This window comes from Hibiscus syriacus, unplaced genomic scaffold (genome assembly GCF_006381635.1).
Source record: "Hibiscus syriacus cultivar Baekdansim isolate YM2019G1 unplaced genomic scaffold, ASM638163v2 tig00116960_pilon, whole genome shotgun sequence".
In the NCBI taxonomy this organism is placed as follows: domain Eukaryota; kingdom Viridiplantae; phylum Streptophyta; class Magnoliopsida; order Malvales; family Malvaceae; genus Hibiscus; species Hibiscus syriacus.
In genome coordinates this window covers 1,267,969-1,340,057 of record NW_024063486.1, presented here as the reverse complement: position 1 = coordinate 1,340,057, position 72,089 = coordinate 1,267,969, and the positions used below count along the sequence as shown (strand labels likewise).

Here is a 72,089-nt window from a genome sequence, read left to right as displayed (position 1 = left end):
TTACAAACACTCAAACTCACAAAAGCTCTCTAGTATTAGGAGAAAGAAATGACTTGGGATGATTTTGAAGCTAAATGGGTTAGGGTATTTATAGTTGAAGCTTAAGGACTAATCTTGTAAATACCCTAAAGTGCAATGACTAATTGTATATTTTAACCATTACCATTTTCAACACAATTAGGTAGCCTACCTTTGAATTCTAAGCAGCCCCATTTGAATTCAATTTTAATAGCCACCGACTGCCAATATTTCAACAATATCCCACTTGAAGACTGATTTTAATCTTTCTTCACACCTCGATCAATGCAGTATAATTTCTAATCTTGTTATTCTAGCATGCCAACTAAAGCTGAACACAACTTCAGTTTGTTCGTGGTCACCGTCTTTGTCAATATGTCTGCCGGATTTTGAGCTCTACTAATCTTTTCAAGTTTCAAAATCTCATCTTCCAGAAGAGACCGGATAAAATGATATAGCAATTGTATGTGCTTCGTCCTGAAATGAAAAGACGGATTCTTTGCTAGATGGATAGCACTTTGACTATCGCAATACAAGACATTATTTTCTTGTTTCTTGCCTAACTCTTCCAAGAAACTTTGGACCCATACCATCTCTTTGTTAGCTTCTGTAACAACGACATATTATGCTTCAGTTGTGGAGAGAGCAACTATCTTCTATAGTTGAGAAACCCAACTCACTACAGTACCTCCTAGAGTATAGTCATACCTTATAGTATTTCTTCTGATGTCAACATTTCCGGCTAAGTAGAGTATCGTATCTCCACCTTTGAAACAAAGTGCTTGTTTTAGTACACCACAGATATCTGAGGATCCATTTGACTGTTTCCAGTGTACCTTGCCGGATTATTCATGTACCTGCTAACAGCTCCCACTGCATGAGCAATATCTGGTCTAGTCAAACCATGACATACAGATTTCTAATTATTGAGGCATACGACACCTTCACTATGTGTGCACGTTCTTCCTCCGTCTTTGGTGACTGTTCTTTGGAGAGTCTAAAATGAACACCTAAAGGTGTACTTACTGATTTAGAATCTTGAATGTTGAACCTGGAGAGTACTTTGTTGATTACTCAGCCTGTGATAGTATCAAAGTCCCTGACTTTGTGTCTCTTTTGATCCTCATCCCAAGAATCTACTTTGCAGCACCCAGATCTTTCATTGCAAACTGCTTCGACAATTTTTGCTTCAAGTTTATAATCTCTTGCATGTTTGGCCCTGCAACAAGCATGTTATCAACGTACAACAATAAAATAATGAAGTTGTTGTCGAACTTATTGATGTAGCAACAATGATCTGCTAGGCATCTGGTGAAACCACTGCTACTCATAAAGCTATCGAACTTCTTGTACCACTGTCTAGGAGCTTGTTTTGAGCCATACAAGCTCTTCTTCAACCTGCATACCAGGTTTTTCTTGCCTACCTCTATGAAGCCTTCTGGATGCCTCATATATATTTCTTCCTCTAAATCACCATGAAGGAAAGTTGTCTTCACATCTAACTGCTCAAGATGTAGATTCTCTGCAGCTACAATTTTAAACACCAGTCTGATTGTAGACAGTTTCACGACTTGAGAGATAATTTCATTGTAGTCAATACCTTCTTTTTGCTGAAAACCTTTGACAACCAATCTTTCTTTGTAGCGTTTTCTCCCATCATGCTCTTCTTTAATCTTGTAAATCCACTTGTTATGGAGCGCTTTCTTGCATGGTGGTAATTTAGCTAATTCCCACGTCTGATTTGATATAAGCGAGACCATCACATCTTTCATGGAAGACTCCCACTTGAGTGAATCCTCCACCTGCATTGCTTCATCATAGCACTCTGGTTCACAATTGTCAGTCAGCAACAAGTAGTGCAACTAATACAAATAACGTTGGGTTGGTTTAGGAATTCTAGAGGAGCGTCTTAGTTCTGGTGTGCATGGTTCTTCTTGAACTGTTTCATGATTGATCTGAACATCATTTCCATAAATCTCCTCGAACTCAGCAAATTCCTTTATTTCAATTTTGGTATTAGAGCTACTTGATTCTATGGTTGACCTGTCTTTGTACATCACATTCTCATTGAAAATGACATCTCTGCTTCTGATGATCTTCTGATTTTCGGTCCCAAAACCGGTAACCGAACTCATCACCACCATAACCAACAAAGACACATTTGTTGGACTTGACATCAAGTTTACTTCTTTCAGCAGAATTTATGTGTACATAAGAAATACAACCAAACACTCTTAAGTGTGAAAGGTTTATTTCTTTCTTGCTCCAAACTTCCTCTGGTATTCCACCATCCAAGGGAACTAAGGGCCCACGGTTGATCAGGTAAGCTGTAGTGTTGATAGCTTCAGTCCATAGAAATTTGGCCAAGCCGACATGTATCCTCATACTTCTGGCACGTTCATTTAGAGTTCTGTTCATACGCTATACTATGCCATTATGCTACAGTGTCATGGGAACTGTAGTCTCTATCTTGATCCCATTGTTTGCATAGAAATATCTAAATCTATTGCTTGTGTACTCTCCTCCATTATCAAACCTGAACCGCTTAACTTTCAAACCAGTCTCATTTTCCACCATGGCCTTCCATTTTCTCAATGTATCAAAGACTTCTGATTTCTTCTTCAGAAAATAAACTCACACCTTTCTTATAGAATCATTGATGAATGTGACATAATATAATGAGCCTGCAAGAGATGGAACTGGAGATGGTCCCCATACATCAGCATGAACCAACTCTAACTTTTCTGCCTTGGTTGTATTGCCAATCTGTGCAAAACTGACTTTCTTTTGTTTGTCAAAGATGCAATCCTCGCATAGTCCGACATCCAGACTCTTTATATCCGACAGCTTCCCTTTTGAGAAAAGTGTCTTCATCCCTTTCTCGCTTATATGGCCAAGCCTTTGGTGTCATAGGTTTGATTTTCCATCAGCATCTGCTACTGCAATGATATTCTCTAAATTTGAGATTACATAGAGAGTACCAGTCTTCTTAGCACGAGCAATGACAAGTGCTCCTTTGGTAATATTCCATTCACAGCCTGAAAAGGTTGTACTATATCCTTCTCCATCAAGTTGTCCTACAGAAATCAAATTTCTTTTGAGGCCAGGAATATATCTCACTCCTTTAAGCTTCCAGGTGGTCTGGTTTGGAAACTTTAATCGGATGTCTCCTTTTCCGATGATCTTCAAGGTTTCATCATCAGTTAGATGAACCTTCTCAAAATCACTACTGAAATAGTTCTCTATGATTTCTTGGCATGGGATGGAGTGGAAAGATGCCCCTGAATCCAAGATCCATGATTCAACCAGACTGTTAATTGTTAGAATCATGGCATCACATGTCTCCTCTGTCATGGCAGATTCCTGTGCGCAGGTATATTTCTTCAGTGCTCTGCAATCTCTTTTAAAGTGACCATTCTTACCACAATTATAACAGTTAAAATCTTTCTTTCCCGTTCTTGATTTTCCCGTTCTGGATTTCGATCTGCTACGATTTAAATTTCTTTATGAAGTTCTCCCTCTAAACTCCGTGTATAAGGCTGAAAAGCTTGATGCTTCACCCGATTCTCTCCATCAAATTTCTTCACTCAACACCAGATCCCGAACATCATTGAATTTCAATTTATTGTTTCCCGACGAGCTGTTGACTATTGTAACAATAGCATTCCAACTGTCTAGTAGAGATGATAAGAGAATTAAAGCACGAACTTCATCATCGAATTCAATTTCCACGGAACTCAACTGGGTTGTGATTGTGTTGAGTTCATTTAGGTGTTGAGCCACTAATGCCCCTTTCGCCATCCGCAAATTGAATAATCGCCTCATCAAGTGAACTTTGTTTGAGGCCGATGGCTTCTCATACGTACTGGAGAGAGCCGCCATAAGACTCACCGTGGTCATTTTCTTTGCTATGTTGAAAGCAACATTGCTGGATAACGTCAGTCGGATAACTCCGAGGGCTTGTCTATCGAGAAGAGCTCAGTCTTCAGTCTTTATTCTTCATGCCCTCTGGTTACTTTCCTGAAAGAGGTTGATATAGATTTTTCTGGTATAGGAAATCTGCAATCTGCATCTTCCAAAAGCCAAAGTTCGCACCGTCGAACATCTCAACTTTCACCTTCCCTTTGTCTGCAACCATCGCTCCCACTCGAATTGGCTTCTTTTGAATCGTTTCTGACAATTCTTGTGAACCACCGTGTATTAGAACACCTCCATCGACAAACTCGTATCACCGACCAAATTTTACTATTCATGAAATTCACTATTCACGTAAATAGTAACCCATAGAAAAACTGACAAAATTAACCACCAAAAGCTCTTGATACCAGTTGTTGGGAAATAAATGAGTAATTTCCAAGATTAGCGAGAATGCAAAAATAATAGCCGAAATTGATAACAGAGTTCAGCCAATTATGCCTACATCTCCGGACTGCTGCAAATATTTTACTAAAGAGAGAAAAATTACATGTGTTTACAAAACACTCACAACTCACAAGAAAACTTTCTAAACTCTTTAGTATTGGGATAAAGAAATGATTTGGGATGATTTTGAAACTAAATGGGTAAGAGTATTTATAGTTGAAGCTTAAGAACTAATCTTTGAAAATATCCTAAAGTGCATGGACTAAATTGCAATTATCCCTATTATCATTTTCAACAAAATTGAGCGTCGAATTTGGTGCCCCCTTTGTTGAAATCCATTTAGGCAGTGGCACACCTTTTTTTGACTTTATGAGGTTCTAAGACTCTCATCTTCTATTTTCTTCGGGAGTTTCGTAAAATCCCATGAATCTCCAGCTTGAGTTTGTGTTTGCATCGATGATATATGTGTCTATATGTTAACTAGAATATGAACAGAGTGTAATATTATTTGAATCTCGCCATGCGAGACATAATCCTCCGCTGCTTCCGTGTGATTCAACTTCAATTCCACTTGTGAATCTCAACGATCTTTGAATGGTTACATACACGTTCCTTGTAGTTTTGTTTCAATGAAAAAAACTACATATGGGTTAATGTCTCTCAACATATGACGGAGACGATCCACCATCTGAGGTCTACCCAAACCTCAAACGTTCCAGCTTAAGAATTTCATTATGTCCGGTTGGCTTGTTTCTTTATCTTTTTATCGTCTCTCCCTTCTCTATTGGATGATTGTCTTCTTCGGCTCTCGTCATCATTATGACTGAGGAATGATCGTGAGTTATCCATGTGATATTTCTTGGGTACAATTGCTTAACCAGATGATTAACCCATGTTCTCCTCCATTCTCCTTGTGCTAGTTTTGAGGTTGTTCATGGTATTTGTATGAGAATTTAAATGTTTTGACATATTTGACTCATCTTCCCTTAGCCAAGGGCTTGCTTGAAACGTTTTTTTGTCTTGGTGATGCTTTCAGCGAGGCATCCCATGTAGGTTGTAGATCTTTTTGTATTAGTCTCATGGGGTAGAAACCCTCTCCATGGCCTAGTTTGTCGCATAAGTAACAAAATAGTTTTAGTTTTTTCATACTGTAAAGAAGCATATATGAATTTTCCGTTTGATAGAGCTAGCTTTTTCCTTCTTTTCAATGCGAGTCGAACATCTATGCAAACTCTTTCCCTCTTCGTAGGCGAGTGCCACTGCCTCCGAATCATAAAGTAAAAATCTTCATATAAAATTTCTAAGTTAACTTGCTATTTGTTCAGATATGAATCCTACTGGTAGGTCATTTTATGTGCACCCAGAAATTGACGAGTGTAGGGGGGACTGTCATTGGGTCTTCTCCAATCTGTAACCTATGGAAGACCAGTATGTGTGAGTTGAAGTACCATGATCTCTCGTTTTTAATCCTATCTGCATCAGTCGCATTGTAGAGTCTGAAAAGATATCGTCCTTCCCCTAATTCTGTAATTGATATGCCTCCAATAGGGCGTCATACGTTTTTCATCATAGATTTCATGGCTTGCACATTAATCAAGTTGGACGTTAGGAAAAAACCAACTAAACAATTATCGAACAATATACCTCATACCTCATTCTTCTGTTTGTTGAACTATCACGATTGCCTCATCCTCTTCGTCCCTTGGATTTAATTCGTCCATGGATTTTTCCAAGTCTCTCATGCTTTCCTCTGAAAGTTTGATGATTTCTTTTGTGTTGTCTTCCTTTGAATCAATAGAACAATAATAGAAAATAAAGGCAAAGCCATAAGGACAGCCAAGTCGGCGGAGAGAAAAAGGCATAAACCCTAATAATTTTCGTACTTCTTTATCAAAGTAATTGATTTGAAAATAAGTACTCCTTTAATTAAGTTAATTGTAAATTTCACTATTTTATCAATGGATAAATTTATTTATGTTCTTGTTCTTGTGTTGCTTTTAGTTTATAATATAAAACTCAACTAATATATTTGATTTGAATTCAAATACATTTTAAAATACTAAATTAAACTAATATGATATGATTAGAATTTGATAACTCGATTCATTAAAAAAATTACCCGATTCTGTAACACCCCAATTTAGGGGCTAAAATTAAGAAATTATAAAGTGGCGGATTTAATTGATATTTTGAAAGAAAAATTGGGGATTAAATTGTAAAGTTTTAAAGTTGGCAGACCGTTTTATAAAGTGCAGGAAATTCAGTGGCTAAACCCATGATTTAACCATTTCTTATATATGATGAATTATAAGCTCCTCCCCGTGCGCAGGTTTCATATTTTCCAGATTTCCCTTCTCCAACAACCCAACTTCCAACTCCGATCTACTCGCCGTCCGACCTCCAAACGACGAGCCAAAACCACCATCGTGTTTGTTGTCAATCGAGGAACAAAACCCCTCAAACCTTTCGTCGTGAATCATCGTCGTTCGTCGTGAATTTCAGTCGGAAGTATCATCGGTAATAACTCGGTTTTAGTTGGTTTTTCATCGATTCACGACGATCGGGTAATCTGTTTACGACACCTCCCGTACCATCGTGTTCGTTGCATCATTCCGAGTTTGCCGGTGTCATCCTTGGTCTCCGTCGACGGCGGCGCGTGAGGAGGTGAAGCGGTCAAAGTTTCCGATTTGTTGAAATCGAGCTCTTCGCCGTTCAAAATTGTTAACCGAGCTTTGTAAGTATCTCGAAATCGCTCAAAATAATTTTTAGAAATTTTTCCGGGATTTTAGCACTGTTCAAGCGCCCCCACAAGCCGCCACTGCGCGTGGGGAAGAAAAAAATGACCGGTTTGACCGGTTTTGGTGCATAGTTGACCGGTTTGACCGGTCACAACCCGACCCGACCCGTTAACCCGACCCAACCCATTTACCCGACCCGTTGACCCGACCCGACCCGTTTACCCATTGACCGTTGACCTGTTGACCGTCTTTGACCACTGTTGACCAAAACTTTGACTGGCTTTGACCGGGCATTAAACGACCTTTGACTTCGACCGAGTATACCTATCCTGACATTTTTCGACGTTCCAAATCCGATTCCGCTGTCCGTTTTTCGAAATTCGAACCCGAAGGCCTCGAAATTGCTGGTCAAACCCATTGCCTTTGATTTTGACCGAAAATTCCAAATTTCCGAAAAGTCACATTTTATGCTTTCGACGTCCTAAATCTGAATCCGAAGTCCGTTTTGCCAAATTCGAACCCGGTAAGCCGTCTTTCACTGATTTATCACCCGATTTGATCCGTTTATCGCAATTAAGCTCCGTTTATGATATAATTTATGTTGATATGTATCTGAGGAATTATTTGAACTTGAATTGAAGATCAAAGGCATCGAATGGAATTTTTATGGTCGATCGGTATTGCACGGAAATCGAGGTAATACTTTACTACCTCTTTATGCTTTATGGAACATGTTGATATTGGTAAATGCATGAATAAGATAATGTTGGTCACTTTTGTGGAGTTGAATAATTTATTCACTCGATATGAATGTGGTAGAAATTCTGTAACTGAATACGGATCGAATGACTAAGATAAGAGATTGATAATTGTTAGAATTAAATTACAAGTTTGGGATTGGTGATAAAGAAATCAGCTCTGGATTTGTAACTTATATTTTATATCATCAAGGGTTAAATGTTAAAGATACTTGGATGAAAAATTATGAGAATACTCCGATATGGTAAAATTACGAAATTACCCTTATGTTGGAAAATGATAAGAATTGCCACTGGAAGTTGGTTAATAACTCTGAAAAGACATATTGATCCGATATAACTACTGATGTGCATAAGAAATGTTAGTTTTATTTGGAAATTATGGATAACCGGTTTTAATCCTATGAGAGTTTGTGAAGGAATCATTTCAAAATCAAAGAATGTTCGGGAAAGCAATTGATCATAGGATCTCTAAATTATAATTATTTTCGTTAAGAGCTAATATTGAAATTATCTGGTTAAGAAATTACGAAAATGCCCTTGAGAGATAAAATAGTCTGAATTGACCCTGAATGAGAGAGTACTTTGAGGATTTGTACTTAACTCAATTAAGTACGAATTTAATTGTTAAGATCCTGTCTTTGTACAGAAAAATTTATAATATTCCGTTTGTAAAATCTGAGAAGACACTTGACCCGAAAATATTCGAATAAGGAGTAAATACTTGAAGAGTAATTTATCGGAGGTATTCTGCTGACAGAATTGTTCGAAAGGACTGAAGTAAATGATAAGATTGAATTAAATAATAAGACCGGATGGAAGGAAATGATTGAAATATTCTAGAATAATAAAATGACCAAATTACCCCTGGAATGGAAATTGACTCAAGAATGTCACCAAGCTCAGGAATGAATGGATATACTCAAGCTTTGAAATGAATAGAAAAAAATGTTAAGCACCAAAATGACCAAAATGCCCTTATGACCTAGAATAAATAAATGTCTTGGATTAATTAAGAAATCCAAATAAACATGGATGTTGTGCTACCAGTAAAAGTTGTGGAACGCAACTTAAGTGATTAGCCAACGTTAGTACTATATCATTACCTGAATGATATAAGTATCACTTGAATGTTTGTTCATCTTCTCAAATTTGGATCGATGATAATTATGGAAGTACTTGGCGTAACTCAACTCTAGAGCGCATACAGTACTAATAAGTGGGTAGTCGTTAGTCAAATCAACCACGAATACCAAAATGACTTTATTATATGAATAAATTGAAATGAAATGAAGTACAACGTGTATTTGAAATTCAGAAATGTCTGAATTATTCTGGAAAACTTTAAAGTAATCGGGATAGACTTGCTTACCAAACGAACTAAGTAACATCAATGACTAAGGATTAAATAGGTGATTTGATGAGTTTGGAAACAGTGTTGAACTTACATGATGAATTGTCATTATGGGTTATGAGCCATGGATCAAGTACGTCAGTATTTCCTGATATTGTTGAAACGTGGAAATGAAATAAAGACCGTTGGAAGATTTATTCAGTGATGATTATGGGGATGATCTATGGATCTGCACTATGGTATTAAAGAGTGAATACACTGGAAGGATAATGAATTGACTTGTTGACATGCATCAGTTTGAGAGTTGTGTAACTCGAGTTGTTTGATAATATGATCGATAGTCGTAGATTGTAAATGACTTGAATCTTCGATTCTATATTTCATCTAAAATCACTTCGGTCATGTTTGAAAAAAAAACAAGTGACGCAGATGAAAAAGATTCTGAATATCTCATTTGGTTCAATTGGGCTGAAATCCTATGAATTTAAAGTATATTCCTGAATACCCCTGATTGTTTGGGTAATGGAATCACTCGCAGTAAATCTGAATTTAGAATTATTATGTATAAAGGTTCCTGAACGTTTTCCTAAAGCACACGAAAATATAGTGGGATTCTAATGTATCAACATTAAATGTCTGGCTAGATCGGTTAGTAATCGATTCTCCTCAATAGGACCTTGTTCAAGGAATTCGTTCAAATTTCATAAGTTTCATGTTATCCAAAATGATAACTACAATGGCCTCTGGAAATACTTGGATTCTCTAGTGTGTTCCCTACTTATTACTGAACTGTTTTATTGGTTTTAATATGTGGTACACCGAATTCATTGGTTATTGTTTTATGGATGCACCAATTTAATGTGACAATTTATGGAATATGGCTGCTATCTAATTTTTGTTTTGAAATGGTATATGATTACCATGTTTTTTGGATTTATGGAATTTATGTCACGGTACAATTGAATTTTGGAATTGAATTACGATGGAATAGCTCTGATCAAGCTAAATGGGCCTAATGTGACTCTTGAGGGCCCCAAGATGTTTCATTAGGTCGGCTTTCCTTTGCTGTGTGCTTAGGGTAAGCTATATGGACTTATTGACTTGGGCTTAAGGATACAAGCTTCATAGCCTATCCTTAAGTCGGCTTTCTTTTTGCTATGTGCATAAAGTAAGCTATATGGAAAATAATTTTTGGGAACTATTGATGGTGTACCAGAAAAGGGTTTAAACTATGATTTTCAAAAGTTAAACTCTTTTACGAAATTGTGAGATTTACTGGACTATGATTTGTACCTATTATGATTTTATTATACTATTGGAACACACTAGACATCCTATTCGATCTCCTGAAAATGTCATACTTTGAAAGGTTTCTTATGAACTGAGATTCATGGCTTCTACTCGATGAACTTCTAAGGGAACCCCAAATTATTCTACAAGCTGGTATACGTATGATTCAATAAGGAAATTATATGGCTTTCTATTTATCTACATGTCATGTAGCATCATCTGGTAGTTCTGTATTATTGATCTTTCCAAAGCTCACTCTATTACTCACATTTTCAGGTTAAAACAATTGTACCAGTGCATCTATCGACTTCAGTAAGGGAGTTCTTCCGGCGTGGTTGCAGAGTATGGTACTTGTGATTAGGGGGCATGTAATTGTATTTTGATTTATATACGAGTTTGGAAATCTGTTTTATTTTTAAATAGTGATAAATGATTTTATAAGTTTACATGTTCTGATAAAAAGTTTTAAAATTTCCGCTATTTTTACGGTGGGTCGCTCCGGTGGCCCTAATGTGACTTCCCGAATCGGATCGGGCTACCCGTATCGGTTTGGAGTGTTACAGATTCATTCTAGTACTCGTTCTATTATCGGATTTAATTTTACTTGATTCTAATATTGAGTGTTAAAGTAGTTTGTTGTCTCCGTGGGCTTATTTGGTGGTTGAAACTGGTTGGCATTTTGGGAATCATCCCAACATAGCGTCAATATTCTCTTAGACATTACTTGGTACTTCTAAACAAAATAATTTTTTACCATTTAAATTATTTAATAGATTGAACAATATAAAAGCTTAATTTCATAAAGATATAATATAAAAATTAAATTTTGAAATGAATATATATATATATATATATATATATATATATATATATATATATATATATATATATAAAGGTATAATAACAAAATTACCCTTAACCTTTTTATAAATGGTCACTTTATCCATATGCTTTTTTTTAGTATTTTACCCTAAAGTTTCAATTTTTGGTCAAAATAGATTATATTGGATGAAAATTGTTAGTTGACTAATAATTAATATATATTATTGATGTGACATTTTCACATGTGATCAATTATTGATATAATATATGCCACATCATCGTTTTGGATGACGTGACACATACAAAATCATTATTTTAGATGATGTGACACATACCAGGTCAGTAATTGATTAGATGTGACTAACGGGTTTCATCTAACATTACATGTTTTGACAAAAAATTAAATCGTTGAATAAATACTTTCGAAAAAGAACATGAATAAAATGACTATTTATTCTTAGGCGTGTAAAAGCCAACGACTGCAGATTCTTTTATCGAAACAACATGATTAGGTACTAATTTATTAATCAAAACACACTTAATGTATTCGGAAGCAACACAGCCTAAAATTCCGTTTTCTTCCTCCGTGCCTTTACAATTATCTGGATTTCTTAACGGAGACACCATTCAGGTTGATGGTTACACTGGGAATCTGCACTTCTCTTTCAAATTCGATATCCATCATAGAAAATGTTTTCCCAATAATGGCACCCACTTTCACTTTCCCCTCGAGAATCACATGTTCTCTCATAATTCAAGTTCCTCACCCCAAACTACTCACCATGGGGTTGAAGAAATTCAAAGTCTTGAAAACCCTGAGACTACTAAGGTGGTGTTTGGTTCGCTGGAATATTTATGAGGGAATTGAAATCTGTGAAGGAATTGAAATCTGTCAGGAATTGAAATCTAATTCCATATTCTATTTGGTTGGCAGGAAATTGAATTGAAATCGAATTCCATATTCTGTTTGGTTCGCAGGCACGTCAGATGAATTTGATTTCAGTAATGTAAAATGACAGAATTGTCTTTTTTATTTTTTTGCTTTATTTTAGTTTGTTTTACAACTTACATGTAGTAATATATTATAAAAAAATTAAAAATATTAAATTTTCATTTTATTGATTGGTTATTCATTTCAATAAATTATAAAAATTATACTAATAAACATCATAAGTTAAAATTATCGCAATCAAAATATGTTAATAAGTTACGAAAAGATAGCAATATTTCGATACATTCCAATCGGAGTATGTTAATTAGTTACCAAAAAAATTACCAAAAACTATTTTTATTCAATATATGAATTAGAAACCCGACCCGACACGACACAAAATAATAAAAAAATTATTTTTATTCAATAAAAACATTGACTTAATTGAAAAAAATTATATATAGATGGGTATTATTGTAATTATTCCTAAATATATAAGGTAAAATTATATATTTGTTTCGGGTCGGTCCGATTTTTTTCACCCTAAACACGAACCCGACCCCGACCCGAATATCACACTTAAAAAAACCCGACCCGAATATTACACTTAAAAAACCCGACCCGACCCGACCCGAACAAAATAAAGTTTCACCCGACCCGACCCGAATATATGAATTAGAAATTCGATCCGACCCGAAATAATAAAAAATTATTTTTATTTAATAAAAACAATGACTTAATTGAAAATATATATATATATAGGGGTATTATTGTAATTATTCCTAAATATATAAGGTAAAATTATATATATTTTGGGGTCGGGTATTTTTCACCCTAAACCCGAACTCGACCTGACCCGAATATCACACTTAAAAAAACCGACCCAACCCGACCAAAATAATAAAAAAATATTTTTATTCAATATATGAATAAGTTACCAAAAGATTGATGAGGGTAGTATGATCAAATTTCAATTCCCTCCAACAAGGGAATTGAATTCCATCAATTCTTAGATGGAATTCACTTTCCCTCATTTCCCTCCATTCTTAGATGGAATTCACTTTCCCTCATTTGATGGAAAGTTAAAGCAATGAGATATTCCAATTCTCTTTGAAAACTTGAATCAAACATGAAAAAGTAGTGGAATTGGATTTCAATTCCCCCAATTCCAATGGATTCCATCCAACCAAACGCCACCTAAGAGAGAGATTATATTGACGAGGCTCAAGAGTGGGGCTATATATCAGGTGAATTACTGTTTTCCTCGGATTTCTACGGAGGAATGCAGGGATTCAAGGTCTTGTAAGAAGATGAAACGGAAGAGGAAAAAGAGGGGAAGGGAAGACAATCTGTTTCGAAGAGGAAAAAGAGGGAAAGGGGAGACAATCTGTTCGACAGATTGCTTCAAAGACGATGTCATCCTGTCAAGCCATGCAATTCCTATGTTTTCTTTGTAATGGTCAGATGTGGTTCGGTTAAATCTTCATCTTCTTCCTTTGGTGAAGCAAGCAAAAGACTAAGCCAAATGTTGTGCAAACTTCCCCGTAAACAAAAGAAGGTTCTGCTTTTGCCACATCTCTCTACTAATGCTATACCTTTACATCTCTCAATCTGTCATGAATCATTTTGTTTTCCCAAGTTCCAAATGGAATAGTTTATGTTGTGTGTTCCATTTTAGACACTAGTTATAACGTTGCCATTAAATTCATCAACTTCAACGTAATGTTTGCAGATGTACGAGGACATTGCTGTAAAGGATAGTTCAAGGTATAAGAGGCAATGCATGGTTTTGAATTGCAAAGAGCAGGACCTTTCCACCGGTCAGAATAGAAGTGTCGACGTGCTTAACTAGGTAACGTACTGCAAATTATGAACAGACTATTTACAAGTATTTTTTTCTTTCTTTCTTTTTTCTCTTTTCCGTATAGTAAGAGGATTATATCCGGGTTCTTTGCTACATTTCAAATGAGGTCTTTAAAATATTTTATAATTAGACGAATTTGTAAAATATAAAAATTTATCATATTATAATTATTTTTTAATATATAAAAAATCCAAAAATATGAAAATAAGAAAACATTACAAAACAACTTTATAATCATGATATTTTATTTAAAAATATCATCATTCGAACCTCTTAGAAGAAAAATCAAGATACTTTTTAAAATGCGAGGCCTTCAAATTTTGAGACCATATGACGAATCACATTTTACACCTGCTTATGGACGGATCTGATTATATCACAATTATATTCAATTGCGTGTCATGACGAGGATTGGATGTACATCAAGAAAGAAAAAAGGTAAATGGATTATGTATGAGATCTTGTTTTTAGAATTAGATGATGATGAACATGATCACCTCTAAGCAGGGATGGACCTAGAAGGGAAGGGTAGGGCGGTCGTTCCATTAAAAGTTTTATATATTTTAGATATTTTTTATTAAAAATATATTTTCGCCCTTATAAAATTTTATAAATTCCCTCTACTTAAAATTTTATAAATTCGCCCCTAAAGTTTCCTCCTCCGAGTATTAAATCTTACGTCATTCCCTACATCTAAGTTACAACGTTGTAGGGATCTCTTCATTAGAATCAGGTAAGCAGATGCCCTCTTATATTACATGGAAAATGTCTTTTCATACACATTTCACTCATTTAATCAATAGATCATATTAAGAATTGTTTTAATGCAAAAGAAATTATTATTTAACTTATAAAATTTTTAAATTAAAATTAAATAATTTATTATTTTAATTTAAAATAAAAAATAATTATTTATATATTTTATAAAGTCAATATTAATTTATTTTTAAAAATTATATGTATTATATCGTAAATAGTTTAAGCTTATATGTATTTAATTATTTAAAATTTAAATTTAAAAATTTAAAAATACAATTTAAAATTATTTATATTTATTTAATTATTAAAATTTAAATATAAACTTCTAATTTACAATCATTTATGAAAATAAGTAAAAAAATTAATTTTTTATGTTTTTTTATTAAAAATTTGTTTTTATTCCCTAAAATTTTATAAGATTTATATCTTTTTAAAATTTTAAAAATTAGTCCCTAATATAGAATCAAACATTAATCCGTCCCCATTTGAAAATGAGTATCTGATAGAACTGTTCTTAGAAGTTGAGGCGAGAGAAAGTTTACACTTTCATTTGCATCTATTAGTTAATTTGGGGTAAACTACGCATTTAATAATTAAACTATCAGTTTTGATCTATTTTAGTATTTAAACTTTTAATTTTTTTCAAAACCTTAACTTTTAATGTTCAATTTTTGTTTTATTTTAATACTCCGCCGTTACAAACTTAATGGCAAAGCTGATGTAGCTTTTTTTAAATTATTATTTAATTAATTTTATTCAACTAAAAATAAAACTAATATTAAACTCCCAAAAGAGAGCTTAAAAAAAACTTGAACCAACCATCTAAGCTAAGGCAGACCATTAATCCTAAATATCACACTATATATTTAACTTATACTAAACTATCACTATAAATTGAAAAAAATATGTTATTACATATTATATGGTACATATATTATTTATATTTATAGTATGTATATTATATCATTATATATATATATATATATATATATATATTACATATTATTAAACCTATATTTATAATTCTTTTTTTTAATGATTAGGTACAATCCAACCAAGCCCTACTATGCCCAACAGTTAAGTCCAACGTATGGGAGGCCCACGTTGCAAGACCCTACCAGACATAGGGTTTCATCTTTCACCGCACGTTCTTGTCCATCGGATCAGATTGAAATCTGACGGTCAGATTGAAAGCACTTTAGGGCTCTTGGAGAGTCCTCGTTCTAGCAACAATAAGCAACCATCCACTTCCCAGAATTCTCGGCATCATCGTGGATAATCTCTTCTAGATATTTCGAGAAAGTCAAGCCAAAAACAGAAAAAATAACATTTCAGTCTAGATAGGACTCTAAAACGAACCGAAACAATGGGATTCCTAAGTTTATAAATCCAAGTGAAGTTAAAACAAAAATAGGTTAGATTGGAAGCAAACCACACTTTTAATCTAAAAACAAACGTCAATATACTAGGTATTTTTTTTACCTTTCTCGATTCGGCTTGCATGGTTGCATGTTTGGGTATTTATTTTATTTTTTTCCTTTCTTTTTTTTGATTTGAAAAACCCACTGTTGGAGAAGAGTCGATGATCAGAAGGGGGTTTGCGAAAGATCTTTTTAGATCTTGCTCTCCTCGAGGCTTTTCATTGAAAATGGTGGTGGGATTTGGAAAGAGGAGGATGAGAACTTTCCAAAGGCGTAAAAAACGCCCTAGTTCACCATCGATGAACGGTGGCCGGCGAGGCGGAGCACGGTCGGAATCTGGGTTTCCCCATGAACTCCGGTTGAATGTTCTTCATATGTTGAAGAACATTTCAGAGAAAAAAAATAAAAGGCTTTTGATCATTTTTTTGAGGGAAAGAAGAAAATGAAATTTGTTTATGCATGTTGAGCTTTATACTCGACCCGAGGACCCATTTGGAGACCCTAGGATCTGCGTGTTTTGCTAATGGGTATGGTCTAATTCTTTTATCCATACCTATAAATTTGCTTAGAAACTCATTTTGGTCATTTTACTCGATTTTACCGTTATTTATTTTGATTTGGACCTTCCTAATTTTATTTTTTTGTCTGGGAGAATTTTTTTTCCAAATTGTAATACCCACGTTTAGATGGGAAAGATTCTCAATTGAGGGTAATAGCTCATTACCAACCGTAATATTTTAAGGGTGTGTTTTGTTCACGGAATGTAAAATTACCAGTGGGAATAAAAGATTATCAGTGATAGGATTACTGGAAATGTTGTATTTTGTGTTTGGTTGGTTTAGCAGGAATGTAAGATTATCGTGTTTGGTTAAAGGAATAAAAGATTATTGGAATGTATATTTGACCAAATTATCCTTATTATATATTTGTATAATATTACAAATTGTAAAATATTTATATATCTTCTTTAAAAAATTAAATTCATAATATTTATATAATTTTTTTACAAAATTAAAAATATAAAAAATGTTTAATGAAAGGGTAAATTTTTTTAATCCGAACTTCATATAAAATTTTAATTATAGATTTTTTTTGTAAATCTAAAATAATTTAAGGATAAATTTATAATTTAACATTCGTAGAATTTTTATTATTCAATGACAAAATAAAGATATTTTTGAAAAAAAATAAAAATTTAAGGGCATTTTAGACCAAAACGTCAGTAATGTTACAATACCTAAGGAAAGGGAGGTGATAATATTCCCGATAATATACCCAAAAAATCTACTATTGATAATAAAACATTATCGAGAATGAAATTCCCGATCATCCCATAAAAATCCCACAACCTTGAACCAAACACCCATAAGGGTTCATTTGTGGGAATGTCATTGGTACATATTACATAGTTATTTATTTATTCTCGTACGTTTGGGCTAAAATACCATTTCTCCTCCGCTCCCTTGCTTTTATTTCCCCGTGACCTAGCTTCTCCGCGTGTGTTTGCGTTTGTTCCTTATCTTCTTCTTCCCGTCCAGGAAAAAAAAGTTCAGTTTTTTTCCAATCATTTCCTCCTGGTAAGATTTCTCCTCCACTCTCTTTCTTTTATTTCCCAGTAATGTTACTTATTTTTCATATCTTTTTGCTTTTGTTTATGTCAGAAAATCTTTTGATTCTTCTGTTAATGGTGCTTTTAATTGTTTTTGTTTTTTATTCTTAGTTTCCTGCTTTTGTTTTTTATTCTTAGTTTCCATATTTTTTGCTTTTGTTTCTGTTAAAGAAAACCTTTTAATGCTGCGTTTGATTGCTTTTGTTTTTGATTCTTAGGTTCCTGCTTTTGTGCTTTCGTTTCTGTCAAAGAAAATCTTTTGATTCTGTAGCTTCTGTTCTTGGAAACATTGAAAACACTAGCAGCAAGTCAGGTGAGTTATAAATACAAAAACACTCCCTTTATTGCATAAAATTGTGCTCAATATATCAGTAGATCTGCTGATACTTGAATTTAATTTAATTTTTCAGAAACGAAAAAGATAAAAAAATCATAAATACTGAGAACGTAGTTCATTTAGAAAGCTATATGCAGTTGGCATAGTGATTGTTTTGGTTACTTCTAAATTTATAATGTTTTTATAATGTCTAAGTCTAAATTTTTATATATTTGCAGTCAGCATCTATTTTAAGTTTTAATGAAATTTCTTAAGGTCTCTTTCAAATCCAAACAGATTTCTCTGATGCTGCCTATTCTAGTTTATGTTGGCTAAAACTGCATGTGTGATTCTGCTCTATTAAATGTAAAAGAAATTACAAGTGCCTGCTTTATTGAGATAGTGAATCAACTTATTTTCATCATAAATGCTGAAAAGCATGATGGTGATAATAGCTCCCTCTAGTTGTGCTCAGGAATTTACATTTCTAAGAGGCTGGATAGATTGGTAATAGTGTAAGAAATCTTAATATATGAATAAAAAGTAAAATCAAATAATTGCAAATAATGTCCTTAAAACTGCAAAGGTTTTCCTTTTCTGATAAATAAACTTTCCAGCACTGAAAATGACAAATTTAATTAGTGGTCTTGAGCTTTATCCTTAATTTGGCCAAAATCTGTCTTGAAGTTATAAGCTTAAATGATGGCAGAACAGTGTCAAGGTCTAAAACAGAAGTAATTTGGTAGTATTCCAGTCTTAGTGCGCACAAGTAGGCAATCCAGCGTTGCGTTTGAGTTTTGAAGGTAAAAGAGTTTAACAGACCAGTGGAAAGGTGAGGAAAGCATAATAGAGTGGAGAGTTAGCATACTTCAGAGAGCTTATACATGATTACTATTTAATACTATGCCTTAATTTGAAATATTATGAAATTAAAATGTGAAAGTTAAAAGAAGGATCACACCAATATCATTAATGTGGAGTATTCTACCATCTAACACAGATGTAAGAGAATCTAAAGAGTAATGTTTTGGGTGGATTTGCTAGACCCTATACTTTCCCTTTTGACATGGACTTCTAAAGTAGGGTAGAGCAGAACATTTATTATATTTTTATCAATTCGCCTTTACTCATAAAGTAGGTTAAAAAATGACTGGATGCCTTATGATCTAATTTTCAAATAATAATACTTAGTTTTCATATTTTTTTACTCCTAAAGTATGGTAGAGCAGAACATTATATTGTTGGAACATGAGATTAGATATCAATTGAATACTTGATAATAACATAAATTTTTTACTGCTCCGCTAATGACTTTGTTAAAGTAAATGAAAGATGGAAATCAATTATGCTATCTGGTATTAGACTAATTTCCAACTGTAAGAATACCATTAGCAAGGTGGTTTACAAATCTCTAGCCTAAGGATGTTGAAGAAATAGTTAAAATTGTCAAAGTTTAGTGACACTTTTATATTTCAAATACACCAATCTACTTCATAAGTCTACCATTAGTTGCTCTTAGATTTTCTTTAATTTTCTTAGCTTATGTTAAAATCTTGATTTCTCTTTTTAATTACTTCAGAATTGTTAAATTAGTTTTTATTTATTTTTATTGTTATGACAAACAATTGTTCTTGTTCAATATTATTATTTTCTAATATTAAAATGTTTGTTCATAAAAACAGTTATGGCTCGTTTACCAATGCGAAAGAAGACGCATATCACCACAATTCTTATTTTACAACTGCAAATGATGGAGATTGTGTTTCATATGCTTATGGTTATTTCACTTATTCTTAGAAAATATAAAAATAGACCTAAAATAAGTTATGCACATGAAAGACTTCATAAACATAATATTAGATCACTTAATTTACATAAAATTGTATTTGAAAGTGATAGACAAAGTGTTGATAATTGTCGAATGGATAGGAAAGCATTTCTCAAATTGTGTCATCTATTACAAAGTCAAGGTGGGTTAAAAGAGAGTCTATATATGTCTATAGAAGAAATGGTTGTTACTTTCCTTCATACTATATCCCATCATATTAAGAATAGAGTTCTAAAACGTCAAACAGTCAGATTTGGTGAAACAATTAGTAGAGTTCTTCATACAGTTTTAGCTTCAGTTTTGAAATTACATCTGATTCTTTTTAGAAAACCAGAACCGATACAAGAGAATTCAACAGATAATAGATGGAAATGGTTTAAGTTATTGTATCATAATTCTTAAATTATTTATAAGTTAATTAGTAAAATGTCATAGTAGGAGGAGAAGGACAAGGGATCGAAGAAGAATTGGGGATAGAGAGGTAAGGGTTAGGGATTGAAAGAGGAAATTGGGAATTAAAATTACCTGGCACGTGAGAGGCACGAGAAGATTTTAATTTCAGAAGCCATGCCGCTAGCCTAACTTGGAAGCCCATCTCCTACTGAAGATAACCGATTCAGTTAACAAGAACAACCACCTAGCTAAGATAGATTCTCTAGTACTATTGTAAACAAATAAAACCAGTACCTATAATGAGATTAGTAGGCATATTTTGAATGAAAATTTGATTTCTTCATCTCTTTCCCTTCTTCTTCCTATGTTCTTTTCTCTCTGCTTCTCTATTCTATCACAACCATAACAATTGGTATCCATAGCCATTTTTTCCTAGCAATCAATGTTGGGCATGCCAAAGAAAAATCAAACCATGTCTGAAACACCTGACTTTGTTGCACTACAAAAACAACTTGAGGATTTAATGACCTTGGTCAAGCAATCTCAAGATGAAACTAAACCTCCTAAATAGTGGAAAAACCAGGAAAATCATATTACTTTATTGGAATCCAGATTGGCCATAAATCAGGGTTATGTGGAGGAACTCTTGAAGATTCTGACTGACAGAAATGGCAATCATGACCAGTCTGTTAATGACCAGGTACAGACTCCTAATACTTCTAAAACGAATGGAAAGAAACCTTTAAAGGTCATTGTGATTAATGATAAGTCCAAGTTTACTTATAAACCTGATGAAACTGGGTTCTAAAGTCTAAACCGGATTATTTACATGCTCATATGACTAGTTTTAAACCTGGTAATCAAATAGGTTTACTCATCTGCAATTGGTTTTGGAAGTTTGGCAAGCTAACCAATTATTTGCCAAGTTGTTCAAATGTTTCTTTGGACAGACTCAAGTTGAGTATTTGGGATATATTATTTCAGTTGCAGGAGTAGCTACTTATCCTAACAAGATGAAAGCAATGAGGAATTGGCCTGTACCTAAATCCTTAAAATCTCTGTGTGGGTTTTTAGGTTTAACACGCTACTACAGAAGATTTATAAAATATTATGGAACTATTAGCAAACATTTGACATAAATGCTTAAAAAAGACAGTTTTAAATGGAACCCTGAAGCCTTGAATGCTTTTGAAGATCTAAAACAAACTATGTGTGATGCCCCTGTTTTAGCTCTACCAGATTTTGGTAAGAATTTTTATTCGGAAACAGATGCCAGTTCTGGAGGTATAGGTGCTGTAATTTCTCAATAGGGCAGACCTATAGCCTATTTTAGTAAAGCTCTAAGTCCTAGACATTTTGCCCTTTCTGTATATGAAAGAGAGTATTTTGCTATTTTATTAGCAGTCTCTAAGTGGAAACATTATTTGGGGAGTAATTTTTTTTCATTAAGACAGACTATGAACCCTTGAAGTATCTCTTAAAGCAAAAATTAACTACCACATTCAAAAGAAAGGATTGACTAAACTATTGGGGCTAGACTACACTACTCAATACAGAAAATACAAATCAAATGTAGTAACAGATGCTTTATCTAGGTAGTGAGAAGATCAAGATCAGTGTCTTGCTATGAGAACTACTTTATTAATACCTAGCTGGGTTCAGGAAGTAGAGGACATTTATAAGGAGGATACACTGGCTATTGAATGGATTTCAATCTTGATTGTTAATTCCAATGTTGACCCTAGATGGAAATATTGAAAGTGTATCCTTAGATTTAAAGACAGGGTTTATATTGGTATTGTTGGGTCTCTTAAACTACATATTCTTCAAACTTTGCATGATTCACCTCATGGAGGTCATTTAGGAACCCATACCACTTATCACAGGATTAGATATTATTTCTATTGGCCTAGACTTAAGGCTATTGTGGCAACTTATGTAAGATCCTGTGAAGTTTGTTAACAAACTAAAGTGGATCATATAGCAAAACCAAGCCTGTTATAGCCCCTTCCTATTCCTTAACAAGCTTGGGAGATAATTACAATGGACTTTATAGAGGGTATACCTACATCATTAAGAAAAAATTGTATTCTGGTGGTGGTAGACAAGTTTACTAAATACAACCATTTTCTGGCACTGTCTAACCCTTATTCTGCAGTTGATGTAGATAAGCTATATTTGGATAATGTCTATAAGCTAATGAAACAATTGGGAACTAAAACCCTATTTAGTACTGCCTACCATCAAAAAACAGATGTACAAACAGAGAGGGTCAATCAGTGTCTCGAACAGTATCTAAGAGGCCCATGTTTTTTAACCAAAATAGTGGGTAAAATGGTTGCCTCATGTTGAGTGGTGGTATAATACCACCTACCACACCTCCCTAAAACTCACACCTTTTCAGGTTCTATATGGCTACAAACCTCCTACAATGGTATGGAACACAGAATCACAAGTACAAACTATAAGTGAGTTGATGCGCAGCAGAGAAAAAATTAGACTAGTTAAACAACAGTTAGAAAATGCTAGCAATCGCATGAAACAACAAACATACAAGAAAAGATCATAGAGAGTTTTTGAAGTAGGGGATGTAGCTTACCTCAAATTGCAACCTTACCGACAAACTTCCCTCGCCTTGCGCAAAAATCTAAAATTAACAGCCATGTATTATGGTTCTTACAAGATTGCAGAAAGAATTAGAGAAGTTGCATATCGTCTAGACTTATTAGCGACATCACGAATGCACCCAGCTTTTCATGTGAGTCTCTTGAAGAAACATATTGGTGAATCGGCAAAATCCACAACAGATTCTCCTATAGTGGATACAGACGGTCAGTTCAGAATCGAGCCTTCTAAGATTTTGGGCAAAAGAATTGTTAATCGACATAACAAACTAGTAACTCAATTGCTCGCTCGATGGACTAACATGGATGAAACGAATGATACCTAGGAAGATTTCTCTGTTCTCATAGGTCAATTTCCCACATTTGATCCTTGGGGACAAGGATCGTCTCAAGGGGCAAGTATTGTCACAGTAGAAGGAGAAGGGCAAGGGATCGAAGAAGAATTTGAGAATAGAGAGGCAAGGGTTAGAGATTGAAAGGAAATTGGGAATTAAAATTACCTGGCACATGAGAGGCACGAGAAGATTTTAATTTCAAACCATGCTGCTAGCCCAACTTGGAAGCCCATCTCCTAATGAAGATAACTGATTCAGTTAGCAATGACAACCACATGGCCAAGATAGATTCTCTAGTACTATTGTAAACAAATAAAACCAGTACCGGTAATGAGATCAGTAGGCATATTTTGAATGAAAGTTTAATTTCTTCATCTCTTTCTCTTCTTCTTCTTCCTACGTTGTTTTCTCTCTGCTTCTCTATTCTCTCGCAACCATAACATAAAATTTAAAACATAAATGGATACTAATAATGTAATGTAAATTTATTTTAAGAATATAGGGATGTTTAGGTGCTTTAGGTGGAACGTATATTAAGGTCAATGTTGCTTCAATCGATAAACCTAGGTACATAACAAGAAAAATGAAATTGTGAAAAATGTACTTGGTGTTTGCACACCAAACATGCAATGCATTTATATTTTACTTGGGTGGGAAGGTTTTGTAACTAAAGGTAGAATACTCAAAGATGTCATTAGTAGAAGAAATGGTTTAAATGTTCCACAAGGTAGATGCTTAGGTCATTAATATATATATATATATAAAAGAATGTAAAGTTCTTACAAGTTTTGTATATTAATTTACTTTTAAATTAAAATAATATATGGTGTTACTACTTATGTGATGCTGGATACACGAATGGAGAGGGATTTTTTGCACCATATAGAGGTCAAAGATACCACTTGAATGATTGGAGAGAATGACACCAACCTACCACCCCTCAAGAATATTTCAACATGAAATATTCTCAAGCTAGGAATTGCATTGAGAGATGTTTTGGCATATTGAAAGCGAGATGGGTAATTTTAAGGGAAAATCATTTTATCCAATGAAAACACAATGTAGACTTATTTTCACTTATTGTCTTCTCCATAATTTCATAAGATCTGATATGCCAATTGATCCTATTGAATCTGACTATACTGGAGATAGTAGGCATGTTGAAGAGTTTAATGAGGTAGAAATGATCAGACATTGTGAGCCAAGCACTTCTTGGAGTGAGTGGAGAGACAAATTAGCACAAGATATGTTTACTAGTTGGTTGACGTCACGTAGTTTAGGATAGATTTTATTTTATGTTATGTATGGAATGTCACTCGTATTTTATCTAATGTTAGTGGTCATTAATTTCATGTATTTGACTTCTTTATATTTTATGACATTAACTTTATTAAATTTTTTGTATTTCTCTTCTTTAAAATTGAAATTGCCTTTGTTATGGACATTCATTACTTGAATGTCATTCACTACATTTAATTTAGTTTATGTTACTATTTTAAATTTCATTTATGATTATTATTGGCAATGATGACTTGTTTTATGTTATACATTTTTTATATACATCTTATATTGTTTCGAAGTGTAATATGTCAACATCAAATATAGAATCTCAAAGGGGGAAACGAACAGCTGGAAAGGTTAAGTTTATACTTACTAAAAGGGCGTGGATTAAACAGGAGGATGCTGCATTTGTTGAATGCTTACACATTTTGGCAGAAGACTCACATTGGACAGCTGATAATGAAACATTTAGAGCAGGTTATCTATTTCATCTTGAAAAAATGTTAGAAATCAAGCTTCCGACATCAAAAATTAGGGCCCATACACATATTGAATCTAGAGTGAAGTTACTGAAAAGAAAATACAATGCTTTATCAGAAATGCTTAATATTAGAAGTGGATTTGGTTGGAATGAAAGTTTAACTGCACCAAAGGATGTGTTTGATGATTGGGTTAAGAGTAACTATTTTAATTGAATTTATCTTCTTTCTGTGGTCTTTGCTATCTACATATATAATTATAAATTTATTAAATATAAGATTTTATTATTATCTTGTAGAGTCATCCAACTGCTGCTAGATTGAGAAACAAGTCATTTCCATTTTTTGACGACTTTATTCAAATATTTGGAAAAGAAATAGCAACAGGAACAACAACTGATGCAGTGGAAGATCTTGATGTAGAAGACAATGCATTTATAGATGCATTAGTTGCAGAAGAGAGAGTAAGAGATTCTGAATCAAGAGAGGATGTTGGTGCTTCAACTTACCAAACATCTGATGTTGCTGCCTCTACCCCTGCAATGAAAAAAGTAGCTAGCAAGAAAAGTTCTCGAAGTGATGATGGGTTATCCGATCTTGTACAGGAGATAAGTAAGTTTGGTGCTGCATACTGAGAAACTGCCTAAGAAATTAAGGATATTATTGCATTATTCAAAAAGGAGGTAGAAGGAAATGATCGAAGAATGTCGATTTTCATATAAATCATGAAAATTGAAGGCCTCTTCAATGATGAAATGCTTACTGCAGGAGAGTATGCTAGCAAAGATTCGTACAAGGTAGATTTTTCTTTTCTTTGCCAAAAGAATTCAAAAAATATTATGTGATTAAGCAATTACTTGAATGCCATCACTTTTGACCATCCTTTTGACTTTGGTCCTTCTATAAATATGTCGATCTCTTTTTGATTTTGACTTTAGAATATAGTCCCAACTTTTTTGTCTAGCTTTACCAAAGCTTGACTTGGACAATTTTTGTGTATATAATATAACCAACGTATAGGCTTAAGTTTAGAATGTCATGGCCATTATCTTTTGTAAGTCTGAACATTGTTGTTGCTTTTGATGGTTAATGTTCTACTTATTTTTGTTTTGTAAACTAAACAAAGAATGTAAGCTTATAAACATTATATGGGGGAAAATTTATGTAACATGGATAGTTCATATGTTTAGAAGATTTTATAGAAGTATTTGATGCATATTTTATGTTGAATGTCCGACAGATTTCGATGAAATATAGAATGTGCATGTACAAAAGTTATGATATCTTTTCACATCTCTTCTCTTTCAGTTTTCAATTTTGCTTTTCATTCTACTGTTGCATGCTGTCTACTAGTGTTCTCTGTCAGTCTATCTTATTTGAAATTGTTATCTGAAGGCTAAATTTGTTGTTTCCCAGTGTTCCTCATAATTGTTGCATCCTAATTTATTTTAGTGGGTATCAAGAATACCACAGGTTTTGTATTCATCTAGCCCTGTGTGCAAAAGAAAAAACATATCCTTGTAGAGTTGGCACTGGTACATTAGTGGCACTGGCATTATTATGCAACATATATACATACATTTACATATATATATATATATATATATGATGAGCTCAAAACACCCTAAGGTAATGCGAGTAAAACAAAGTATTTTTCGGCCCGGTTGCTTACCGGTAGCTTCTCTCATTTTCTTAACCTCTCAACTATCACAACAACTCGTTCTGGACTAAGATCTTCCTGCATTGTTAAACATTGCAATGCACAAATTAGAATTCCAGTAGGTTATCAATTGAGCATGCCTAATTATGGCAAGCTGAAAAGAGTTCCCAGGAAACCAACATAATAATTATACGTATATCCTTCAGATCCATTGGAGTAATCTGCTACTACGATCATCGAAGCATTTACACATCTCTGTAGAAAGCGTTCAACGTGATACTTAATCTTCAAGTAACAATAGATACATGGGAAAAGAAGTAAGCCTGATGCAAGCACATTTTCTCATACTGAGTATTCTTGAACATTTCTATGTTATATTTACTTTATACTAATTTGATCATATATGCTATTATAATACATATCATGTTAAGATTATTATTTATGTAGTTAACAGATAACTTAGCATGCAAACATCTTTACAATTAATGTGCATTGTTATTTAAGTATGTTAAGCATGTTAGAATAGTCTTGCATTCATATTAAGCATGATTCATTACATTAATGAAATGGCAGCATATTTATCATTCATTTGATTAGCTCATATGCGTTCATTTTAGCTCTTAGACCTTATACATTAGTTTATATATATTATATGATGATATATTTAGCTCATGTCATGCATTCATAGCTTATAAGACCATGATCATGCACGACAGCAAGGTAATTAGCTCATACAAACTCAATGTAATTGAATTACCTTGTTTTCTTTGCACATGTAGGTACATTGGAGCATGACACACATTGGGACGACTTGGTGAAGAATTTCGAAGCCATATGTAGCTCACAATCAGCTCACAAACATCATGGCAGCTCGTGGAACACTAAGGAAATCTCAACTCAACTGGAGGAGCTCAACGTTAGCTAATCTCAGCTAGTTGGACTATTTGAAGATAGGTTGCTAAAGGTGACATCAATTGTAGCTGAATATAGCTGAATGTGATGCTATGAAGCTTGGGAGGTTACGGCCAAGGAGTTTATCCATCACCAACCCTTACATTGTTAGCTAGCTAAGCACATGCAAGCTTGAAGGTAGCTCAACTCACGCCCAAGACTGTTGCCCATGCTTGGTTCTCATTCCTATGCATAAGATTGCACCACAAGCATCATAGAGAGCCATGTGAACGCCTTGTGACCAATCAGGCCATGTGCTATGCGTGTGACTCTATTTAGGCGCCAAGATGAATGGTTAACTATCCATTCGACCAAGCATCATTCCTCCTCCAATTTGGCGCCAACTTGAAGAGCTTCAAGTGCTATTCGGCCATGAGACATGCCTCTCCATTCCAACCGAACCAACACCTGATTTTTCATGATATTTATTAATTAAATTATGTCATTATAAAAAGAAACAAAGACTGGCCGAAGCATCATGTACCCCTTCGACCAAGTTCCTTTAAAAACTATAAATAGGCTAGTCCTATTTCATTTGTAGACACCTTTCTTATCAATTAAAGTGAGATTATTCTCTTTGCTTAAGTCCTTGTGACTTTTATCGACTTATCAAGTAATTTATTTACTTGTGGCGTCAACCCCTTTTTCCCCTTGATACTTGTGGTTCCTATCTCTATATAGATAGTGGGTCCAAGTCCTTCTAGCACCCTTTAGGAAAGATTTGTAAGGTTGGGTCTTTGCTCTTTATAGCACTGGTTCTTCCTTGGTCATTTCTAAGATACTATCTTCACCATCTTCCTTTGTTTCATTAACCATAGCCATAACAACATACTTCCGCTACCATTTCTCTTATCATAAAAAAAGCCTACCATTTAACCTTTACATCTACTATCAAACTATCTATTTGAGTCATTCACTTATGCAGGTTGTTTTGTTTCCTTATTAGATCCACAATCAATCAACAAGGTAGAAATATCTTACATCAAGCGGTATTCAGAGCTTTGATGGAAGAAGCAACGTGCAACAACAAAAAAAAATACAAAAAGAAGTGCAAGTGAAAGAAATAAAAAATCAGCAAAAAAACTGAAGCACTCAAAAGAAGAAAATTGCAAGCACTCAAAAGAAGAAAAAAAGAAAAGAAAAGTTGAAGCACTCGTCAACAAGTCTCATCACCAAGCCATTCAAGTAAGCCTTTAAAATTGATTGTGGTGATAGAGGGTTGTGAAGTGACTTTGTGTAAGTAACCCCTTCATTCTCTTCTTTCTATTTATAAGCCACACTTTCATTATATTTTGCTTTTCATTCCTACTAATCCTTTTGCAGCCGACGCACAAGTAAAACTTTGCTTGGTATAGTTTTGAGTAAAGTTACTTAGAGATTGAGAGGAAAAAGGCTTGAGCGTGTGAGATTAGAAGAGGACTAGTAAAAGCCTTGAAGTCCTAGAGTGCAAACACGAGCGAATTGAGTGACATTCAAATTAAATTGGAGAGAACTTGTGAGGCTTTGTGAGAGTATTATCTGGTAAGGTCTTTTATACATTTTTTTCTTCTTATTTCACTAATCATGTCTCGGAGTCCAAGACGAACCCTTAAAAGAGAAGCCCCTAACTTGCAAACTCAAGCAATTATGCATGAAATGACAAGATTGTTGAAACTAGAGTTGGAGCCTTTGCATGATCGAATGGATCAATTTGAAGCATCTTTAGGCAACTGAAGGATAATTCGCCCTAGAATGGAAGAAGAATTTGAGGAGGAGGCTGAAGTAACCCCAGAAGCAAGAAGAGATGTCTATATAAATCAAAATGATAACTTCAGCAACATCAAGGTAACCATTCCTCCATTTCAAGGACGAACTGATCCTGAAGCCTATCTTGACTGGGTAATTAAGATCGAGCATATTTTTTAATGTCAAAACTACACGGAGCAAAAGAAAGTAAGGCTTGCTGCTATGGAATTTGTGGACTACGCCCTAGTTTGGTGGGATCAATTAGTAAGTTCAAGAAGATGAAATGGTGAACGCCCAATCAATACTTGGGAAGAAATGAAGGCTATTATGAGGAAAAGGTTTGTGCCTACTCACTATCATTGAGATCTTTATCATAAGCTTCAAAATCTTAAATAAGGAAATATGAGTGTTGAAGATTATTTTAAGGAGATGAAGATAGCCATGATTCGAGCCAATGTTGATGAAGACAGGGAATCAACCATGGCAAGGTTTTTATCTGGCTTAAATCCTGAAATTGCTAACCTTGTTGAACTACAACATTACGTAGAGATTGAGAAGATAGTACATATGGCCATGAAAATCGAACGACAAATTAAAAGAAAAATCTTCAACCGAAGTAGTCCAAATTCGGCCATTAAATGGAAACAATAGCCTAATACTTTCCGAAAGCCCACTCCAGTCCAAGCAAAGGATCATGTTGAGGTAACCAAAACTATACAAGTGGGTGAATCCGACAAGGGTAAAGAAAAGCAAACCAACACTTTTAAGAGGTCCAGAGACATCAAATGTTTTAAGTGTTTTGGAAAAAGACATGTTGCCCGCCAATATTCCAACCGAAATGTTATGATATTACTTGACAATGAAGATGTTGTCTTAGATTCCGAAGAACCTATCTATGATGAGGAACCTGAAGCAATACATGAAGAAGAACCAAAAAAGAATGCAGATCATGGAGAAATGCTTGTTTTAAAAAGATGCCTCCAATCACAATCATCTAAAGAGGATCTACAAAGAAACAACATTTTTCATACAAGATGTCATGTCAATGACAAAGTTTGCACAATGATTATTGATGGAGGGAATTGCACAAACGTAACTAACACTCTTATGGTTGAAAAACTTGGTTTGACAACATCAAAACATCTCACTCTATATAAACTCCAATGGCTTAATGAATAAGATAAATTAAACGTTACTAAACATGTTCTAATTCCTTTTTCAGTTGGTAGGTACAAGGATGAGGTACTTTGTGACATTGTCCCTATGCATACTAGCCACATTCTACTTGGTAGGCTATGGCAGTATGACAAAAGGGCCATTCATGATTGTTATCACAACCAACCTTTAAGCATTAAGGACGCAAGGTAATTTTGGTGCCTTTGATGCCCAAAAAAGTTCAACAAGATCAATTGCGTATGCGAAAAAGTGTTCAAGCCTGGCGAAAAGACAAACTACCAATGAAAAATGACGATGGACGAAACATGAAACCAAACTTCTTCATGAAGAAACATGATGGTTCATTGCTGGAAAATGGAGGGACTACTACGAAAAATGGTGATGGTTGGGATTCAAAGTCACAACTCTTCACCAAGGGTTATGATATTCAAAAGGTAAGTACCCCTTCGTTTGAAACCTCATATCTCTTCACTTTTCAGGACCAACCAAATGAAAGGTCACTTCCAAAAGGGATATTCTTAGAAGAAGATCATTCCCAAAAGATACTTGGTAATTTGTATTCTAAAGAAAGGCCTAAAAGGAGATCTTGTGAAAAGGAACCTATTAGAAGAACACATTCATTCAAATGATGCTTTCTTTTAGTAAAGGGACGTGAAACTATGCAAAGACAGAACGATAATCACTTCAAAGGTTTTGATTTGAGGAGAAGTCACCCTAAAGAAGGGGGGATGATGCAAGCTCATTTTCACATACGAAGGGAGTATTCTTGAACATTTCTATGTTATATTTATTTTATATTAATTTGATCATATATGTTATTATAATACATATCATGTTAATGTTACTAGTTTTGTAGCTAACAAATAACTTAGCATGCACACATCTTCACAATTAATGCACATTGTTTAAGTATGTTAAGCATGTTAGAATAGTCTTACATTCATATTAAGCATGATTCATTACATTAATGAAATGGCAGCATACTTATCATTCATTTGATTAGCTCATATGCATTCATTTTAGCTCTTAGACCTTATACATTAGCTTACATATATTATATGATGATATACTTAGCTCATGTCATGCATTCATAGCTTATAAGACCATGATCATGCACAACAGAGAGGTAATTAGCTCATACAAGCTCAATGCCATTGAATTACCTTGTTTTCTTTGCACATGCAGGTACATTGGAGCATGGTACACATTGGGACAGCTTGGTGAAGAATTTCAAAGTCATATCCAGCTCACAATCAACTCACAAACATCATGGCAGCTCGTGGAACACTAAGGAAAGCTCAACTCAGCTAGAGGAGCTCAAGGATATCTAATCTCAGCTACTTGGACTATTTGAAGATAGGTTGCTAAAGGTGACAACAATTGTAGCTGAATGTGATGCTATGAAGCTTAGGAGGTCACGACTAAGGAGTTCATTCATCACCAGCCCTTACATTGTTAGCTAGCTAAGCACATGCAAACTTGAAGGTAGCTCAACTCACGCCCAAGACTGCTGCCCATGCTTGGTCTTCATCCTATTCATAAGGTTGTACCACAGGCATCCTAGAGAGCCATGTGCACGCCTTGTGACCAGCCAGGCCATGTGCTATGCGTGTGACTCCATTTAGGCGCCAAGATGAATGGTCACCTATCCATTCAGCCAAGCATCATTCCTCATCCAATTTGGCGCTAACTTGAAGGGCTTCAAGTGCTATTCGGCCATGAGACATGCCCTTCCATTCCAACCGAACCAACACCTGATTTTTCATGTTATTTATTAATTAAATTATGTCATTATAGAGAGACACAAGGGCTAACTGAACCACCATGTACCCATTCGGCCAAGTTTATTCAAAAACTATAAATAGGCTAGTCCTATTTCATTTGTACACACACCTTTCTTATCAATTAAAGTGAGATTATTCTCTTTGCTTAAGTCCTTGTGACTTTTATCGACTTATCAAGTAATTTATTTACTTGTGGCGTTAACCCCTTTTTCCCCTTGATACTTGTGGTTCCTATCTCTATATAGATAGTGGGTCCAAGTCCTTCTAGCACTCTTTAGGAAAGATTTGTAAGGCTGGGTCTTTGCTCTCTATAGCACTTGTTCTTCCTTGGTCATTTCTAAGATATTATCCTCACCATCTTCCTTTGTTTCATTAACCATAGCCATAACAACATACTTTTGCTACCATTTCTCTTCTCATAAAAAAGCCTACCATTTAACCTATACATCTACTATCAAACTATCTATTTGAGTCATTCACTTATGCAGGTTGTTTAACTTCCTTCCTAGATCCACAATCAATCAACAAGGTAGAAATACCTTACATCACAAGCCTATGGCAAAACTTACCATACATTCCATTTCTCCAACCAAGAATAAGCCATCCTTTATTACCTCTGGACGAAGAAGACAATAGATATTTAATCTTCAACACTGTCAGAATTTTTAAACTCCGACATGAGTTCTACGTAACACTCACCTTCACGTGAACCATATATCATACAAAGTGTTGTACCACAAACCAATAGATGATACCTGCCAACCTAAAAAGAAAATGAACAAATCCATATGGTACTGCAACTTTGAAGAAGTCTAGGTGCAAAACATAGAAATAAAATCCTGACCTTTGGTCTGTTGAACATTGAATAAAAAGTTGCAACCTCATACACGCGAATATGAGCAACTCCTACAACCTTTGCCACTTGCGCAATTCATTACTTTGATTATAAATATAATTCGTTTAGCTTCTGTGCAACCATGTGAACGTTCGTATAATGTTCGTTTATTAAGCTAAATGGAGGTGTCGGTCATTCGAACAACATTTAACTCGGTTGATATATTTCCCATATTGTGATTTATCATTCATGTACTGAACTTCTAAAACATCTGGCATAAGTGAGCATCATCCTACATTTTGGTATGAGTAAAATGGTTCATCTATTAAAATTTTCATATGCTTATTTAGTTAAATGTTAATGTAAAATTTTAATATATTTTTAGATAAATAATGTAAAAATTAATATTAATTAAAATTAATATTAATTAAAATTAAAATAATACATGATATATTTACTATTTTATTTTACCCATTTATCTTTTAAATTTTATAAAAATATATATATAAATTTTATTAAAAAGTATATAAATTAAAAATAATAAAGTAATATATTTTCAATGAATTTTTATATAAATATTTTCATTTAAATATTTAGAATTCCACTTGTTAAAAAATATAGAACAATGACAATTTGGTAAAATATGTGTTATAGTAATCTCTTATTCCTTCAACCAAATATTGTAATTTTACATTCTTGCTAAACAAACCAAACACAACAATACAACATTCTCAGTAATGTGTTAGGTAATGTTATATTCCGTTAATCCTATTCCATGAGGTAATGCTACATTCTATGAATCAAACGCACCCTTAGAGTGTAGTATACAAATGGTTTCTTGATTGCAGGGTGTTATTTTATTGAGTTTTTTATTATTAAAAGTTATAAAATTATCACACATCTATTTATATGTTTTAAACTTGTCTTTTTTGTTAAAAAATTGATTGAAGTTAACTTTCTGGTTGAGATATAATAAAATTTTATCTTAGAACTGTAAATGACTATCAATCATATATCTAACAGTATGTTAACATTCAATTCAAATGATCGTCTGTTTTTTTTAATGGAAAATGATGAGTTTAGAGCATGTGAATAGACAAATGATATTTTGTAATTTTTAATAGCTGAGAGACTCAATAAAATATCTTGTAATCAGAGTGTTATTTTGTAACTTTTAATAATCGATACTTAACCAAATAGTGTTGAATAGACAAATGATATACTTTAGTATTTAAAGTAATTAACAGAAGGAAGAAAGTTAGGGAAATTATATGATGGTATGAGTAGGAGCGATTTACGTTTCAAAATTAGTGGACAAAACTCTGGAAATGAGAGCATATTTATTACATGAGATAACATGTATCCGGATGTAATAGGAGAGTAGAAATGCCATTTGACTGTGTTGGAATAATTCTTAAAATTTGTGTGATTGTGATTACCCGATTCCACTTATCTCTTAAAGAATATATTCTTCTGTTTTTGTTGGTTTGGAGCCCATTCTTCTCCTTGTAGGGATTTACGATAGGGGTAGGCTCTGTCTGGATATCTGATTTTAGGGTAGATGGGTAAAGTATACGGACTGTTTATCGAGTAAATGAGGTTGCTTTGTTGAGTTTTATGTTATTAAAAGTTATAAAATGATTATTTAATTATAAGATATTGTTTTGTTGAGTTGATTGATGATTAAAAGTTGCAAAATGGTCACCTGACTATTTATATATTTTAAATTTGTTTTTTTGGTAAAATATCGGTGATCATTTGAGCAATATGTTAATTTGTTGATGTGAAATGAAAAACAATATGATCTCATAAATGTTTAAGTTATATTTTGTGGATTGAGTCTTTGTTTACTTTACGATGTTGAGTTGGTGCTTGAAACATTATGTCGTCGAGCTACTTCTTAAAAGCAACAATAGCGCCAGTAGACATCATTACAATATAATTTTATTGTATTCCAATCAATAGGGAACATATGAATAGTTAAGAGATTATTTTGTAATTTTTAATAATTAGGGGACTTGATAAAACAACGTCTTATAGTTGGAGGACTTAATAAAATAGCACCCTGTTGTCAGGCAGAAATAGACGTATGATATTTATATTAGGGGACGAACTTCTAAATTTTTTTTAAAAATAGCGAACTAATAAAATTTCAAGGGTGAAAACATATTTTCAATAAAAACACACATAAATTTTAAAATATATAGTAATTTTAAATTTTTAAGAGACGATTAATTTATATGCTCTCTTTAAATCATCCTCGTAATTAATGGAACATTTGTATATTTTACCCTTATTTTGGGTTTGAAAGGAAAATAAATTGTAACTTGGAAAAGAAAAAAGCACAGTCAAATATAGGTAAAGTAGATGGGTTAACATGGAATTTAGTACATTATGGAACTTGGAAAAGAAAAAAGCAGACTCAATCCCCAGGCACACGTGTAATGGCATATGAAAATTCAGATTATATTATTATTTTAATCAACTTCTTCAAGGATAAGAACGTAATGTCTGACGTGACAATTAGGTGCCTTAATTTTAATAAAAAAATATGCATTTAAATTAATTAAACACTTGAATTTTACATCTAATAACATGTAATTGTCTTCTCTGACCATAATTAGTAATTAATGGAAAGCAGATTTTGATTAACGAAGTATACGTCATGATGATATAGGCTGCGAGTTGCCGCGTCCTCGCCTACTCAATCCCCCGGCTGCTCTGCCCTTTTAACTTTAAAGAACCATTAAACAAATAGAAGATAGGTATGATATGCCACGTAAGCGCTGGGATAGTTTATGGGTAAAGTACAACGAATGATTATTCGATTATAAAATATTATTTTGTTAAATTTATCGATTATTAAAAGTTATAAAATGATCATTTGACTATAGAGAGTTATTTTGTTGAGTCGCTTAACTACTAAAAATTATAAAATGATCACCCGACTATTCTTTATGTTCCAAACTTGTCCTTTTTAGTTAAAAAAATTAACGGTAGTGTGAGCTGGACGTTGACATATTGACTGAGATATGATAACCGTTTGAGATTATGAGATCATATTTGATCATATCTTAGTCAATAAGTTAACGTCCAACTCAGACTGCTATTAATTATTTGACAGAAAATGACGAATTTGTAACATAATGAATAGTCTAGTGACCATTTTTTAATTTTTAATAGTCAAAGGATTTAATAAAATAATTCCTTATAATCGTAAGACCATTTTATAACTTTTAATAATCAAGTACTAAACAAAATAATATATTATAGTCAATGGACCATTTGTGTACTTTACCCATAGTTTATTTGGACAAGGTCACTTTAGAATTTAGATTATGTAAACATAACAGAGTTGATTCACCATAATTCACGTGCAAATTATCCTCCTCTCAATTTTCTGCCCTTCTTCAACATCAGTTTCCTGCCATGATCCTCAATTAGGTCAACAAAATTCAACTCAAATTAAAAAATTAATTTGTCAACTTAATTTTACTAGAAAAATTTTAATTTTGAATTAATTTTGAGTCATAACTTTATAAATTTGACTAAAAAATTAAATTCGAGTCGAGTTATACAATAAAACTCGAATAATTCATTTTTTTAATAATTATTGAATTGATTTTAAAGTTTAATATATATATATATTAAAAATGAAAATATATATATGTATTTTTTATGATTTAAAAAACCATTTAAAGTAAAATTAAATAATATTATAATATTATTTTTAAAGCATTCAATTATGATTCAAAATGTCTTGCAGTAATTAAAATACTATTCTAAATTGTACCCAAAACATATACTTCGTTAAACTTTAATTCTTATTGAAAAATAGTTGTACAATGTCCCAATTAAAAATAGTAATAAAAAAACAGGACAAAGACCAAGTCAATTACGGCAGTGGAAGTTTGATATGTAGGAAAAATTGAATTTAACAAAAATAACAATTAATTTTTTATTAAAAGTTATGAAAATACCATCCATTATTATTTTTGAAAACTGTCTGTTGGAAGATTCTAAATTATTTCTCTTCCAAAATAATAGGGTAAAAATTATATGAATGATCCCCCGACTATAAGATATTACTTTATTGAGTCCCTCAATTATTAAAAATTATAAAATGGTCTCTCGACTATTCATTATGTTCCAAACTCGTCCTTTCGTTAAGAAATTATTGATCGTCTGATTTGGAAGTTAACATGCTGACTGAGTTATGATAGTCATTTGAGATTATGATATTAGATTTTATCATATCTCAATTAACATGTTAATATTCAACTCAAACCGTTGTCAAATTTTTAACGAAAAAATGATGAGTTTGGAACATAATGAATAGTCAGGTGACTATTTTGTAACTTTGAATAGTTGATGGACTCAACAAAGCAACTCTCTATAGTTTGAGGACCATTTTGTAACTTTTAATAGTCGAGAGACTCAATAAAGTAGTATCCTATAGTCAGAGGATCATTTGTGTACTTTACCCAAAAAATATCTCTATATTCCTCTTTAAATTACTTTCACTTTTTGTATTAATATGGTAAATAATCGAACATCAAAGCACCATGGATGGGGTCTAAACCTAATCCATTCCATGGGCATTAGTGTAAATTCCAAGTATTTCGGGGGTTGTTTTTTATTTATAATAAAGGGTAAACTACTTGTAGCACCCCCAAGTATTACTTTTATTATGTTTTGGTCATTGAACTATTTTTTTCTTCAAAATCATACATAACATACGTTTTAGTTTCATTTTAGTTACCAACCGTTAACAAATTAACAATAATGTTGATATATCACCATAAGATAATGACATATCATTATTGATTTTTTTTTAAAAAAAGTGTTGATATGCCACCATAAGATAATGTCACATCACCATTGATTCTTTTTTAAAAAAAACACAAGTTCTATTGATTTCTTAACGATGAATGACTAAAATGAAATTTAAACCTAACATTAGGCATGATTTTAAAAAGGGACATAATGCCAAAAATAGCTCCCAACGTTGATCAAAATGATCATTTTGGCCCCTATTCTTTTTTGGAGCATTTTGGCCCCAATGTTTCACTTTGGGACAAAAAACTCCTTTTATAGATAAAAATCATTAGTTAACACATGATTAACACTCCAAAAAAGGAGCATTTTTTAACATAAAATGATATATTTAGGGCTAAAATTCTTCAAAAAAAGAATAAGGGACAAAATGATTATTCTATCAAATGTTAGGGACCAAAATGTTCCAAAAAATAGAATATGAGCCAAAATGACTATTTTGATAAACCTTTAGGAATAATTTTGACATTATGCCTTTTTAAAAATAAAAGTTAAATAATTAAAACAGAATAAAAGTAATAGTTGGAGTACTAAAAGTGTAATTTACCCTATAATAAAATATAGGAGTTTGTTTTATTGAAAAGTCCTGTCCTAATAAAATATGGAATAAGACTTTTCATCCTCTTTCCTCCTCCCCCTATATATAGCCCTTCTCTCTCACAAGCAAAGGCAGTCTTTTTATTTTCCTCTTCATCTCCTTGTCGTTGTTTCATCAATCAATAACGTATCATCGTCTTTCTCTTTACTCTCCATCGAGCCGTTATCTTTTTCTTTCTGGGTATTTCTTGTTTTCCCGACTTCTTGTTAGTAGGTAACCATGAATGCTCTTGCTGCAACCAACCGCAATTTCCGACTGGCTGCTCGTCTACTTGGGTTGGACTCTAAGCTCGAGAAGAGTCTTCTAATCCCTTTTAGAGAAATCAAGGTATTCCCCGCAAAACCCTCTTATTCTTCCACGAATTTGATCATGGATTTCTCATGTTTTTTTTATTGAATCAGGTGGAGTGCACGATTCCCAAAGACGACGGGACCTTGGCGACATACGTTGGATTTAGAATTCAACACGATAATGCTCGTGGCCCCATGAAAGGAGGAATCAGATATCATCCTGAGGTCTTCTTTTGTTCTGTTTGGGACTTTTCGTCTTTTACATAGCTTGTTTTATGACTTGATTGGTTCTTTATGTTTGGTTTTACTTTGGTTTGTTGGGATGTACGGGTACTTCTAATTAGATAGAAAAGACAAACTTTTCTTTGGTGATTTTTCAGTGTTGTTTAAGAATTCGTAGATTTTTTGTTCCACTCTAGATTCCTTGTGGTTTTGTCATGACTAAACCGACTAATCTATGTTTGATATGCGTTGCACACCTCATTTTGATAAATGAGTTGAGGTGGGGATTTTTACATACATGAGGCCTTGAACTCAAAATTTGTGTAAACAATACCAACCTGCTTACCACTTGAACCATCTTGTGGTATAATCTTAGTTTTTTAAAATCAACATTACAGCTTTTGTTTTTTCTAATTCCCTTTTAGATCTTTTCTTTTTATTGTTTTTCTGCACCCTTCAAAAGGTAACCTTTTCAAATAAGATAATAATTTAAAGTTTAAAACTTCGAATCTGAGGAATTTGATATCAATTAAGCAAAGAATTTTGTATATTGGATTTCTGGATTTTACTCTCTTATTATGTTCTGAGGTTTAACACGCTCTCTACATTTGATTTGTTTCCACTCTTCTAAATTTCAACATGGTATTTCAGTTGTGCTTGATTTTACAGCATAAAAGAGCCAAAACATCTTTGGGATTCATAATCTATTTTTGGTGGATTTTGCTTAAAGGTTGATCCTGATGAAGTGAATGCCCTGGCTCAACTAATGACCTGGAAGACGGCTGTAGCCGACATTCCTTATGGCGGTGCAAAAGGTGGCATTGGATGCAATCCTAGGGACTTAAGTAAGAGTGAATTGGAACGTCTAACTCGGGTCTTCACTCAAAAGATCCATGATCTTATTGGTATACATACAGATGTTCCTGCACCAGACATGGGGACTAATGCACAGGTTATACAGTCCTCACTTTTGTGTTTCAATGTTTCATGTACTTTCGGTTTCTAAATCACAAATTTGTACAGACCATGGCATGGATTCTGGATGAATACTCAAAGTTTCATGGACACTCACCGGCTGTTGTTACAGGGAAGCCTATTGTAAGTGCTAAAGATAGATTTAATGCCATGGATCCTATTCGTAATGAATACTCAAAGGTTCAGAATAACAAAATCCTGATATACTTATACTGGAAATCTTAGGATCTTGGTGGATCACTAGGCAGGGAGGCTGCAACCGGGCGTGGTGTTGTATATGCAACTGAAGCTTTACTTTCTGAATATGGGAAGTCAATCAAGGGGATGTCATTTGTTATTCAGGTATAGTCTACATGATCTTAACATGGTTAGAACGTATTTCCCTTTGAGGTGCTTCGAAACTTCCTTTTTTAAATGATTAATATTAAGTTTCTTAGGGTTTTGGCAATGTGGGGTCTTGGGCCTCGAGGCTCATACACGAGAAGGGTGGTAAGGTTATTTTGGTGAGTGACATAACCGGTGCTATTAAGAATCCAAATGGAATCGATATACCAGAACTGCTAAAGCATAAAGAAGCTACTGGCAGTTTGAAAAGCTTCAGCGGCGGAGACTCCATGGATCTAAATGAAGTGCTTGTACATGAATGTGATGTTCTCATCCCATGTGCTTTAGGTGGAGTCCTGAACAGGTTAGGATCAATTTCCAAGCATACTGGTTCTAGCATCTCTGTATTAACTACTGCTTGGTCTGCTGTGTTCTAATTTAACTCTTCTTTTACCGAATCGTAGTTGGTATCATCTTATATCCCCATGATTGCTTCCCATACTGATTGTCTTACATATTGGGTTACTTATCTTCTCTTTTAAAGGGAAAACGCTGCAGATGTGAAGGCGAAGTTTATAATAGAAGCAGCAAATCATCCCACAGATCCAGAAGCAGATGAGGTAAACCCCCCCTTCCCCTTGTTTTCTGCTATTATAAGCAGCAAACATCTGACCTGAAGTTTCGATACTGCAGATTCTATCCAAGAAAGGAGTAGTAATACTACCCGACATATATGCGAATGCAGGGGGGGTGACTGTCAGCTACTTTGAGTGGGTTCAGGTATGAAAAACGTCTACTCTGTTCTCCATGTATCTTATATTTTGAAAATTTGTCCTTAATCTTTCATCTAATTTTGCAGAACATTCAAGGTTTCATGTGGGACGAGGAGAAAGTGAACACGGAGCTGAAGAAGTACATGACTCAAGCTTTTCATAACATCAAGAACATGTGCCAGACACACGATTGCAGTCTCCGGATGGGTGCGTTTACGCTTGGGGTGAACCGTGTAGCCCGTGCAACTATCCTTCGAGGATGGGAGGCATAAACCGCGTCTCGTTCGGGTTCTTATTTCTGTTTCTTCACCAGTATTAGTTTCTAGTCTGCATTGGAAAGCTGAAGCAATAGCTTTCCAGAATTCTTAGTTTTTCCCCCTGTGGAAAGCTCTTTTAACATATTTATTCTTCTCCCATTGATCGTTTATGAAACTTCATATATATATATAGGGGGATATTTTTTTCTTTACCAGCTTTGTATTTGGAATAATCACATTCAATGTGTTCAATATTCTTTCAAATTTACTTTTATTTTTTAACTGTTCATTACAATCATATATCAGTCCCCTACCGAATTAATACTTAAGTCACATTTTTTTTTAATTAGTTAGGTCTTTACAAAGTAGTATTTGTTCGGAATTTTTTTAATATATTGATCACATACACCCTACAGATGTAACTGTTCAAACCCAAAACCTCTAAGAAGAATAACCTTTGCTTTTATTACCGAGATAACTTGATGGGTTCCTTAAGCCACATAATTACCATGGTGCCTTGGCACAAGCTCTACAGTCTTGTAATGTGAAGTTTAGTGCAAATAAAAGTAGAATCCAATCTCAAAAGTTGAAGATACAGTTTAATTTACTTATTTTAACAATGACTTAAAATAAAATTTAATTATAAATTGAAAAAATGTTTAATTTTCATTGATTTTAAAATTGAAAGGGACTTAGTGCAAAAATCAATTTGGTAGTTGCACTAAAGAGTTGCAAAGTGATTGGGAATAGGAATATAAAAGCCCCCCTCATGTTATAGCTTAGGCATTAAGCATTCACTCTTCTTTTTATACCTCTCACAATAAACACGGTACATAATTGAAGTCTTTTTCATCCCAAATTTTGGTCTTGTGTTTTTATTAGTTACGTATCTCATCTTATGTCTTTTATGGTATTTCTACCTATGAAAGGTTGTAATATCCCAAAAATTCGGTTAGTGACTAAAATAAATAAAATGAAAATTTGGTGATTAAAGTATAAACTTAAGAAAAGTTTAGGGAACTAAAGTGATAATTTCCTCAAAAATACTTTTTATCATGTAAATGAATAGTTTACCCTAAGAATTTGGATTTAGGGTTACACGAATTTTTTATACGAAAAATTATGTTATTGATAGGAGTTGATTCCTGTTGGGAGACTCAGCCACCAAAACCATGTGTGCAACGCGGGTCGGTCCAGATTAGTAAAGGAAAAGCCTTGAAACGGAGGGGGGGGGGAATTATAAAGTGTTAAAATTTTGAGAAAAAATTGAATAATCAGATCGTATCGAAAAATTTGCTAGATAGTAAAGCAAGTATAAAAATGCCATTTTTCATGTTTTATAATGCTAGAGCTTAATTTGGACCTTTGGATTTAAAATAAATTTCATGTTAAATCTTAGTTATCGGATATAAAAGATTCTATTAATATTAAGACTTTTAAAAAGATAAAGTAGTAAGCCGAAGGTATTCGGAGGGCTAGGGTTGTTTGATATGAAAATAAAAAAAAAACGTTCTCTCTTGAACTAACTGTTATGAAGATTTGGAAGTCATTCAAGGAGTTTGTGGAGAAAAGTAATCTTGAAAAAATACGGATATGATCTCAGCTCGTTGATTCCAAGGCCTGTTAATCCTAAAAATCTTTTTTTGGATATGGACAAACATTTCCAGCCCCATTCTTGAAGCTGACGATATGTATACTCGTAATATTAGGCCCGATTCTTGAGTGGCTGTAGTTTCGAAATGTTTGTCAGCTAGTTGGGGTGTTTGTGTAAATTGCAAATTTTGGTGAAGCCTGGAATTTTATGAGGTCTGATTTTTGGAGCGGTGCAGGGATGCGGTTCGATTGTGCAGGTGTAGAGTTCGCAGGACCGTTTGTGGGCCATGGCTTTGAAGTATTTTGTTGAAGGAAAGCTGGATTTTCTTGCTAAGCTTTCGATTTTAGAGGTATGTTTTCCGGAATGCTTTCACTGAAAGTTTGGTGCTTATGCTCTTGATTTATATTTTGTTTTTGTATGCTTTGACTATATAAATCATACAAAACCTTTTTAAAGAAAAAATATTACAAATTACTAACTCCATAGTTTAATTTCAATCTTTGGAAGAATAATTGACAAGTGTCATAATTGGGAGCATTAGATCTCAAGAGTAAAATGATCACTGTAGACACTCGATCTTATCCTGATTTTTCAAAATTAATTTTGTTATTTATATTATGGGTTAATTATAATTATTTAATTAAATATAATGTAAATTATATCATTGACCACCTAACTATTGTCTTTTTCATTTTGATCATCTTTTTTGAGATTTTATTAATCAGATCACCAGCTATTTAAATGCATTCAATCAAGCCACTTACCATTAATATTTATCGGAAGTGGTGATGTAACCGTTAATAAAATTTGTGTAATTACACATTTATTCTTCATTGTTTATACATTCTATCAAATTAATCATAATTTTAAATTGATTTAATATATTTAATCTTCTAATTATTTGACGGCACGTGTCACGACATCATTAGAAGGTTTTTTCTTAATTTAATTTATTCCTCTAACTAGAGTCTCCAAGGAGTTAAGCTGCCTCTCTACCACTGCACCAACAACAATGTTTGACAAAAGTTTCACAAAATTTCTTATTTGACTTATATTATAAGGAATGCCAACAAATTGAAAACAAAAATAACAATAAAACAACTCGAACGATCGACTTATTACGAAATATAATTTTTTTTACACTTGTAATACAAAAAAAATATTATTAACTAATTAAAAATAGTAAATTTAACATAAAAATATGAAATTTATTTTATTTTAAATCTTATTTTAACTATATTTTTAAATATATATATATATATATATATATATATATGTAACATGCATTTAATTATTAACTAATAAATGCATATGTTTTGTTTTGTTTGGTTTTATTTTTTGGATATTTCATAATAAGTCAAGATTTTGAGTCGTTAAACATTAATTTATACAAGATTAAAAGGATTATATTTTAATTAATAAAAACTTCAAATATGTTTCTTTACTAGATTTGTATTTGGAATAATGACATTCAATGTGTTCAATATTCTTTCATCTTTTTATAAAAGAAAAGATATCCAATGTTTTAAGTGTTTATTACAACTATATATCAGTTCAACTGAATTAATACTTAAACCACATAATTATCTTTTAACTGTTCGTTCCAATCTTATATTGTAGCGTATTTCACTTGTAATCAAAGGATTAATTTTCATCAACAATCCATTATGATCTATCGACGAAAAGTTCTATTAACCATGCCCATGGTTAGAGATTATGAATTAAGTGGCTAATAGTATAATGTATTGAGAATATGCTTATGCATTTCAAAGAAGTGCTATTTTGAATCTGTGGATTGTCCCATTTTTGAGCATCTATGCTATTCAAGTGAATAAGGATTTTTTCATATAAATTCCGTTCCCGAGTTGACGATGCTTCTAAACTGTCACAGGTTGCCTTATTTTGTGCATGCATGGGAGGAATCATTTACTACTTAGAATATGAGCCAGATACTATGGCCCCTTTCCTTCGGGGTCTAATCCGCCGGTTCCTTGCTAGCAGAATAAGCAATCCTGGCCCATCGGTTAGTCGGACAGCTTCCTACACCTACTTGCAGACTCTTGATGCCATAAAGAATCCGGAAGTAGAGGATAACCAAGTGTTGGAATCTTCAACTCCTAAACAATACAACCTTGAATCTATACCAGGGCTCTAAGCACCTATCATGTGTATTCGGCAGTGACATTGTTATATGATGAAAAGTATAAATCTTGTGCAAAGAACTGTAAATGACATCACTTGCACTCTGTTATTTCAACTTTCTTATCGATTAAGGGTTTATTTTAATTGCTCCTCTTGATATACTAGCAGACAGATTTTAGTGGATCTAGATTTTATCATTGGCCAGGAGACTTAAAACTTGATAGGTTGTTTGGTTCACAAGATGTGAGATTATTTTTTAGAATAAGATTATCGAAGTATTACATTACTTAATATATTATTGAGACTGTATTATTATCTCGATTGGTTTGTTTAGAGGAATATAAGATTATAGTGTTTGGTTGAAGGAATATAAGATAGGAAAAATATATGTTTTACCAAATTATTCTTGAAATAGATTTTCTTTTTTAACAAGTTGAATTCCTCAATATAAAACTCAACATATTTATGAAAGCTCATAAAAAATTATTATTTCTAATTTATATATTCTTTTAACAAAATTTTTGTACACAAATAACTAAATATATACTTTTTTATTTTTCTAAAAATATAAAAATATATTTATATCAATATAATTATGTGTTTATTTTAGATATTGGAATATGTACATACTTGCACGGGTAAGTATGTGTTAATTGATACATTTTGTTATTTTATTCATACTACATGTATGAGTCGTACAACAAAATATTATATCAAATTATTTGATAACATTAATGAAAAAAATATAATATAATTTTTTTTATGAAAATTAATCCTAAAAATTAAACGTAATAAAACACATAATTTTTTAAATCAAACGCATACATAATAAATAATCAAAGTAATATATATATATATATATATATTATTTTTATTTTATATGCACCGTGTCATTTTATAATGAGTACTAAAGAAATATGAAACCATTTTAAAAAGCAATAAAATAGATTTATACTCATGTAATTACATATAAAAGGGAGGATCATTTTATCAATAAAAATATTATTTCAAGGGTATTATTGTTTTAAGGGGAGAGAATTGTTGAATACCTAAGAAAAGTAAAAGAATGACATTTTTGAGAAAAGACCTCCAAAATTGTTATTATAAGGGTGCGTTTGGTTCATGGAATGTAAGATTACCAATGGGAATAAAAGATTACCAGGGAATAGGATTACTGGGAATGTTGTGTTTTGTGTTTGGTTGGTTTAGTAGGAATGTAAGATTACCGTGTTTTATTAAAGGAATAAAAGATTATTGGAATATATATTTTACCAAATTGTCCTTATTATATATTTATTTTTTTAACAAGTTGAAAAATATTTATATATTTTCTTTAAAAAATTTAAATTCATAAAATTTATATAATTTTTTTTACAAAATTCAAAATATAAAAAGGTTTAATAAAATGGTAAAATTTTATTTTAACCCCTGAACTTCATATAAAATTTTAATTATAGACTTTTTTTTGTAAATCTAAAATAGTTTAAGGATAAATTTGTAATTGAACCTTCGTAGAATTTTTATTATTCAATGACAGAATAAGAATATTTTTTAAAGAAATTTTTTTTAAGGGCATTTTAGTCCAAAACGCTGGTAATCCAACAATACCTAAGGAAAGGGAGGTAATGACATTCCCGGTAATATACCCCAAAAAATTCACTATTGGTAATGTAAGATTACCAGGAATGACATTACCGGCCAACCAAACGGGGGAATGTGGATTCCATTCCCATGGGAATCTCACATTCCCCCAACCAAACACACCCTAAATAATATTTTATTACTCTGAGTAGGCCTGTAAATGAACTGAACGTTTAGCGAATCGTTCATGAACCGTGCGGCAGGAAGTTCATTTATGTGCGTTTATTTATTAAATGAACGAACATGAACATAGGTCTCGTTCGTTCATTTACTTTCGTGAACGTTCGGTTATGTTCGTTTATGTTCGTTCGGTTATGTTCGTTTATGTTCATTCATTTATGTTTAACCCAATCTTCTCAAATCAATTTTGGTGACCAATTTGTAAGTATCTTAAAAATATTAATTAATATGATATTCTGATGACCAACTCCATAATTAACCCAATTTTATTTGGAAAACCCAACAATATTAACATGGTTTAGTTCTTTTTGAACGATCCATAAGCTGCATACCCAGCACCGTCAACATCCACTGTGCCAGAACCCTATGTGACTGCACCACCAGCTGGTTATCCGATGAGCAAAGAGGAGTCCCAATTTTCAACTTCTACATAGCACGAAGCTAATGACATGTTTGTTTGATCCCCAAGGATTAAGGTCGGCAATCATATGAAACACAATCTGTGTTCATCTCGACTGTTGTTGAAGGAGAGAGGAAGAAAGAAAGTGGAGGAACGTTATGCAATCCCACATCAGTAGCAAACAACCAGCTCGGGGTTGGTAACTTATATAAAAGAAGATGGGGGAGAATAGGTTTAAGCATCTTTGCGCTTTGGGCAATGTCGAGCTCAGAATCGAGCTTGAATTGAGCTCAGAATCGAGCTCGAGTCTCGAGTTTTAATCGAGCTCTTAATTTTTTTTTGAGTTTGAGCCTTTTCGAGTTCGAGTCGAGTTTCAATATTATATTTCGAGTTCGAGTCGAACTTGATAATTTTAAGCTCGCGAGTTTTCGAGTTAAGCTGACTTTGAAAGTTTTCTAGTTCGAGTCGAGCTCAGCAATACTCGAGCTTGACTCGGTTCATTTACACCCCTAGGTAGGGTCTCCAACGTTTATGTTTGTTTATGTTCGTGTTCGTGTTCGTTTATGTTCGTTTATTTATTAAATGAACGAACATGAACAAGTTATATTCCTTAATAAACGAACATGAAAAAAAAAAATTATTCGTTTATGTTCGTTTATTTATTAAATGAACGAACATGAACATACATCCGTTCGTGTGCGTTCGGTTCGTTTACAGGCTTAACTCCGAAAGAGAATACTCTTAAACTAAATATGAGTATGTATTTTTAAATAATTTTTCTCCATAAAAATAATTTTTTCCACAAACTAAACACCGCTGTATGTTTTTACAGTCAATTCCACCAAATTTACTTGTACAATTCGGATGCCGGTAAAGAAGCAGGATACATAGGGAAAAGACCAATAGACAGATTATAACTGAACAAGCATTAAGTAAAAGAACAATATCTTACCCGTTTAGAAACTGAAGCTTTTGGCGATTGGCGAAGAATTGTTGCTACAAAGTCAATCTGGTTAACGCTTATAGATAGGGATAATCGTACTATGGAGTTAAATTAAAATTTTTTGAGTTACTCGAATTAATTTTTTATTTAAAATTTAATTATAAATATTTATAATATTATGATATTATTGATTTTAATTTAAATAGTTTTATATAATCATATATAATACATATAATTTAATCGTATAGAGTCGTGGGATTTGATTCAAACTTAAAAACTAATACAATGATTATTAAAAAAATTGAGTTACTCAAATTATTATTTGAGTTGTATTTTATAATTCAACTCAAATTTAAAATATTTTCAAGTCATTAATTTGAATTGAATTTATGAAATTACAAATCAAAATCAATTCAAATCAAATTTTTTAATAGAATCAAGTTAAAATAATCTATTTGAATCGTATTTTGTTAACCCCTAATTATAGGAACTGTCCTGAAGAGTGGTGGGGGAGGATTCTATGTAGGATTTGAAACAAGATATGATGGGTACCTTGGGCAACACAAGGAGAAGAGACCGGCATCATCTTTTAGGCTCTCCTAGGGACTGCCATCAAATCATTTTCAAATCATGATGGGTACCTTGGGCAAGACAAGGAGAAGAGATCGGCATCATCTTTTAGGCTCTCCTAGGGATTGCGATCAAATTAAGACCTTCAGTTATTCTTGTAGTCGATAATACTCAAACATCTTTTAATTTTACGTAGATTTGAGATTATTGGATGATTGAAAATAAATGATTGAGATTGACTTATTATTTTTTTTAGTAAATATCTTTTCATTTCATATTGTTAATCTCGTATATCTATTTTCACTAATCCAATGGTCCTAAATCTTTGTAAAACTAAAAGAGTTTTACATTGTGTAACATGATCATATATAAACATGGTTTTATTTGTGATTGAAAAATTTATTAACTTAACAAAACTAATAATTTGTAAATGTACAAATTAAATTTATTACAATTTAGTACACTAAAATTACAATAAAATCAACTAAATAAATTTATGTTAAAATTTAAGCTCTCAGATCTTATAGCAAAAGTTTTACAAGACTAAAAGCTCGACTTTGTTACCAGAAATTTCTTCATCGAGCTTTTATTTATCTCAAAAGATCTATATGCCACCAACGTGATTAAATTATGGGCAACTTTTCAATTTTAAAAGCCAAAATGCCACCAGCATAATTTAACAGTGAGTAACTATTTAGATACAAATTTACATCAATTTATTTAGTCAGACCAACAACAACAATTTATAAGACAACAATCATCAATTCAACATTCAGACTAGTCCAGTTAACCCAGTCCAATCCAATTAGTGGTAAAGCCAAGGGGAATAAGATGACCAACAATACCAAACATTTCTTACTTGACCAAACTCTTACAACCTATAGCACCGAATCAAGTAGAACCATTCAAAAACTATTTCAAATATGTTTGTGTAAGTCACCCTAGAAAAAAAAACATAACCATTAATAAACCATTTCAAATACTAGTGAAATTTATAAATATAAAGAATGGAGTTACCTTCAAAGGGATGAATCAAGATAGAATGATTCACAAACCAATTCAAATGTACTAACTGTAATGACACCCTACAAGCAAAAAAATCATTAATAAATTATTTCAAATATTAATGAAATAAACATAATAAAATAAAATAAATCATATATTTACCTTTACAGGAAAAAATTATTAACTACAGTAAGATAATCATCATCTATTTCCTCCGGTTTAAAACTATGCAACCAATTACAAGTTGTTACAAAAATCTCAATATTTTTAGGTGAGAGTTTAGGTCTTAACTTGTTCAAAATTCACCCCCATAATAAAGGAATATTTAAAAGCAATTGAAGTAACTTGAATAACCAATATATCTCTCGACATGCGAGAAAGTACCACATAAAAAACACTTTTTGTTTTCTAATACTCCAAAAATATCAAACTAGACATCTCCAATACAAAGGATAAGGGGCAAATTAATGTAGGATTCAATATTCGATTTTCCACTCCTTGAAGCAACCAAATTGTCGTCAAATTTTTGAAAAGACCAAGAAAATAAAATAATTAAATTATGAAAACACAATACAATTAATTAAAATAAATTAAATTATAAAAAATAAATTATGAAAATTAATCTGAAATAGATCATATTTTTTAAACGACCGAGGCCGATTGGAACATGACTTACTTCTCTCTAGAGATGTATTACTTTGGACAGAAAAAAGAACCACGAGGTGCATATTTTGAATAAAAAATATATAAATCAACAAACTCATTATATATAACACTTACCCTCCGTCGAACTTCGTCCTCTACATAAAGAACATTGTACAATTCCTTCAAAAGTTGTAATTTATTTCGAGGATCAAGAAAAACAGAAAACGACACAACCATTGAGTGATAAGACTAGCATTTCTCATATAATTCAAGCATAGGTCATGCCATTGCAGAAATACCTTGACAAAGATCATTGTGAGTATGCCACAACAACTTTTCAATTGTAACAACGTTAACCAAGTACAAGTTAGAAGTAGAATACTTAGATCTAGAGAATAAAGTAATAATTTCATAAAATGGCTCAAGATAATCGCAAATTATTTGAACAATTTCTCACTCATAATTACTAATCATATCCAAGTCATTTTTCCTATTAACAAATAAGTTAATGGCTAATTTAGCTTCAAGTTCCCTATGAATCATTGAGTAAGTAGAATTCCATCGAGTATGAACATCCAATAACAATTTACCACGAAAAGAAGAATCACAACCTTTAACATCTAATTCAAAGACACAAAGTCGAGAACAAGAAGAATCAATAAACTTAACAGTTTTACGCAATTTAATAACAGGAGAATCAATTACCTTCAAACCTTTTTAAACTATCAAGTTCAAAATGTGGTCAACATTTCTTACATGAAAATACTTACCATTGCATGGAAGTGGAGAAATGACATTCAAATCCATCTTTAAATCGCTTAACTATTTTATCATTTTTAGAAGCATTCTCAAAAGTTATTGTAAAAGTTTTGTTTTTCAAGGCCACACTCGTATATCATTTTTTCCCACAAATTTGAAAATTAACTCACCATGATAGGGTGGAGAAAACAACAAAAATTCAGTATTTTAGACTGGAGTTTCCAATTATTATCAACATAATGTGCAGTAAGAGTAACATAAAAATGTGAAGTGCAAGCAGACCATCAATCACATATAAAACAAATATGATTTGAAACAAAATGCATTGAGTAATGTAGATATTTTTTATACTTTTCATGCTCTAACATACAATGCTTACTAATAGTATACCTCGAAATAACTTTCTCATTAGCTTTAAGGTAATGATGTAAAATCCTAAGTTTTTCATACTCAACAATACTCTAAGCATAACCATGACACAAAATAGCCCCATTAAACAATTCACAATATTTATTTTAATAAAAAGAACTTACCATACCAGGATTTTCAACAAGTTAATCTTTATATACTTGACATTTATCAATATGACTTTTAGGGTTAGATGTACCAATATAAGAATTAACTTTATACCTTTTGATTTTGCAATACATATACTCATCATAAAGATTACCATTAGAAGACTTGATGAAGGTGTAATGGTCCCAAACAAGAGAAGTTCTTATCCAAAACTTAGATGAATTTGTAGCATTCATCTTAAAGAAAATAATACCAAAAACTAATTCGGACAGTCGATCATTTATATTCCCTTGAAATAAAAAACGAGTATATGTTAATAAATGTATAAAAAAGAAACAAAAACCAAAAAAACTTTATTTACCTTTTTCAGATTGTTGATCATACTGCTCTCTTTGTAGTTCTTATGCACAAGAGAGAAAATAATATTTGTTAGAACTTAGAAATAACAAAAATATATATATATATACCATTATTACCTAGAAAGTTAAACTTGTAAGATTGACTATCTATCGAACCTTTAAAAATGAAAGGATTTGACTGAATAAATGAAAAAGAATGTGGACAATTTGAGAGAGAATGTGAGGAACAGAAGATGATAAGTCAAGAACAAAATGTGAGAAGTTAGGAATAAAAGGTGAACGGTTTGTTAGAGAATATGCTTTTGGGATGGTTCAGAAGTAATGGGAAATTCTCTAAAATTTTCTCCCATTCATCTTCTCCAGAATTCTTTCTCGAAAGCGGCTGCTGTCTTCACGCTAGAGAAAGGGATTTCTATGGCCATCAAATCTATTCTCATGGAGTTCTGAAGCAAGATTTATGGATTTTTTTTATTGGTGTTAGATTTGAATTTAAATCATGCTGCAATTTATGATTTTATCCGCCTCCAGTCCCGTCTATGATTCTTTAGAGTGGTTCTTGTAATTCAGATTATCTGTCAATGATAGGAGGAGACGCGTTGGCTCGAGAGATGCCGTTCTTCTCCACCAACCTTTTTTTTTAAAGGATTCAATGAAAGGTAAGTATTTTCTTTTAGGGTTTTTGCTTATATTATTTGTTAGACTGGTAGCCTCTGTGATGATGTTCATGATCCACAGGTATGGTGTTTTACCAGTCTTATTTTTAGCGTCAGGATATTTTTATTTTACATGTATGGTAGTTATCTGGTTAACCTGATTTTAGTCTTCCATGGAACTTAAGTTTATGTTGTGATGTCTGATAACTCTCCAAAAGAGTTATTATTTAGAGCCTTTTTACTTAGGTTAAGCTAGAACTTTAGCACATTTAGGATCACACTTAGAATAATTTTAGCATATTTTACATAATTTGCATATCGGGAGAGAATTGTTGATACTTGGGCATATTTTGATGATTTTGTTGTGAATTTGCTAATTCGATGTTGTGACTTTATCTGATGTTGTAGGTGTTGTTGTGAGCTGATACGAGACAAAATTGTTGATTCGTTACTGTAGCATTTGACTTATCAACAGGCAGTTAGGGAAATTTTAGGAATCGATTAGCTGCTAAAGATAAGTCTGGAATTTGAATTTTATTAGCTACTAAAGGTAAGGCTAGAATTTGAATTTTAAATAAAAGGAAATTTAGAAAAAATGGAACTTTTCTATTGGTGGAAAGTTTGACCCTAGGTTATAAATACAATATTTTCTTCATCTCTTGGAACCCAAATTTTTCCACAGCCTCCTTTTATTTTTCTATTTTACCACCTTCCATGGAAGGCTAAACCCACCGCCGGGGAGTGCAGCAGCAGTAAGGGAGCGACGACGCGTAGCAACAACGGTAAAGAGGATTCAACTTTATTTTCCATCATTTTGTTAAGATAGGGAAGTTATGGTTGTTTAGTTGAATCCTATTCCATCTTGAATGATATTTGGTTCTTGAACATAAGGTGTTTAATTAAATGTTTTTGCTTTTTTTTTTATATTTAAACTTTGTTTTCATGTGCTGACGTACTTATGATATAATTTTAGAGATGAAATTGTCTCTATGTATGTTATTTCTATGATTTTTAGAGATGAATTTTATGGATTTTTCATACTACTTTAGTGCAGTTTAGGAGTTTATTAAGAGAAACGTTTGATATATAGAAATATATACTTCCAATTGTCGAGCATTGCCAACTTTTTAATGAAATTGAATTAGTGAAGATTGATTCTTATTAATTAAATGATGTTAATCTTTGTGAGACACATAAATGCACTGTCTTGAGTATATGCTGAGTAAAAACTGTCAAATAGTATCCATATATATTTAATCATTGATCAGTTGCTCTCCTGAATATTATAGCACTGTATGAAATTTACCAATATGATTTTATTATTTTTTTGTTGACTCTTTATTCGCTCATTACAATCAATTTTCTATTATTATTTTATACAACTCTTCTGTAAACTTTTAGCTCTCCGTGGGTTTAATATCTGAAGCTTAACAACTTCCACTTTATTACTTGATACGATAGTGTATGCTTACACTGTGCTGTAGCATTATTATTATCAGTATTAAGTTTTTGGCGCCATTGCCGGGGAGCAATAACTTTACATTAGAGAATCTAACCACAATCAAGCAAACATGGATAATCAAGTACCTGGTCACAATGCTCTATCACCATTACACCATGCTGAAGATGGAGAATTGCCGCCTGGAAATGGAGTTAAACAACAATAATTTTACAATATGAATGACCACAATCGACCCATTATAGAACACATTGTACCAACCGTAGACGATTTACATCATGATGTTATACGGCCAGCAATCCAGGCTGTGAACTTTGAGTTGAAGCCGGTGATGTTTCAGATACTTCAATCTATGGGGCAATATAATGGTTCATTCACCAAGGATCTGAGAGGACACCTTCAATCATTCATGGAGGTGTGTGATTCCTAAATACAATAAGGAGTTATTGAAGAAGCTCTGAAGCTGAATTTTCCCCTTAATTGTTGCGAGACAAAGCTAGAGCATGGCTCAATTTGTTGTCTCCGAGTGCTATATCATCTTGGAATAAATTAGCACACAAGTTTTTGATGCGCTTCAATCCGCCCAATATGAATGCGAAGCTGAGGAATGACCTTACATCCTTTAAGTATCTGGAAGAAAAAAGTTTATATGAAGCTTGGGAGCATTTTAAGGAGTTACTTAGAAAGTGTCCAATGCATAATTTTCCCCATTGAACACAAATAGAGATGTTTTATAATGGTAATGCAAGCACGTTTTCATCTACAAAGGGAGTACTTTTGAACATCTTTATATTGAATTTACTTGTTACTAGCTTTATAATAAATGCTATTATAATACATTTTATGATAAGAATATTAGTTATGTAACTTAGTATGGACACATCATGCACATTGTTATTTTAATATGTTAAGTATGTTAGAATAATCTTATAATCATATTAAGCATGATTATCACATATACATTAAGGCAACATACTAATTATACATTTCATCAGTTCATATGCATTCATATTAACTCTTAAGCTTTATGCATTAGTTCACACATATTATGAGATGATATAATTAGCTCATGGCCTTCAAACTTAGCTCACATTACTATAATCAAACATAGCAACAAGGTATTTAGCTCTTCTTAGCTCAATATCATGGACTTACCTTATTTCCTTGCACATATAGGTACAATGGAGTGTGATGAACGTTGAGGTAGCTTGGTGGATGATTTGGACATCATATGCAGCTCATAAATAGCTCACAAAGTACATGGCAGCTCATAGAACACTAAGGAAAGCTCAATTCAGCTGGAGGAGCTCAAGGCTAGCTAAACTCAGCTAGTTGGACTATTTGGAGCTAAGTTGCCACAAGTGATATCAATGGTAGCTGAATGTAGCTGAACATATTGTTATGGAGCTCACAAAGACTCGGCTAAGAAGATTATTCACAAAACAACCCATACTTGCTAGCTAGCTCCACAACTCAAGCTAGCTTGGAGGAGACATGTGCACGCCCAAGAGGGAACATATGACCAGCCATCATCCCATGCACAAGGCTATACCACAAGGCTCCCTAGAATACCCATGTGCGTGCCATATTACCAGCCCCCATGTGCCATGCATATGATCTCATTTAGGCGCCAAGATGAAGAGCAATTTAACCATTCGGCCAATCATCATCTCCTCTCCCATTTGGTGCCAATTTGAAGGGATACAAGTGTTATTCGGCCAAGGATCATTTCCTTCCATCAAGGGCCAAACCATCATCTCTTTTAGCATTTAAATTATGTCTTTATAGGGAGATACATGGGATGGTAGAACCATTATGTCTCTATTCGGCCATGCCCCTCCATTTACTATAAATAGGAAAGCATATCTCAATTGTACGGAGACCTTTTTGATTAATATAAGTGAGATTATTCTCTTCCTTAAGTCCTAGTGACTTTTATCGACTTATCAAGTATTTTATACTTGTGGCGTCAACCTCTTTCTTTTCACCTTGATACTTTTGGTTCCTAGTTCATATAACTAGTGGGCCAAAGAACTTAATACCACCCCTTGAAGAAGCAATATAAAGTATGGGTCTTTCCTCTCTATAGCATTGGTTTTTCTTTGAGACTTCTTCAAGATACTATCTTCACTACCATCCCTTTGTTTCATCAGCCATAACCATAGCCATATCAACCATCTTCCGCTTCCATCTCTCATTTTAAATAGCCCACCTATTCACCATACGTCTACCACCCTTAACCCTATCTTTTTGAGCCATTCACTTCTGCAGGTTGTTTTGCTTCCTTCCTAGATCCACAATCAATTTGTTAAGGTACAAATGCATTACATCAAGCGATAATCAGAGCTTTGGTGGAAGAAATCAATGTGCAACAACAACAAAAAGAAAAATACAAAAAGAAGTGCAAAGTTAAAGAAAGCAAGAAAAAATCAGAAATTGAAAGCACTTAAAAAGAAGAAAAAGAAATAAAGAAAAGTTGGAAGCACTTATCAATAATTCTCATCACCAAGCCATTCAAGTAAGCCTTTAAATTTGATTGTGGTGATAGAAGGTTATGAAGTGAATTGTGTAAGTAACCCCTTTGTTCTATTCTTTCTATTTTTCTAAGCCACCCTTTCAATTATATTTTGCTTTCCATTCCTACTAACCCTTTTGCAGCCGACGCCAAACAAGTAAAATTTACTTGATACAGTCTTGAGTAAAGTTCTCTAGAACTTGGGACAAGAGAATCGAGAGGAAAAAGGCTAGAGTGTGTGAGATCAGAAGAGGACAAGTAAAAGCCTTAAAGTCCTAGAGTGCAAACACGAGTGGATTGAGTGACATCAAGTTTACTTGGAGTGACTCGTGAGGCTTTATGTGAGTATATTCTGGTAAGGTCTTTTACACATCTTATTCTTTTCTTATTTCACTAACCATGTCTCGGAGTCTAGGAAGAACCCCAGAAAGAGAAGGCCCTAACTTGCAAACACAAGCCATTATGCATGAAATGGCAAGATTGCTGAAATTAGAATTGGAGCCTTTGCATGATCGTATGGATCAATTTGAAGCATCCTTAGGCAACCGGAGAGTAAATTGCCCTAGAATGGAAGAAGAATTCGAGGAGGAGGAGGCTAAAGTAATATCAGTAGCAAGAAGAGATGTTCATCGAAATCAAAATGACAACTTCAACAACATTAAGGTAACCATTCCTCCATTTCAAGGACGAACTAATCCTGAAGCCTATCTTGACTGGGTAATCAAGATCGAACATATTTTTGAATGTCAAAACTATACGGAACAAAAAAAGGTCAGGCTTGCTGCTTTGGAATTCGTGGACTATGCCCTAGTATGGTGGGATCAATTGGTGAGTTCAAGAAGACGAAATGGTGAACGTCTCATCACTACGTGGGAAGAAATGAAGGCTATTATGAGGAAAAGGTTCGTGCCTACTCACTATCACAGAGATCTCCATCACAAGCTACAAAATCTTAAACAAGGGAGCAAGAGCGTTGAAGATTATTTCAAAGAAATGGAGACAGCCATGATCCGAGCCAATATGGATGAAGATAGAGAAGCAACAATGGAAAGGTTCTTATCTGGCCTAAATCTTGATATTGCTAACCTTGTTGAACTTCAGCATTATGTAGAGATTGAAGAGATGGTACATGTGGCCATGAAAATTGAACGACAACTTAAAAGGAAAACCTACAATCGGAGCAGTCCAAATTTGACCACCAAATGGAAGCAAGAGCCTAATACCTTCCGTAAACCAATTCCAGCCCAAGCAAAGGATCCTATAGAAATTACCAAGACTAAACAAGTGGGCGAATCTAGAAAGGGTAAAGAAAAGCAAACCATCACTTTCGAGAGGTCCAGAGACATCAAATATTTCAAGTGTTTTGGGAAAGGACATCTTGCTAGTCAATGTCCCAACCGAAATGCCATGATGGTACTTGACAATGGAGATATTGTCTCATATTCTGAATACCCTATTTATGATGAGGAACCTGAAACAATACAAGACGAAGAATCTGAAGAAAATGCAGACCATGGAGAGATGCTTGTTTTGAAAAGGTGCCTACAATCACAAATATCTCAAGAGGATCTTCAAAGAAACAATATTTTCCATACAATGTGCCATGTCAAAGATAAGGTTTGCACAATGATTATAGATGGAGGAAGTTACAAAAACGTAGCCAGCACTCTTATGGTTGAAAAACTTAATTTGGCAACATCAACGCACCCCACTCCATATAAACTCCAATGGCTCAATGAAGGAGGTGAGTTAAACGTTACCAAACAGGTTCTAATTCCTTTTTCAGTTGGTAGGTACAAGGACGAGGTGCTTTGTGACATTGTCCCTATGCATGCTAGCCACATCTTACTTGGAAGACCATGGCAGTATGACAAAATGGCCATTCATGATTGTTATCACAATCAATACACTTTTAAGCATGATGAGCGCAAGGTAACCTTGGTGCCTTTAACGCCTAAAGAAGTACAAAAAGATCAATTGCATATGCAAAAGAGTGTACAAGCATGGCGCAAAAACAAAACCCCAACGAAGAATGAAGAGGAACGAAACAAGAAACCAAACTTCTTCATAAAGAAAGACGATGGTTCAATGCTGAAAAATGAAGGGTCTCTTACGAAAAATGGTGATGGTTGGGACTTAAAGTCACAATTATTCACCAATGGTTTTAATCTTCAAAAGGTAAGTACCCCTTCATATGAAACCTTTTCTCTTCCCACTTTTCAGGACCAATCACGTGAAAGGTCACTTCCAAAAGGGATATCCCTAGATAAAGATCATTCTCAAAAAGTACCTGTTGGAAAATCATATTCCAAAGAAAGACCTAAAGGGAAATCTTACGAAAGGGAACCTAATGGAAAAACACAAACGTTCAAAGGATGCTTTCTTTTAGCAAAGAGATGTGAAGCTATGCAGGGACAGAAAGAACTCAATTTGAGGACAAATCGCCCTAAAGAAGGGGGGATGATGCAAGCACGTTTTCATCTACAAAGGGAGTACTTTTGAACATCTTTATATTGAATTTACTTATTACTAGCTTTATAATAAATGCTATTATAATACATTTTATGATAAGAATATTAGTTATGTAACTTAGTATAGACACATCATGCACATTGTTATTTTAATATGTTAAGTATGTTAATCTTATAATCATATTAAGCATGATTATCACATATACATTAAGGCATCATACTAATTATACATTTCATCAGTTCATATGCATTCATATTAACTCTTAAGCTTTATGCATTAGTTCACACATATTATGAGATTATATAATTAGCTCATGGCCTTCAAACTTAGCTCACATTACTATAATCAAACATGGCAGCAAGGTATTTAGCTCGTCTTAGCTCAATATCATGGACTTACCTTATTTCCTTTCACATATAGGTACAATGGAGTGTGATGAACGTTGAGGTAACTTGGTGGATGATTTGGACATCATATGCAGCTCACAAACAGTTCACAAAGTACATGGCAGCTCATGGAACACTAAGGAAAGCTCAATTCAGCTGGAGGAGCTCAAGGCTAGCTAAACTCAACTAGTTGGACTATTTGGAGCTAAGTTGCCACAAGTGATATCAATGGTAGCTGAATGTAGCTGAACATATTGTTATGGAGCTCACAAAGACTCGGCTAAGAAGATTATTCACAAAACAGCCCATACTTGCTAGCTAGCTCCACAACTCAAGCTAGCTTGGAGGAGACATGTGCACGCCCAAGAGGGAACATATGACCAGCCATCATCCCATGCACAAGGCTGCACCATAAGGCTCCCTAGAACACTCATGTGCGTGCCATATGACTAGCCCCATGTGCCATGCATATGATCTCATTTAGGCGCCAAGATGAAGAGCCATTATTCGGCCAAACATCATCTCCTCTCCCATTTGGCGCCAATTTGAAGGGATACAAGTGTTATTCGGCCAAGGATTATTTCCCTCCATCAAGGGCCGAACCATCATCTCTTTTAGCATTTAAATTATGTCTTTATAGGGAGATACATGGGATGGACGAACCATTATGCCTCTATTCGGCCATGCCCCTCCATTTACTATAAATAGGAAAGCATATCTCAATTGTACAGAGACCTTTTGGATTAATATAAGTGATATTATTCTCTTCCTTAAGTCCTGGTGACTTTTATCGACTTATCAAGTATTTTATACTTGTGGCATCAACCCCTTTCTTTTCACCTTGATACTTCTAGTTCCTAGTTCATATAACTAGTGGGTCAAAGTACTTAATACCACCACTTGAAGAAGCAATATAAAGTCTGAGTCTTTGCTCTCTATAGCATTGGTTCTTTTTTGACTTCTTCAAGATACTATCCTCACTACCATCCCTTTGTTTCATCAGCCATAACCATAGCCATATCAACCATCTTTCATTTCCATCTCTCATTTTAAATAGCCCACCTATTCACCATATGCCTATCACCCTTAACCCTCTCTTTTTGAGCCATTCACTTGTGCAGGTTATTTTGCTTCCTTCCTAGATCCACAATCAATTTGTTAAGGTATAAATGCCTTGTATTAAATGGGTTGAACATGCATACTCGCATGGTGGTTTATGCTTCAGCAAATAAAGCATTGATGGACATGTCATACAATGAAGTATCTGACATATTGAAAATGATTTCCAATAATGACTATCAATACCCCAATATGAGAAACATGTTTGGCAGAGGAAATGTTGCAGCAATGGACACTAATGCTTTGAATTCAATGGTTTCCCAAATCACAACATTGACTCATATGGTAAAGAAATTGCAAAGGTAGGGTGACATATTTGAGGTAAAAATTACATCTCATCCCTTTTGTGTTTATTATGGCGATGCACAAAACCCTAAATCTATTTATTTTGTGAGAAATTTTATTAGGGGTGATAATGCCAACACTTGTGGGAATTCATACAATGCCAACTATCACAACCATACTAATTTATCCTGGAGGAGCCAAAATGTTGCCGATCCTAATGTTGTGTAATCCAATTTTAACAATCAGTAGAAATATTACAATCAACAATTGATGATGCCACAACATCAATAACCAACGCAACCCTAGTAAAGACAAAATTAACAAGGCCAGAATTCTAATCAAGTTGCCAACCTGACCTCTCTTGAAACTTTAATGAATGAATATATGGCAAGCCATTCAGCATAATTGAGGGCATTAGAAAACCAAGTTGGACAACTGACTAATGCTTTAAGCAATAGGCAACTAGGGACGTTGCCTAGAGATACTAAAATTCTTAAGGCTTATGGGAAGGGCCATTTCATTGAGCATTTTAAGGCCATTACAACTCAAAGTAGACCCACCTTGGGAAATCCAATACTAAAAATAAGAAGAATGATGATGAGAGGTTGGATCAACAGACCAAGTAAAAGGAGGTGGCAAAAGATGCACATGTTCCAGATGATGTAGCAAGAGATACTGGACAGAGAAGTAATTATGGGTCAATGCCAGCAGTATCACCTTAAGCAGTACATCATATTATACATGTGATGCAACAACCTGTGCTGAATCAACCAAATCGAAGACCTTCACTACCCTTCCCTTAAAGATTTAAGAAGACCAACGAGGATCAACAATTCAAGGCATTTATTGTTGTGCTTTGACATTAAAAATCAACATTCCGTTAATCGACGCTTTAGAGAAAAATCTGAACTATATGAAGTTTATGCAAGAAGTTTTTTTCCAAAAAGAGAATGCTAGGCGAGTTTGAAATTGTTAAACTTACAGAAGGTTGTAGCGCCATGGCTACTAGTCGATTGCCACCAAAACTCAAAGATCCAGGGAGTTTTATTATTCCCTGTAGCATTGGTGATCAATTTGTAGGTAAGGCTTTATGTGATTTAGGTGCTAGCATTAACCTTATACCTTTGTCAATTTTCAGGAAGTTTGGAAGTGGAGAAGCAAGACCCACCATTGTGACTCTATAACTTGCTAATCGTTCCACCTTACATCCTAGTGGCATTTTGGAAAACATACCTGTGTGAGTGGATAAATTCATCTTTCCAATCGACTTAATCATATTTGATTGTGAAGGTGATAAAGATGTTCCCATTATTCTTAGCCAACCCTTCCTTGCTACAGGGCGAGCTCTTATAGATGTTGAAAAGGAAGAACTTACCATGCTTTTAAATGATGAATATATCATTTTTAATGTCTTGAGAAATGTTTCATATATTGATGATAATGTTGAACATTGATATTATTGATGTTTGTGTGCAAGGGCATTTAAAGGAAAACTATATTATGGAAGTTACTATGGCTAATACTACAATAATCACAGAGTTAGAAGAAAATGAGAAGCTGCATTATCCCTCCAATGTGAAGGCAGTAAAGAGTTTCTTACGACACGTGGGCTTTTACCAAAGACTTCTCTCAAATTTTTAAACCATCGTGCTCATTGCTGGAGCAAAATAAGAAGTTTATGGTTGATGTTAAAGTCCTTAAGTCTTTTGAGACCATTAAATCAAAGCTTATCAATGCTCCAATTGTTGTAGCACCAAACTGGAGTTTACATTTCGAATTAATGTGTGATGCTAGCGACCATGTTGTAGGAGCAGTGTTGGGGCAGCAGAAAGAGAAAGTATTCTATGATATTCATTATGCTAGTCAAACATTAAATGATGCTCAAGTAATTTACACCATAACCTAAAAAGAATTGCTTGTTGTGGTGTTTTCTTCTAAAAAAATTCACCCATACTTGGTTGGAATCAAGGTCATTGTTTATACTGACCTGTAACATCCTAAAATCAGAGCTAGTGACCAAAATGAAAGTTTTGAAACTTTGAGGTATAATTTTAAAAGATTGAAAAGTTCAAGGACTTAATTGAGAATATTTTGTGAAGACATGTAACATCCTAAAATCAGGGCTAGTGACTAAAATGGAAATTTGACTTGCGATAAGTATGTGAATGACATGAAATGTATGTATGCTTAATTATATGAGTTTATGTGTTCTTGTATGTTCTATGTGGTTTATGTTAGTATAAAAGATAAGTCATGTGATAAGATCTATGCGATATATGGAAATGAAAATATATGACTATGAAGAGTTATAAGAGAACAAAAATAAGTTATATGATAATTGAATATAAGACTATGTGAATATATGGTTATAAGATAAAATATATAATAATAAGAGAATATGATGAAAGTAAATTCATGAGAACAATAGGAACTAGGTAAACATATGTAAAGGTTATATGAATAATAGAAACATTAGTTGGACAAGTACATAGTGGTATGATCAATTATGAGAATTAGTGTAATAGAGTTATATAATTTAGGGAGAATTGAATAAAACTAAATAAGATTGAAATATAGAATGAAATAGGAATAATATATCAATTAGGAAACTTGAATAAAAAGTGATGATATGCACATATAAGATAAGTTATATTCTAAAGATCTATAGAGCTATATGAAAATGTTATAAGGAATATATGAAATTGAATTAAGTAAATACATAAATTAGTATATAAATAAAATACTATTAAGTGATACATGTTTATAAATATGACATATGTTATGTAATACAAGTGCATATAAAGAAATGAAGAATAAGATAGATGATACGATGTGAGTTATGTGAATTATGTGACAATAAGTTATATGAAAATAAGTGTAGTATTTACATGATCACAAGAGATAAGTCAGAGAATATGAATGATATGATAAGAAGCTATGAGCCTATGTGACATGAATAAATTACTATGTGATAATGAACTATGTGAAGGAAGTTATGAAATTATGTGCTTATGTAATGTGAATATATGATAAATTTAATAATAACGCCTATGTTTTGTGTTATGAGAGCTAGGGGTATAGTTGGCATGCCAAGAGTCGAGGGTTCTACGTGGTCCTTCGAGACATATATGTAATTCTGTGGAACATATATGTGGTACATCGGTACACTTATTTGGCCCATTGTATTATGTATATGGTTATTAAGGAGTGGTCCTTCGAGACATATGTGATATGTGGTCATTCGGGACATAGTGGTCCTTGGGGACATTTCTATGCGATCATTCGGGACAAATATTCTGTGCCTCTAGTAGGAATCATACGAGTTGACCTCTATGTACTCATATACCTTAAGTTCTCAGAAGTATACATGGGCTATTAAAGAGAATAAATAAATTTATTTGATATGATGCTATGTGACTCGTGATGAAATGAGATACTTGTTTTATGATGTGTAGATTGTTAGGTACAAGAGCATGTGATTAAGAGATATACATGCTATTAATGATAATAATATTAATAATAATAATGAAATGATAGGGGTATGTATGTATTTATGTTCTGATGCATAATATGTGTTATAGTTTAATATAATTGCATGAAGTATGCATAGTAGGAAATAGAAATAAAATGATATATTTAATTTTATTTATGCCAAACTAAGTCATCGACTTAGCGTGTGAATGTTTCATACGTAGGTTCCGGATGCTGAGAAGAGAAGCTAAGGGAAGCAAGACAGGTCAGATTCTCCTTTCTACAGATCAGATCAAAATTTTAATTAAATATATGTATTTTATTATATAGAGTGTAGTTGGCATGTAGTTTAAAGATATAAATTGTATAAGCTCTGATATGTTTGTAAAACCAATTGATTTTAAATGAAGGAAAAGTAATCATTTTCTGAAATTGTGAATTTGACTTTTTAGTCATTTTATAAAGGAAAAATGTTTGAAAAGTCAACGTGACACCTCAGACTCGGATCCGGATCGGATATGGGTTGGAGGTGTTACACGACCACTCGGATCCTAAGCATTTATTTGCCAAAAAAGACACTAAGCCGAGATTGATCTAATGGGTGCTACTCCTTCAAGAGTTTGACATTGAAGTTCGTGATAAGAAAAAGGTTCTGAAAACCAAGTAGCTGACCACTTATCCCGATTAGAATCTGGTAGTGAAGATGGAAAAATACTTGTGATTCCAGATGCTTTTCCTAATGATAGGTTGATGGATATCGATGCTTTACCTTGGTATCTGGACTTTGTGAATTATTTAGCTAGTGGTGTGCTGACACCAGATCTTAATCATCAAGGTCAAAATAATTTCATACGAGATGTTCAAGCTTATTATTGGGAAGAGCCTTACATCTTCAAGCAATACAACAATCAAATTCTAAGGAGATGTGTTCCCGAAAGTGAGCGGCAAAGCATTCTGCATCATTGCCACAATGCCCTATATGGTGGACACTTGGGTGGCGTACAACAACAAAGGTCCTCCAGTTTGGTTATTATTGGTCGTCGCTATTCAATGATTCTAATATTTTTGTACAACATTGTGATTACTGCCAAAGAACGGGAAACATTTCTTGTCGCAATGAAATGTCGATGCAACCTATATTGGAGGTTAAACTCTTCGATGTTTGGGGGTTAGATTTCATGGGACCTTATCCGTCTTTTTGTGGAAATACTTTAATTCTTATTACTGAAGACTATGTGTCTAAGTGGGTTGAATATGTAGCATTAGCTTCAAGTGATGCTAAAATAGTTCTACAATTCCTACACAAACATAGTTTTACCCGCTTTATAACACTAAGAGCATTTGTTAGTGATGAGGGCTCCCAATTTTTTAGTAGACAAGTAGAAAATGCTCTGTAACATTATGGAGTCAAACATCGCATTGCTACAACATACCATCCTCATACAAATGGAAAAGTTGAGGTCACTAACCTCGAAATAAAGTAAATCTTGGTAAAAGTGGTGAATCCTTCAAGGAATGATTGGTTTTTACGACTCGATAAAGCTTTATGGGCTTATAGGATAACTTACAAGACTCATTTGGGTATGTTCCCTTATCGCCTTGCATATGGCAAAGTCTGCCACTTACCTGTGGAGCTGGAGCATTGAGCCATATGGGATTTGAAGAAGCTGAACTTTGACCTCGGTACTACTGGTGAGCAAAGAATGATGGACATTAATGAATTAGAAGAACTTCAAAATGATGCATACGAGAGTGCCCAAATTTACAAAGACAAGAGCAAGAAATGGCATGACAAACACATTTTGTCACGACAATTTCATGCTGGATAACTTGTGTTTCTATTCAACTCTCGATTGAAGAATTCTACCCTCATGCTGTAGTTCTTCTGAAGAATCTAGAGGATAGAAGAACATTCATAGTTAATGGGCAGTGCTTGAAGCATTATTGTAGTCAGCAAAGCCTACACATTGTATCCATTTCACTAAGTGAAATACCTTATCGATTGAAGTCTCATTAGTTTGGTCTTTTTGAGATACAAGAATTCTACCCTCATGATGTAGTTCTTCTGAAGAATCTAGTGGATAGAAGCACATTCAAAGTTAATGGGCAGTGCTTGAAGCATTATTGTAGTTAGCAAAGCCTACACATTGCATCCATTTCACTAAGTGAAATACCTTATCCTTAATTTTTTCACTTGCTTTCAATAAGTTAATTTTGAAAATTAGGTTAGTTTTTTTTTCATTTTCTTTTCAATTTTTTGTAGGTATTGTTCCCTCATTGATCGTCGCACCGTTCGTCGTCACATGCTGCTCTTACTTTACAACATCTTTTAAATTCCAGAATGCCATTGTTGTACAACGTATTCAACATCATTAGGGGAGTATTATTGTCCCCTATCCCATATTTTATTTTATTTCCAGTTTTTATTATTATTATTTTTGCATGCATTGAGAGCAATGCACATCTCAGGTTTGGGGGTGAGTTGTTCATTTTTCATGTTCATGTTGCATTGGTGTTACTAATTTTAGGATTTGGATGCTGCTTTAGTTGATGAAATTTCTAAAACTCTTTTTGATGACGTTTGATAATAAAAAAAAAGATGTTCTGAAATGTTAAGGAAATGTGTTATATTCTTATTGGAGTTAGGATGCCTAGAAAATTTTAACACAATAGGTGTATGTTCTCAATACTTAAAGATCTTAGAAATATTTGAATCTTGTAAATCTCACAGTATTAGTAAATACTGTAGTAAACATTAGATTTCAGAATGCTAGAGGTGCTAAAAAATGGCTATAGTAAAAAAACAAAAAAAAAAAAAAAAATAGAAGAAGAAAAGGAACGACTATTTTCCAATCTGTTAGAGGTGCCCATCACTGGCTCTAACAATGAAATGGAAACACATGAATACTGAAGGTGCCCAAGACTGGCTTCAGGATTAGACAAGAAAATACTGGAGTTGCCTAACACTTGCTCCAGCAATGAATAAAGGTAGAAGATTTTGCTACAACATTGAAAGTTTAAATAAGTTAGTAGGATCATTTTTTTCTAATTTAGCTAATATTGATTCCGTACACCTTGTTTGCACACTACATAACTCTATGGATTCTAATTTTGGTGAGATGAAAATGCATTCCTAATTTGAGATCAGCAAATGATATCACATGTGTGGCAACAATTAAAAATTCTGAAAACTGAAAAATGAGTTAAGAATCTGAATTAACTTGGCATCATTGTTTAGCATATTTGTATTCTTTGTATTGTAGCTGCTTGAGGACAAGCAAACATTTAGGTTTGAGGTGTGATAACTCTCCAAAACAGTTATTATTTAGAGCATTTTTACTTAGGTTAAGCTTGAACTTTAGTGTTGAAAACATTTTGATGTTTCGATATAACAAATTAAGTTAAATGAATTTTAAGATTTTACAAAAGGTTTTCTAAAGTATATTCGATATAATTATTCGAATATCAAAATATTACTCCAAGTCTTTCAAAATTCTTTTTAATCCTTACTAAAGTGTAAAAATATGTTAAACAAATTTACAAAGTATTTTGAGCCTTAATCGAGTCAAAAATCATTTCTTAATTAAAATGAAACCAAAATGGGCAGATTGCCCAGAGGGAACCGATTCCCTCCCAAGGGGGTACTGATTCCCCTTGAATGGTTTGGCTCCAAGAAACAACAGATTGCTTGGAGGGAACCGATTCTCCCTGTTCAACGGTCGAAATATTTGAATTTTACACTAAGGGAATCGATTCCCTATGAGGGGGTACCGATTCCCCCCACGTTATAAGCAGTTTTATTAATTGTTTTCACACTTAAACAACTCCATTGACTCCATTAATCATCCCCAACATTCAGAATCAATTGAAGGATTATTTAAACAAGCTTAGAAGCTATTAATCATAAACAAGAAACAACAATAAACAAGAATCAAGAGAGAATCAAAGAGAAAGCATCAAACCTCAAGTTTGAGCATTTTCAAGCCAATTTCATTCAATATTCATTTTTGCTTTCAAGAACACTTATTGTGCTCAATTGTATTATTATTGAGTGTTCTTTCTTTATTCTATAATTGTGCAAACATCTTGCCTTGTGAGGATTTTTTTGTAAGTTTGCAAAATTTTTATTGTTCTCTTTGGGAGAGAGTGTTCTCAAGAATTTGGGGTATAATTCTTGAGGGATTTGTAAGGTTACTCTTTATCCTCAAAAGAAAGACAAATTAGTGAATTTATGGAAAATCCTTAGTGTGGATAGCTAAGGTAGTGGACGTAGACTTTGGTTGAGAAAGTTGAACCACTCTAAATCGCTGTGCAAATATTTTCAATTTTCTGCAAAAGCTTCCACCGAAATTTTTATTACCAATTCACCCCCTTATTGGCCTATTCCATCGATCGATTAACTCAACAATTGGTATCAGAGATTGACTCATTTGAAGGTTTAATCACCTCTTGAGTAGATCCGAGAAGAGTTACATCGATAATCAAGTCATCAATGGCCTCCACTTCAAACTCCGACTTCGGTCTTGATTCATTGCCCGTCAACAATCCTCCTTTCTTCAATGGAGCTAATTATGCTTATTGGAAGAATAGGATGATATATTTCATTCAATCAAGTGACATGAGAGCATGGAATATTATAGAAGACGGATACATCAAACCTTCCACTCATCCAAAACTGTGGAGTGAAGAAGATAAAAGAATGTTCCAACTCAACTCCAAAGCCATCCATATTATCTTTTGTGCTCTTGGACCAGATGAATATGGAAGAGTTTCATCTTGTACAACCACCAAGGAGATATGGGACAAACTACAAGTCACTCATGAAGGCATCGACGAGGTAAAAGAATCTAAAATTAGTCTTCTAACTCATAACTATGAAATTTTCAGGATGAAACTGGATGAAGATATCAAAGCTATGACGGATAAATTTTCAACGATTGTCAATGGTCTCAAATCATATGGAGAGATCATTCCAAATGAAAATCTTGTGAGGAAGTTGGTTTACTCACTTCCAAAATCATGGCAATCAAAGAAGACAGTAATTATCGAGGCTAAGAACTTAAAGTCCTTAACCCTTGAAGAACTAATCAGCTCATTCCTCACTCATGAAATGATGCTTCAAGATGAGGTAGACCTCAATAAGTTTGAAGAGACACCAAAGGAGAAGGAGAAGGAGAAGAACGTTGGAGTTTCTATCAAATCCACAAAAGATGAGAGTGATTCGGATGAAGATGACGATGACGAGGAAATGACATTATTTACCAAACGGTTCAGAAAATTGATGAGACCAAACCGAGGAAGAAAATTCAAACGAAATGAAGCTTCAAAATTGAACCAAATGAGAAGGACTTGATCATTTACTACGAATACAAAAAGCCGGGGCATGTAAAATATGATTGTCCTCAATTAAAGAAAAAGAGTCAATCAAAGAAGAAGCACAAGGCTCATGTAGCTACATGGAGCTATGAAGAAGTTTCCGATGAAGAGAAACAAGAAGTAGAAAACTTGTGCTTGATGGCATTGGGGGAATATTCTAAGGTAACCTTTAACTCATTCGATTTGGATGAATTATCTTATGATGAGTTATTAGAGGATTATAATGGGTTGGCTTCGGATTATAAGACTTTATTTTCAAAATGCAAAAATTATATTTCAAAATTAAAAAATGAAAATAGTCTTATGTCCAAAACCAACAATGATCTTGAAAGTAAAATCAAAAATTTGCAAATCAAACTAGAAGAGTTTGAAAAGAAAAATCTTGATTTGCAAAATTTACTTTCAAAGGTCAATGATGATCATCAAAAGAAAATTGATGATCTTAAAGCTTCTTTTGATAAAGTTGGAACAAAACATTTTGAAAATGAAGAAAATTCTAAATCCAACTTTGTTAGAAAAAGTTTTAAAAACTACAATCATAGAGTTCCCCGAAGAACCTCTAATGGAAAAATCGTTAGAAGTATATGGGTTCCTAAAGAACTCATTACTATTAAAGATAAGGATATCCTACACAAATGGATACCTAAGGGGACTGGGATTTTGGAAACTAATAAATATGGACCCAAAAGAATTAGGGTACCAAAAATAAAAAATTAATCTATGTTTGTAGGAAAAAGAGCATTGCTACAAGGCATGGGAAACAAACTCAAACTCATGGTACCTTGATAGTGGATGCTCAAGACACATGACCGGAGACAAAAGCCGGTTCATAGAGCTCAACGCAAAAAATGGAGGAGATGTGACTTTTGGTGATAACTCAAAAGGTCACATTGAAGGTATAGGCATTATAGGTAATACCTCTTCCATACAAATTAATAATGTTTTATATGTGAATGGATTAAAGCATAATCTATTGAGTATTACTCAATTGTGCGATAAGGGATTCAATGTCATGTTTGATATTAATGGTTGTAAACTCATTGGCATTGCATCTAATCAGATTATGCTTGTTGGTCATAGAATAAGAAACATTTACATGGTTCATTTAGATTCTATAGATATGACTAATTTATGCCTAGTTGCTAAGGATGAGCATGATAGTTGGTTATGGTATAGGAGACTAGGATATGCTAGTATGAGTGTTTTGCAATGGTTAATTCATGGAGATTTAGTTTGAGGGTTGCCTAAACTAAAATTTGATAACGATAAAATCTGTGATACTTTTGCTAAAGGAAAACAAAAGCGAGTTTCTTTTAAACCCATTAACGACGTATCCACTAGTAGAGTATTACAATTGATCCATTTAGATCTTTTTGGGCCATCTAGAACTACTAGCTTGGGTGGAAAACAATATGCATTTATATTGGTAGATGACTATTCGAGATATACTTGGGTTCTATTCTTAAGTACTAAAGATGAAGCATTAGAAAAATTTATCACGTTTTCAAAAGTAATCCAAAACGAAAAAGGTTACTCTATAACTAGTGTTAGGAGTGATCATGGAACTGAATTTGAAAATATTGGATTGACTGAATTTTGTAATTCTAATGGTATTAGCTATAATTTTTCAGCACCTAGAACCCCTCAACAAAATGGAGTTATTGAGAGGAAAAATCAAACTTTAGAAGAAATGGCTAGAACCATGCTTTGTGAAAACAATTAGCCAAAATATTTTTGGGCGGAAGCCACAAATACTACTTGTTATATTATTAATCGAGTAATGATCAAGCCTATTTTGAAGAAAGCTCCATATGAACTTTTTAAAAATAAAAATCCAAATATTAGCTATTTTCATCCTTTTGGATGTAAATGTTTTGTTTTAAACAACAGTAAAGACAATCTTCTCAAATTTGATGCTAAAAGTGATGAAGGAATTTTTCTGGGTTATTCCTTAAATTCTAAAGCTTATCTAGTATTTAATAAAATAACTTTAGTTGTAGAAGAGTCTATA

At 33.3% G+C, this 72,089-nt stretch overlaps 2 protein-coding genes, 1 long non-coding RNA gene and 1 other non-coding gene across 6 annotated transcripts; 2 read left to right on the top strand and 2 right to left on the bottom strand.

The window, feature by feature from the left end:
* Window positions 1-17,776: 17,776 nt before the first annotated feature.
* LOC120189895 lies at window positions 17,777-27,758 on the top strand. 3 transcript variants are annotated; one of them, XR_005522569.1, is made up of 6 exons: window positions 17,777-17,894; window positions 18,145-18,239; window positions 25,028-25,180; window positions 25,482-25,979; window positions 27,049-27,159; window positions 27,622-27,758. XR_005522569.1 is itself a non-coding variant. In XM_039193039.1 (4 exons), the coding sequence occupies exons 3-4, from the start codon at window positions 25,103-25,105 to the stop codon at window positions 25,815-25,817; spliced, it is 414 nt and encodes a 137-aa protein (XP_039048970.1). In that variant the 5' UTR covers window positions 17,777-17,894; window positions 18,145-18,239; window positions 25,028-25,102; the 3' UTR covers window positions 25,818-26,331. The 3 variants fall into 3 exon arrangements, 1 of the variants encoding a protein (XP_039048970.1); XR_005522570.1 differs by lacking the exon at window positions 27,049-27,159; XM_039193039.1 differs by lacking the exons at window positions 27,049-27,159; window positions 27,622-27,758 and having other exon boundaries at window positions 25,482-26,331.
* Window positions 27,759-38,891: 11,133 nt separating this feature from the next.
* On the top strand, window positions 38,892-41,688 carry LOC120189894 (glutamate dehydrogenase A). The gene is made up of 9 exons (XM_039193038.1): window positions 38,892-39,074; window positions 39,149-39,262; window positions 39,990-40,211; window positions 40,283-40,357; window positions 40,460-40,576; window positions 40,672-40,922; window positions 41,103-41,178; window positions 41,252-41,338; window positions 41,418-41,688. Exons 1-9 carry the CDS (start codon window positions 38,967-38,969, stop codon window positions 41,601-41,603), a joined length of 1,236 nt encoding a protein of 411 aa, XP_039048969.1. The 5' UTR covers window positions 38,892-38,966; the 3' UTR covers window positions 41,604-41,688.
* Window positions 39,882-47,555, bottom strand: LOC120189897. The gene is made up of 3 exons (XR_005522571.1): window positions 47,425-47,555; window positions 44,274-44,283; window positions 39,882-39,915 (listed from the first exon to the last, which is right to left on the bottom strand). It is a non-coding gene; the product is annotated as an uncharacterized LOC120189897 (long non-coding RNA).
* A 7,496-nt stretch (window positions 47,556-55,051) lies between these two features.
* On the bottom strand, window positions 55,052-55,158 carry LOC120189902. The gene has a single exon (XR_005522575.1). It is a non-coding gene; the product is annotated as a small nucleolar RNA R71 (small nucleolar RNA).
* Window positions 55,159-72,089: the final 16,931 nt, after the last annotated feature.

Bases quoted from the DNA above. Each gene is read 5' to 3' on its own strand.
- LOC120189894 (XM_039193038.1), top strand. From the start codon at position 38,967: ATGAATGCTCTTGCTGCAACCAACCGCAATTTCCGACTGGCTGCTCGT. The intron at 39,075-39,148 runs GTATTCCCCGCA...TTATTGAATCAG, and splicing joins TCCCTTTTAGAGAAATCAAG to GTGGAGTGCACGATTCCCAA. The intron at 41,339-41,417 runs GTATGAAAAACG...CTAATTTTGCAG, and splicing joins GCTACTTTGAGTGGGTTCAG to AACATTCAAGGTTTCATGTG.
- LOC120189895 (XM_039193039.1), top strand. From the start codon at position 25,103: ATGCTGCATTTGTTGAATGCTTACACATTTTGGCAGAAGACTCACATT. The intron at 25,181-25,481 runs GTTATCTATTTC...ATTATCTTGTAG, and splicing joins TAATGAAACATTTAGAGCAG to AGTCATCCAACTGCTGCTAG.